Source organism: Balaenoptera borealis (genome assembly GCF_965194805.1).
Source record: "Balaenoptera borealis genome assembly, chromosome: 1".
NCBI classification, from domain to species: Eukaryota; Metazoa; Chordata; class Mammalia; order Artiodactyla; family Balaenopteridae; genus Balaenoptera; species Balaenoptera borealis.
In genome coordinates this window covers 85,199,350-85,259,841 of record NC_138860.1, presented here as the reverse complement: position 1 = coordinate 85,259,841, position 60,492 = coordinate 85,199,350, and the positions used below count along the sequence as shown (strand labels likewise).

General features: G+C 40.1%; 2 protein-coding genes across 5 annotated transcripts; one reads left to right on the top strand and one right to left on the bottom strand.

Annotated features, from left to right (window-relative positions):
• The first annotated feature begins 9,109 nt into the window (after nucleotides 1-9,109).
• Nucleotides 9,110-11,529, top strand: PSMB4 (proteasome 20S subunit beta 4). Its single transcript, XM_082347110.1, has 7 exons — nucleotides 9,110-9,295; nucleotides 9,543-9,749; nucleotides 10,014-10,160; nucleotides 10,327-10,408; nucleotides 10,810-10,926; nucleotides 11,129-11,217; nucleotides 11,411-11,529. The coding sequence occupies exons 1-7, from the start codon at nucleotides 9,156-9,158 to the stop codon at nucleotides 11,421-11,423; spliced, it is 795 nt and encodes a 264-aa protein (XP_082203236.1). The 5' UTR covers nucleotides 9,110-9,155; the 3' UTR covers nucleotides 11,424-11,529.
• Nucleotides 11,530-12,833: 1,304 nt separating this feature from the next.
• POGZ (pogo transposable element derived with ZNF domain) lies at nucleotides 12,834-59,660 on the bottom strand. Of its 4 annotated transcripts, none has more exons than XM_082346357.1 (19): nucleotides 59,329-59,660; nucleotides 43,225-43,349; nucleotides 42,079-42,237; nucleotides 33,916-34,091; nucleotides 32,872-32,980; nucleotides 31,346-31,630; nucleotides 31,047-31,265; nucleotides 28,478-28,584; nucleotides 27,461-27,798; nucleotides 26,912-27,066; nucleotides 22,381-22,481; nucleotides 21,702-21,848; nucleotides 18,467-18,601; nucleotides 18,179-18,351; nucleotides 17,881-18,021; nucleotides 17,326-17,382; nucleotides 17,015-17,127; nucleotides 16,737-16,761; nucleotides 12,834-16,601 (listed from the first exon to the last, which is right to left on the bottom strand). In XM_082346357.1, exons 2-19 carry the CDS (start codon nucleotides 43,346-43,348, stop codon nucleotides 14,930-14,932), a joined length of 4,236 nt encoding a protein of 1,411 aa, XP_082202483.1. In that variant the 5' UTR covers nucleotide 43,349; nucleotides 59,329-59,660; the 3' UTR covers nucleotides 12,834-14,929. The 4 variants fall into 4 exon arrangements, with proteins under 4 accessions (XP_082202483.1, XP_082202484.1, XP_082202485.1 ...); XM_082346358.1 differs by having other exon boundaries at nucleotides 31,047-31,238; XM_082346359.1 differs by lacking the exon at nucleotides 42,079-42,237.
• Nucleotides 59,661-60,492: the final 832 nt, after the last annotated feature.

Below are 60,492 nucleotides of genomic sequence, written 5' to 3'. Positions count from 1 at the left end.
GCTTTGCCCAGTCCAATAGCTGACACATGCAAGGAGTCCATGGTAAGGTCTGAAGGGGCTGGAGTAGTCTAAGTCCCAGGAACTCTCCAACTGACCAGCAAGGCTCCTGCTAGGACAGGGTTCCACATTGAGGAGAAACTGATGGAAGTAGAATAAAAATTAATTAAAACAGGACAACAGAGCCACACGAAGAGAAGGAAGCTCTGGATGAAAGTGGAGAAGAAGAACAAAGCTAGGAAATCTTGAGAGAGCAACTGGTCATGTTTTTGAAAATTACACAAAAAGAACAGCAGAGGGAGCTCTGTGAAGTTAGAAAAGCTATCCTGAACCATGCCTCCTAAAAGTTCAGGAAAACAAATGTTTCCAAAAGAAAAGAGGGTCAAAGGATCGAGGGCAAATCCCACACAGTTATTACAAAAATAAAGAGAATAAGAAGCAGAATAACATCTCTAATGACAATGAAAGCACACCAGACAGTCATCTCCACAAGCAGAACAAACTGTAATCCACTATTTCAAAATGAGCTGAAAGATATTGTGAAAATAATGTAAGAAATAAAAGGACAACAGAAGTCAGAATTTGAAAATGCAGCTATTAGGTGACTAAACTCGGGAAAGAACTGGAAATAAAAGAAAAAATCTGGGACTTCCCTGGTGGTCCAGTAGTTAAGAATCCACCTTCCAATGCAGGGGATGCGGGTTCAATCCCTGGTTGGGGAACTAAGATCCCACATGCCATGGAGCAACTAAGCCTGCATGCTGCAACTACTGAGCCTGCGCACCACAACTAGATAGAAGCCCAAGAAGCCCGTGTGCCATATGAAGAGCCTGCACACCGCAACTAAGACACGATGCAGCCCAAAATAAATAAATAAATAATTTTAAGAAAGGAAAAAAATCTCTTCAGAAATGAAGACTAAATTAGAAGGAATATAAGACTAAGTAAATATAATAGATAATGCCTTAAGAGAAATAGAAGGTAAAATTTTTTAAGTTGAAAATAAATGAAGAGATATAGAGAATACATACTAAAAGCTAAAATCAAGGAAAAAAAATTTAAACCACTACATATTGAAATAACACACTGCATATATAAGATTATCAACTCAGAATGACCAACACAGTCATGTTCTAGTAAAATTATTGAACTTTAAGGAAAAAATTATTATTTCATCATGTAGGCAAAAAGAGCAAGTAACCTAGAAAAGGGGAAAATTATATTGTCATTAGACTGTTTGACAGGAACGATTTATGTCAGAGAAATTAGGGTAACATAACTAAGATATACTTAAGGCAAAAAAAATGTAAGCTAAGGGGTTTTTTTTGTTTGTTTTTTGGCCACACCACAAGGCATGAGGGACCTCCTGACCATGGATTGAACCTGTGCCCCCTGCAGTGGAAGCATGGAGTCTTAACCACTGGACCGCCAGGGAAGTCCCAAGGCTAAGGGTTTTATACCCAGCAAAATTGACTTGGGGGTGTGGAGAAAAGGGAATCCTCTTGCACTGTTGGTGGGAATGTAAATTGATACAGCCACTATGGAGAACAGTATGGAGGTTCCTTAAAAAACTAAAAATAGAATTACCATATGACCAAGCAATCCCACTCCTGGGCATATACCCAGAGAAAACCATAATTCAAAAAGACACATGCACCCCAATGTTCATTGCAGCACTATTTACAATAGCCAGATCATGGAAGCAACCTAAATGTCCATCAACAGAAGAATGGATAAAGAAGATGTGGTACATATATACAATGGAATGTTACTCAGACAAAAAAGGAACGAAATTGGGTCTTTTGTAGAGACATGGATGGACCTAGAGACTGTCATACAGAGTGAAGTAAGTCAGAAAGAGAAAAACAAATATCGTATATTAATGCATATATGTGGAATCTAGAAAAATGGTACAGATGAACCGGTTTGCAAGGCAGAAATAGAGACATAGATGTAGAGACGAAACTTATGGACACCAAGGTGGTAAAGCCGGGGGTGGTGGTGGTGGGATGAATTGGGAGATTGGGATTGACATGTATACACTAATATGCATAAAATAGATAACTAATAAGAACCTGCTGTATAAAAAAATAATAATAAAATAAAATTTTAAAAAAATTGACTTGGAAGTTTGAAGGGCACACACAACTGTTACCAGTATTCAATAACTAAGAGAATGTAGATTCCATGAGCTCTCCCTGAAGGATCTAGAAAAAAGCTTTACAAACAAAATGATTACAGCAACATCAACATATGGACTGGTGGTAAGCCATATATAGATAGATAGATAGATATAGATATAAATATAAATATATGTATAACTTGTAGAACTAAGAATAAATATATCTGTATGTTTTCTTTTTCCTCTAACCCTTCCTTTTGTGAACAATTTAGTCCAAAGCCATTAGGTGGGACCAAGCAAGGGAGGCAAATGTGTGAAGCAGAAAATGGTGCAGAGCCACAGTGGCCCAGCATGAGATGTGAGGAAGACATCTAAGCAGGGATGTGGCAGTGACAGTGACCTGATGTAGGTTGTTGGAGCCACAGTAGGATAAAGGGGGTGTGTACTTGGAGAGATGGTCCATAGTAAGGTATGGGAGCCTGAGTCAGGTACAGAGAAAATCTTCATGAGGGGATGGTGCAGTAGGATGTTGGAGCTGGAGCAGAGTGAGGAGGGCATTGGCGAAGGGATGGAGTTGGTGGCAGTGATGGGAGATTGGTTATGCATAAGAGAATTGATTTACATATATAGAGAGGATAATGGGAGCCAGGTTTCTCACTTTCACTTTCAGAAAAGGGAATAACAAATATGGAAAGGGAGAAAGTTAGAATACGCTATGCCCAGTAGTGTTGGATTGAAATTGGAGATACTGGTGTAAACTTGTAGTTTTCAGTAGATAGATAGTAGATAACTAATAAGTTATCTACTATCTACTAATAAGTAGATAGATAGATAGATATAGAAATAAATATTGATGTAAATGTATGTGCATAGCTCTCTCCACTGAGAAGTCTTGGGGACAGCAATATCTCAGTAATGAGCTCACCTAGGGACTAAATCTTGGTTTCTAAATACCACTCTCAGGAATTCCCTGGCAGTCCAGCAGTTAGAACTCTGTGCTCTCACTGCCAAGGGCCCAAGTTCGATTCCTGGTTGGGGAACTAAAATCCCACAAGCTACTCGGCCAAAAACAAACAAACAAACAAAAAGGAATAAATACCAGTTTCCACTACAAGGAATCAAGGCCCTTTGGAGAAATGACTGATTCCAGGGCTGGTGCAGAGAAAGTATGAGCCTGGAACATCTGTTTTGCCAAAAAGTAACGATGTGCTCAAATAATGATGGGGACATGTTAAAAGGACCCAGAGGCCAGTTTTCTTTAAAATTGATTTTTATTGGAGTATAGTTGATTTACAATGTTGTTAGAAGCCAGTTTGAGAAGGCTCTCACTGGCCAAATCTGGAATAATTTGAGCATCAGAATGAATGTTTAAATCTATCAGTTCATAAAAATACAAAAAATGCTAACTGGTCACACTTAGATAATGATGGGGCAAAATCATTTCAAAAGTCTTTAAAGAGAAAGAATAAAGCATTTATCTGACCTTTCTTATATGAGCTTAACACTGGGTAACCAAAAAAGTAGATGAGAAAATTGTCTCCTTATGGAAATATTCAAGTTAATGAATGAAAACTAAGTTATAGAATTAGAATATCATTATTGTGCAATACCAAATGAAATAACTGAACAGAAGCAATTGCTAACATCACAAGAAAAAGAGACAACCAGACACAATGGGCCTCCTGGTGAAAAAACACACCACCACTTACAGTCTTGCCAAAGGCATCAAACCTGAGTCTGAACAGACCTCTGGATTGAGCTGTCCATGTGCAGGAACTGCAGAGGACTGAGGAACATGCTGAACTAAACTATTAGTATGCAATCAGCAAAACCCAGACTGTGGGCAGAAAGTAAGGTATACAGATCAAACATCCTGGGGTCTTTAACAGATACACTGTTATGAAAAGAAAGGGCTAGAGGAGGAAATCTGTAGATTAAAAAACTCAAAATACATATAAAATCAAATAAATGGGAAATCTGAAGTATAGTGTCCAGGGAAGCACACTTGGATGATGAAACTATAAAGAAATCCAAGGGGATAATTATCATAAAAGTCAGGAGAGTGGCTATTTTCTAGGAGAGGGGAACAATTGTGATGGGAACTGGGCTAGCTGGAGAAGCTCCATTTCTCGATTTAGATGGTAGTTTCAAGGGTGTTGGCCTTAAAATAATTCAAGTCATGTATTTGTTTTGTGTGATTTTCTATATGTGTGTTTTATTTTTCAGTTATAAAGGTAAAAAAACCAAATCATGGACTTTTGATTCCAGATGTGGTAGGCTGATAATGGCTTCTCAAGATATATCCACAGCCTAATCCCTGGAACCTGTGAATGTTACCTTTTTTGAAAAATAAGAAAAAAGGCTTTTTCTTTGGAAAAAGGGTTTTTTTTTTCCCTCCAGATGTGATTAAACTAAGGATCTTTAAATGAAGAGACTATAATGGATTACCTGGGTGGGCCCTAAATGTAACCACAAGTGTCCTTATAAGAGAAAAGCAGAGGGGGATTTGACCAAGAGGAGAAGGTGAGAAGAAGATGGAGAGAGATTGGAGTGATGTACCCACATGCCAAAGAACACCAAATAATGCCAGAAGCTAGAAGAGACAAGGAATGAATCTCCCTCCAGACCCTCCAGAGGGAGTGTGGCCCTGATGTTGCCTTGCTTTCAGATTCTGCCCTCTAGAATTGTGAGAGAATCAATTTCTGTTGTTTTAAGCCACTAAGATTGTGGTTATTTGCTATAGCATCCACAGGAAACCAATACACCAATACACCAATAAACCAATACAGGTAAGCTGTAGATCATGGCAGGTCAGTCTTCCTCCTGCAATAAGAAGCTAGAAAAACTACAAAAAACATGTTTTTTAAAGGCAACAAGGGGATGTCAAAGGAATGAGGACGAGATCAAGTAAAATTCCAGAGACAGGAGAATGTTTCTGAAGTGAGCTGAGCACAGGCTGAAGATAAGGCCTAACCTAGACAGAATGCCTCTGCCTGGGGAAAAGAAATCACCAAAGATTTTGGTGGTCATGCAATGCTGGAGTGACAAGTTAAAATTTTAAAGGGCCTCTAATGATGGCTAGTTTTATCTATGGAAAATTTGCAGAACTCCTGGAATGTTCATGAGGCTGGAGAGTTGGGTTAAAAGCTTCTAAAAGGCACAATGAATCTCCCACAGTCTGGCATTATTGATTAGGAAGTGAAGACCTGCTGAGGCAGGGAAAGGAGAAGAGCCTCAACTACTCAACTGGTATCCTCCTCAAGATATTTGCCAGATTTTGAGACTCCCTGGAACAGGAGCTTGCAGAGCTGGCTCAATCTTCTTCAGTACTTCAGAGCTAAAGAGATGAATACCTGCCCAGCTTTCAGTCAAAAGATTGTGAGGAACATGCCTGAAGAATATGGATGAACCAGACTGAAACAGCAACCCAACCCTGAGACAGCCTAATCCTTGACTGGATTGAGGTGAATCAGTCCCTCACCCTATCTGCCTAATAGGAAAAAGTGAGAATGCTCTCTGGTGGAAGAGAACATGATATGGAGCCTTCTGTAGTTATTCATAATTTCTGGCAAACAATAAAAAAGCATAAGACTTGTAAAGAGAAAAAAATATGACCAAAATGAAAAGAAAAAAAATATAAAAAGACTCATAGATGATCCAGATACTAGAATTAGCATACAAGAATATAAAAATAACAATGATTAACATGTTAAAGAAAATAGCAAAAATTATGGACATATAAATGAAAATGAATTTAAACAGAAAATTGGAATCTATAAAAAACTCAAATGGACATTCTAGAACTGAAAAACAAACAAACAAACAAAAAGCCAAAATCTGAAATGTAAGGGTTTAACAGCAGATTGGGCACAGAATTAGTGAACTGGAAGATATGTCAGTAGAAAACATCCAAACTGAAACACAGAGATAAAAAAGAATGGAAAACAAAAAGAAAGTAAGAAGCATAGGAGACATGCTCAAATATCTAGCACATGTTTAACTGGAGTCTTAAAAAAGAGAAGAGAGAATATTGGGAAAAAGCAATATTTAAAGAGATAATGGCTGAGAAATTTCCAAAACTGATGAGAGATATCAAACCACAGATTCAAGAAGCTCAGCAAACCCAAGCAGGATAGATACAAATAAAACCATGGCTAGGCATATCCTAGTAACATTGTTGAACATCAGAGACACTGTTGGGTATCTTAAAAGAAGTCAGAAGAAAAAAGCCCCATTATCTTCAAAGAAACAACAGTATAACTAACAGATGACTTCTCAACAAAAACAATGGAAGCCAGAAAAAAATGAAAAAACATATTTAAAGTTCCAAAAGAAAATAACTGTCAACCTAGAATTCTATACCAAAAGGAAAAAAATGCCACAAAATATAAATTTTAAAGATATCTTTACCAAAACAATCTTGAAAAAGAAGAATAATGTCTTGTACAGTCTGATTTCAAAACTTACTACAAAGCTACAGTAATCAAAACAGTGTGGTACTGTCATAAAGACAAACATATAGACTAATGGAATAAAATAGAGAACCCAGAAATAAACCCTCACATATGATCAATGATTTCAACAAGGGTGCCAAGAACATTCAATGAGGAAAAGACAGTCTTTTCAACAAACGATGTTGAGAAAACTGGATGCCTACATGTATAAGAATGAAGTTAGACCCTTACCTTACACCACAGACAAAATTTAACTCAAAATGGATAAGAGATCTAAACATAAGGACTAAAAGTACAAAACTCTTAGAGGAAAACATAGTGGAAACGCTTCTTAACATTGCATTTCGTAATGATTTCTTGGATATGACATCAAAAGTATGGATATGATATCAAAAGTATGGGCAACAAAAAAAGATAAACAGGACCACATCAAAATCGGAATCTTCTGTGCATCAAAGGACACTGTTGAAAGACAATCTGTTTCTGCTTTTGTGGAACTTTTGCTTTAGCAAGGCAGTCTTTAGACAAGTGTGACACATGCTGCAAGAGAGGTATTGCAGAACTGAATTATAGAGGATGTAAAATTACAAAAATCCTCAGGGCATACCCACAGGGTAGTGCAGCCATGGACAAGCTAGACACATTTTCTTTCTCATCTTTCTGTTACAGCCCCCTGGAGCCAGGCCCTGAGCAGGTCAAGAAATGATCCTTAACTCTTTTGGAGTTGAAGTTTCAAATACCACTTCTCCTAAAATATGGAGCAGTGAAAATGTTTGTGAGGTGGTGGTGATGGTGATTATTAATTCCAATGTAGTCTAGTGTTATTCTTTTCTTAGAATTTCAAGACATTCCCCATAACCAGGGATACCCTGACATGTTACAAAACCAGTCTGGTGATTATTGACTTAAAAGCTCGAACACTGGTGAGAGCTAAATACTAATTAAACTCGAAGTAATAGCCAACCATAGAAAACTGGGCAAACTTAAAAATGACTTTCCAGATAATACCAGACCTGCTTTAAAAAGAGAAGAAACTTCTTATAAGTTTCCCTTGTTTCAGTTTAACTTACGTCTTGTTGTTTTCATCTTAGCACAAAAGACATGCTGGTCACCTTCCTCTGAATAGTGCATCATCAAATGTTAGTGGTTTGCTTTCCCTGTCATCCTACTCTCAGGCTGAATGATTCTAGATCCTTTCACTTTTCTTCTTTTAGACTCTGTGGAATTTAACCACCTGCCTGATCTCTGGGACTGGTACTGGCCCTACCAGAGCCTTAATCTAGGGACCTTAAAAGGAGTGAGACCAGAAGCCAGCAAGCCACCTCAGGCCACTTCTAAACAAGGATATAGCCAATTAATTGATGGCTAATTGCTTTAAAGTTCATATGAAGAGGACTCTGGTAGCTATGAAAGTGAAGTATTCAAGCAGTTTTAGAGGAATCCCAGTAAGCCTTTTGTCATTACAAAAGACACCTGCTATTTGTCCAGGTAAGCCTCAGAGAGGTCCAAGAGTCACCTGGAATATGGGGTTTGCGAGAAGGTGGCTACTACTTTGAAGAAAAAATCTACTACCTAGTTTTCAAGTCCCAAAGGTGATACAAAGAGCATCATTTGGGTGCCTCTAACACAAGATCTTGACCCTTCCCATTCCAAGGTTTCATGACCTAATAAAATATTTTATTTCAATTAGGCTAAAATTTTATGCATTGTTTTGGTTCAGATTAACTCAGGGAATTTTAAAAAACAAAACTGATTTGGTTTCCTGCTGAGTGAAAAATTTTAAAACTAGTTGTGAAGGGAGTTGTGGCAAAGTAGTGGTTTTAGGTTCACTGTTTGATTCTAGACACTGCTTCCAGCCCTTGCTACAGAACCACATTGAGAAGGGAACGCCTGTAATTTAGTTACACTCCCACAGTCAATGGAATTTTTCTGATGTTTAAGAGGTAGGCAAGAGCCTTTGACAATTAGGAAACTTTCAGAGATTTGTCCAAGGTCCTACAGAGTGAGTGATCCATCTGAGATATCATACACCCCAAGGTACGCGCAACTGTATGATTCCTTTTTTAATTCTGAGTTTGAAGACTCAGATCTTATACTACTTGCTGTGTGATCGGGTAAATCACTACACAAGTCTCGGTTTCTTATCTATAAAATGGGTCGAACATGCCACATGATCCTGGGTTCACTGTTAGCTTCGTGTGGGGTTTTTGTTTTTGTTTTTGATAAGGATCCAAAAAGGAAAGGAGAATTTCTGCTTCCTCGCTCAGCGTCAGCGTCTTGAAGTGCCCCGCCCCCCCATCCACCCCCGACCCATACCCATCTCCCACACCACCCACCCCTTCCTTGAATTTGTGCGTCAGAATACTGTTCTAGTCCAGACTCTACCGCGATGTGATACGACGTCTGGCAACTCCACACCTCTGGGTTTTGGTCGCCTCCCAGGACACTGGTACGGTCGGCTCTGACCTTATCAACATGGCAGCTGGAAGTGGCTTGCAGGAAGAAGAAAGGTGTGGCACTGAAGGATCACTTCCGCTTCCGTCGGCCACAATGCTTTCGTTTCTCGTGCTACCGTGACTAAGATGGAAGCGATTTTGGAGTCGCGGTGCGGACTTTGGGCCGGCATTCCGGCCCCTGGGCAGTTTTACCGCATCCCGCCCACTCCCGGTTCCTCTGTGGACCCGGCGTCCGCGCTCTATGGGGGTCCGATTACGCGCACCCAGTAAGCTCTCGGCGCCTTAGCCTGCGCATGGGGAGGGACCGTGGGGCCTGTTGCGGCCGGCAGGTTCTGGGAGCCGGGGAAGGCGAGGGAGGCACCCCGGGGCGCACTAACAGCGGGGGAGCTCGGGGAGGAGGGTCCCGGAGAATGAAAGGAGCCGTGGAAAGTCAGAGGCGGAACCCACAACGTGGGAAGCGGGCTCAGGCTCTCCCCCTGCGTCGCCCCTCGCCAGACCACCCTCTCTCTCCAGGAACCCCATGGTGACCGGGACCTCGGTCCTGGGCGTCAAGTTTGAGGGCGGAGTGGTGATTGCAGCAGACATGCTGGGCTCCTACGGTTCCTTGGCTCGTTTCCGCAACATCTCTCGCATTATGCGAGTCAACAACAGCACCATGCTGGGTGCTTCCGGAGACTACGCTGATTTCCAATATTTGAAGCAAGTTCTCGGCCAAATGGTGTAAGTCATCTCGAGAATAGGAGTAGTTTCCAAATGGGGAGGAGAATCCACTGTTTTTTATCCCCTCAAGAAATTCTTGGGTGGAGAAACTTGAAACTGCAGCAGAGGACAGGGAGGCTTGGCGTGGAAGATGTGAGAATGTTTGCAAATAAGTAGTTTATTTTAGTGGGTTTAAATGGGGAAGATTGTGGTAACATCTTTTGGGGGTGGATGGAAACCCCGACTTCTGTTCTTTCCCTTTTTTCACAACCAATTCTTTTTAAGGATCGATGAGGAGCTGTTGGGAGATGGACACAGCTATAGCCCTAAAGCTATTCATTCATGGCTGACCAGGGCTACGTACAGCCGGCGCTCCAAGATGAACCCCCTGTGGAACACCATGGTCATTGGAGGCTATGCTGATGGAGAGAGGTTGACTTGAATACAAATAACTCATTTCCTTGACCTACCCAATCTCTAGTGCCTGTGTAGTGTCTGTCTCTTCCCCCTGAGTGACTCCCACTTCTACCTCAGACCCCATGGTCCCATCCTTCAGCTAAGATACAGAAACCTAAGATGACCTATTGTGTCCTGTTAGCTTCCTGGGTTACGTGGACATGCTTGGTGTAGCCTATGAAGCCCCTTCGGTGGCCACTGGTTACGGTGCATACTTGGCTCAGGTAAGTAGCCAGTTGAGGGACGAGGGATAGGAGAAGACAGAAGGCGGTGGGGGTTAGTGGTTGTCTGCTTGTTCTACCCTTGAAATTCTGACATGAGGAACAGGCTAGGATCTGTACTGCTGGGCGGATGGTTTTCTTTTTGGTCCAGAGGCCATAATGACAAGGTGGGGTATGTCCTGGAGGGAGTCAGTATACATGTGCAAAGAGAGGACACCCTAGAATTTCCCCTTCAAGTGGGTCTTAGCACAAGTAAGCAGAGTTCATTTTGCTGAGGCAATAGGTGGAATGTCGCCTTTTCACCCATTTATGATTCTTTTCACACCGTGGATTTGCGACATATCGCCTATCGCCTGGTATTCAGCTCGTGATATCTCCCATGTTTTTTCCCCCGATATCCCTAGCCTCTGCTGCGAGAAGTTCTGGAGAAGAAGCCAGTGCTGAGCCAGACTGAGGCCCAAGAGCTAGTGGAACGCTGCATGCGAGTGCTGTACTATCGAGATGCCCGTTCTTATAACCGGGTGAGAAGAGTGAATAATAAGTGATGCAGATCTAATTGGCAGGCTTTGCAATCCCCGAGTCTCTAAACTTTGAAGAACAGAGTGCCCCATTTCTGTGTCTCCTGTTTTCACATTTGGGAAAGACCCTCAACTTGACCTTTGACCAGGGACTTCTTTCACATAAGGGTTGGCATTTTCATTGAAGAGCTCTGCTTTCTTTCAGTTTCAAATCGCCACTGTAACTGAAAAAGGTGTTGAAATAGAGGGACCCCTGTCTGCAGAGACCAGCTGGGATATTGCCCACATGATCAGGTGATTGAAATTAAAATTACAGTAGAAAAGATAATTGGGAGATCCCTTGGTTGCAGTAAGCTTGGTTTTTCTGGAGGTCTCAACCAAAAAATTCTCTGGGTGGCAAGGGTTTGGGCTGAGGATAGAGCTGCTTTTACGAATTGATTCCTCACTCTATGGCTTCACAATTTTATTATGATCTCTTCCTTTTTAGTGGCTTTGAATGAAATACAGAGGCATTATCCAGAACTGAAGTTGTACCCTTCTTCTAACTTTGAACTTGGCTGGTTCAAAGGTACTATTCTTTTGTAAAATAAATCCTTTGAAACACTTGCTGAGTGGTTGTACTGCTTGACTAGGTCACCCCAAGAGTGAAACTGCTAAGTACTGCTGTGTGCCATCTCCCTCCCTGGTCAGAGAACCCTTTGGTTCTTGGTTCTGGTAGCATATATACAGAATGGTCTTCATGATAATACCGAAGACCCATTACTGTCTTCATTTGGGTCTGTATGGAAGGCTGCTTTGTATAGAAGTCAGACTTAATCTTTGTGTAGTAACATAATTAGCTTTTGTGTTTAACATTTTTCTTCAACGTTTTTATTTACCCATGCACTAGTCTAAAATACAGACTTTCTGGTTAATGTTGGCTCTATATGTGATTTTAGTTAAAACATCATTTCAAAGATGGAAATGTAACATCTAGTAGAGCTGTATAAGGTTACTCCCAAACTGGAACTAACAGCCTTGATCCCACACCCGTCCAACCTCCTCACCCTTCATGGGGAATACTAAGTAATTTGGACATTTAAGCTAAGTCTACTACTAATTTCTAGCACTGTCAGAAGACCTCTTACAAGTATTGTGTTCACTAAGTCCTAGGTGTAGTGGTGAGTCAAATCAATTCGGGTTATTAGCCATTTCCATCACCAGGATGGCGTTAAACCCAAATTTAAAAAAACACCCTGGGTGATTCTGATGCATATCCTCTCTAAACCTCTTTTTGAGAAACTAGTATAGGCAGTAAACCCCAAAACCATTACAGGCATATCTTGTTTTTTATGCTTTGCAGATACTGCAGTGTTGTTTCACAAACTGAAGGTCTGTGGCAACCCTGCACTGAGAAAGTCTTGGTGCCATATTTCCAGTAGCGTTTGCTTACTTTGTGTCTATGTCACATTTGGTGATTCTTGCAATATTTCAAACTTTTTCATTATTTTATCTGATATGGTGATCAGCAGTGATCTTTGACGTTACTACTGCAAAAAAGATGACAACTTGCTGAAGGCTCGGGGTGGTCAGCATTTTTGGCAATAAACTATTTTTAAATTAAGGTATATAATTTTTTAGACATAGTGTTATTGCACATTTAATATACTATAGTATAAACTTACATGCACTGGAAAACCAAAAACACTGTGACTCGCTTTGCTGTGATAGTTGCTTCACTGCAGTGGTCTGGACCCCAACCTACAGTATCTCCAAGGTATGCCTGTATAGAAATTCAGTGAGGTGAGAGCTGAGAGAGAAATCAAAACCCCTCCACTTGTATTACCCATGATTACAACTAGAAAATTCAAGCAAAAGAAAACTATCAGCTTTCAATTTGCATCTTCCACACATTCAGTCTCAACACAAAGTAGTCAATAAATACTTGTTTATTGATTAAACTGAATTATAAAAAACAAAACAAAAAAAACTTCCTATACTACGAAGCCATGCAGGCAGAATCCACAAAGGTAACTTCCTGGCCAAAACCCAGCTGATCCACTGTTGGTATTATGGCCTTAAAAAAATTACCCATTGAGAAAGTCATACAGTGTGCAGAGGCCAGGAACCCAGCTCTACTAAATTTCGGGCTGCTGCGGAGACTACCAAAGAGAAGGATTAAGTCACTGCAGATAGAGTTGACCATAGTTCTTGAACTTTCTGAAAGGCAAAGTTTTGACTCAAAAGTCCATATTCTGTCAAAATGGCATCAGGCAAAAAGCTGGGGAAGAGAAGCCCAGGTGGATCCTCAGTTCAGTTTTCAGATGCCATGGGTTCACAAAGCTGGCCAAGCTGTTTATGGAAGGGAATACTCCAGTTCACTATATTATAGTGTGCTGGGAGTTAAAAAACAAAAAAAACGGATGAGGAGAAACAGGTGGTAACAAATGTCACACCTGTACCACCAGGCCCATCACATCTTGAGAATCTCCCAGTCTGTGAAAGCCTGCTCAAATAGGGTCACCTAGAAAAAAACCACATTGTTTATAAATCCATTTCCCCTCATTTTTTAAAATGTTCCACTTATGTACATTTTAAAGATGAACCATTTACAAGCCTGTGCAGGTTGCCTCCTTGGCTCACAGGAGGGATACATTGCAGAAAGCCTCAGGATGTACAGAAGTATAGTTGTGGGAAAGGTGGACCTGGATTTTTGCTCCTTTTCTCTGTGTGTTACAGTACGTTTCAGTTTATAGCCATTGAGTACATACAATTAAAAAAAAAATTTCCTCATGCAAATTGTAGAAAAAATTTTCTTTCCTTGAAGCTGGCAGTGAAAAATAAAGATTCATGTCTTTTTCTTTGTGCACACCCCTACGTGTTTCTTCTTCATGTCAGATTCTTCTCTAAGCATTAAGAGAAATAGGGGAAAGCCACAGGGTAAGCATAATTTCAACAAGTGGTCTTTTTAAAGTTCAATACAACTTCTTGCACAATTAGCTGCTGGCTGGCGGACATGTGATCCCTTGAACAGGTATGCTGTCCACTTAACAGGAGGAAGTTGAACAAAGCAGGGACTGCCCCCATGGATTGCAGGATGAAGACCCGTACACTGGGAATGGCTTCCACCCTAAGGTTCTGTGTGATCACCTCAGTACCTCTTGCTTGCTAATGACCCATGTATGATCCTTTGTCCAGAGTGACGGTGTGAGAATGGGGAAGGGGGCCAAGGATCACAGGTGCAAAGAATATTGGTTTTGTTGTGTTTTTGTTGGAGGGAGGGTGGTGAGGAAAAAAATCTACTCATCATTCTGGACGATTAAAGGTGGTGTCATGCATTTTTAAAGCCACAATTTTATATTTAGAGTTGCTGTAGAAACCAACATCTCTGGAGAGGGAAGGAAAGAAAGGAGAAGGAAGAGAGAGTTCAGTGGGATTTTTTTTCCATTTTCATTTTTATATAAAAGTGTTAAGACCACAATGAAAAAACGTTTTTATCCATATATATATATAATAAACCAGTTTGTGAGCTACAATTTTTGTCTTTCCCATCTTCAGAAATGTTCTCACATTGACAATGGTTGGATAGCATCATGCCAAAAGACACTGGCCACACAGTAAATCAAACAAAACCCAGATGTACTATGATACAGTTGAGGTAAAAGGGGAAACAAAAGATTTAACATTCGCCCACGAAAGATTTTTTTTTCCTTTTTCTTGATTTTGTCAGAAAAATACCAAGCACAGTGCTTTAAATTTAAAAAAAAGTCACAAAAACCTGTTTTTAGCAGAAGTGAATGACCAACGGGGCCGGGGCCAGGGCCAGCTCATCGGCTCAGACGTGATCACTATCGGTTTTCCTAATAATCCACAAATCCACAAGGATGTATAAGTCAACATCAGGGGGGAGTGGTGGCATAAAATTAAAAAATATAACCCAAATACCCCCACCTGGTATACCCCCTTTACCTCTACCCTCCCTAACGCTTTCCCACCCCCACTCCACACCCCCTCATGACCCCAACACTTAAATCTCCATCAGATCTAGGTCAGCTTCTTCAAAGCCATAGAAGGACTCGGTCTCGCTTTCACCCTCAAAGAGCTGGTGAAGGCTTTCAGGCTCAACTGTCTCTTCAGGAGATGACCTGGGTCGGGGAGTGGAAGCTGAGGCCTCCTCAGACTGTTCCCCACTCAGCTTCAGTTGCTCCTCTAGGGAGGCAATTAGCTCCTCCTGCATGTCAGCATTTCTTGTAGGTGAGTTAATGTTGCCATCAGGGCCAGGCAGAACGCTGGCCACAAGGAAGGACCGCTGAACTAGCTCTGGACAGTCCCCAATGACACCAAGCACCTCAGCCAGCCAGACCAGAACCAGTTGAAGCAGGACATCAGAATCACATGCACTATCTGCCATTTCCCGAGCCTGCTCCTTCCACTTTTTGTGCAGGAAGTTCTTGACAGTTCGTTTGATGCACACATCTAATGGCTGGATTTTGGAGCTACAGCCTGCTGGGACAACTGCAGGCAAAGTGCTAGAGGCACTAAGCATGGCCAGCACCTCTTCTGACAGGTGAGTGCGATGACAGTCCATCACAAGCATGCCTCTGCTGCGCTGGCAAGCGGTGTGCTTCTGCCACACTCGGGCTGACCACAGCTCCATGATCTCGTCGTCGCTGTAGCCACTCTCCTTCGCCTCTAGCAAGATAGAGTCTGGCACATTAGCAGGCTGATCCATCTGTCCTCGGTAGAAAACCAGGGTAGGGAGGACAGTGCCATCTGCCAGAATGGCCAGCACCACATCACACCAAGGCTCCCCTGTGCCCACTGTCTGCAGGGCATTCTCCTTTCGGTCATCACTGCTCAGTACCTCCGTATCCAGGAACAAGGAGACCTCATCAATAGCCACAATCATAGACAAGGGTAAGTCCTGGTTGTGAATCTGCCGTTGTACAAATTCAATGAAGAGTCCTGCATTCTCTGCCACATCCTTAGGTAGAGTGTGGGCCACAGCTCGCCGAGCGTGCGGAGTCAGGTGGTGCCGTAGCATGAAACGCACAGCCCACTCATAAGAGATCTTAAACCCCCCCTCCAAAGAACGTCCTATTTTGGTGGCCTTCTGGAACAAGGTCTCCTCATTTACAGGTAGCTGTTGCTCTCGTTGGGTCAGCACCCACTCAGCCAGTTTCTCTTCTGCCTCTAAGCTCAGATATTTGCCCTCCAGATTCTCCCCCTGTGAGGCCTGGAAGCGCCGAAGCCAACGCCGGATGCGTCGTTGGGGGTTTCGGAAGTGTTCAGCTGCCTGTTCCGTGTTGCAGCACAGGGCAAACAGTACCACTCGGAGCTTCTTCACAGAAAGCTGCTCCTTCTTGCCAATCACACTGCTACTACCACCCCCTGATGCTGGCTCAGGCTCCTGGGTGACTGGGCTCCCTTCATCCTGGTCATCGACATTCAGACATTCGGCCCCCTCCGTAGCCAAGGGTGGAAGGGCTAAAGGCTGGGGATGAGTGGGGGTTGGTGGTGGGGTTGCAGTTGAGGCTGGTGACGGGAGTGCCTGGGCCATGGGAGCTGGTAGCTCTTCAGGCTCAGCTGGGGTGGCGCCCGCAGATTTCACAGTGGCAGCTTTAATAGAGGGGAAGGAAGGAGGAGGGTACAAATTCTTCAAGTTCCGGTCGTGCACTCGGTCACGAGTCTGGCCATGCCTAAAGGGTTAGCAACGAGAGGAGGAAAAAGCTCAGTTAAACTAGAAGAATGAAATAATAATAGTAGTAGTAGTAATAATAAAGACCAAACATACTATAAAATAGAAATTAAACCATCAAGCGAGTTTCTGTTACCTTGAGTGAGATATCCAAGTGAGTCCTATGGGAAATAAGACAATAAAAAAATGTTAGCTCAGTGAAGAAACAAACCCTCCAAAGACAGTGCTTTAGATTTCAACAAAAAAGCAAACCTACTGCCTTCCCAGTCTTATATAAACTTCAGGTTAGAATGCTTCCAATTTGGTGAAGTGTATCTCAACAGTGAATGGGTTAGGCCAGGCAGAGATGCACCAGACTCATGGTATGACCTGTATCCTTAGCTTTTTTCCCTAACCCCCAACTCTCCTACTTACCCCGTGGCAGGATGCTACTGGATCTGTGAGAGGGGTTGAATACCAAATGCTTAGCCATGGCATCTCCCACAGAAGTAACAAAGGTACATGAAGTGCAGGCCAGCTTGATTCCACTAAGAAAGAGAGTCAAGAGTACATGAGACAAATGTAGTAGTGACACTAGAGAGAGTTAAGCTTTGAGGCTTAATAAAGAGTGTCCCTCCTTTCTCCTCTCTCTCAAATTAATTCATATATCCACCCCCCAAAATAATAAAAGGGATTTAATATAAAAACTTGAAAAATTAACAGACCATCAATAAGTTTTTTGTTACCTCACAGAATTTTTAAACAAAGCCAAATACTTGGGGCTCTTCCGTGGAACATGATTGCTGAGAAAGACAAACAAAAAGTGGTATGAGTTACGTGGTTCTGCTTGCTAAACTAGAGATCACCAGCGATTAACAATGCCCCAACAAGAGCAATGCCTCTTCACTCAATCCTAACCTCAACCCAAGCCTGTTTTCCTATCACATTAATATTTCCTATTAACATGCAAACGAATCATGGGGTGGGGGGAAATCTATTAAAAGGCACATTCTGGTTGGGGGTGGGGTGGTGGTGACCAGGGTCAGACGCTACATTTCTAAGAAGCTCCCAACTAGTGCTGCTGGTCCTTGGACCACATTTTGGGTAGCAACGTCCTACAGAATCAGAGCACAGACCATCAAAGCCAAATGAAGCCGGGTCTGGCCTCTTAACCTGCTAGGACAGGTGGACAAACAGCTCTAAAAGTTGAAGGAGGAAACCCCAGAAGCAGGGGAGGGAATGCACTGAGTTCTGGAGAACCTGAAATCCCAGACAGGAACATTGGTTTAATCGTGACTTACTTGATCATGTGGTTGGCATAAGCTCGAGAACAGCAGGTACTATAGCGACATAGAGAGCAGTGAACATAAGTAGGGAAATGATTAGGGAAATCTGGGATCTCAAAGCTGCACTCCAGACATGTCTGCCGGCCCATGACACTCCTGTCAAGAAACAAGGAAAATTCTTATTACTGCCTCAGGGGTTCCTAAATTGTAGGGGATTTAGACACAGATACTACCTAAAAGGCTACCAGATTACACTAGCTATCAGGAATAACTGTGCCCACCCGGCCCCCAGCCTCCAGAAGAAGGCACTGACATTTTCCTAACAGCTCTCTTCTGGACGTTGCGCTGGACAGGGGGATAAAGGAAGACGGGCAGAGGGTCCGCTGAGGAGGCCAGTGGTGCTGCCTCCTGCAAGGTGCTGGGAGGGACATCACTGGAGGGTACAGGAACAGTGCGTGGCTGCCCTCGGGAAGCCCGGATTGTCACCTGTGAGTCAAGGGAAGGGATAATTAGACACTACCCACGTTAAACCTCAGAATATGGAAAATCTCTATTCCTCCCCTTCTTGGATCTGTAAAGGGAATGTCAACAAACCCTTTACCTTGGTGCCTGGTTTCAAACCTTCCAGCTGCTTGGGTTTACGGAAGGTTTTATGGTGCTGAAGCTTGTGTTCAATTTTGTCCTTGGCAAAGAGAAACTGCAGCCGGCATTTGTTGCAATGATAAACATTCCTCTTCTGAAGGGGGAATAAAAAGAGACAGAATCCTTTAAAGGCTCCCAATGAATTTTCTTCCCTGAGGAGAAGGTAAATCATTGCCAATCGTTTTCTTCCCACCCTTCTGTTGATAATTTAACAGAGGAAAAAAGAGAAATATACAACATAACACCAAACCTATTATTTTTTAATCTTTTTATATAACTTTATTTTGAAGTAAAGTTACAAACCTATTATTGGGTGGTGAAAATCATCACCTCCCATGCTCCCAGAGAAAGGCAGACTCAAAGTCAGGATAACTAGGTCCTCAAACCATCTCCCGCTGACTTGCTTTAACAATTTGGCTGAGTGGCTTAAGCTTTCCTTGCCCCTTACTACTTCATCTTTACAGTGTGGATGGACAGTGCTACTACTTCTGGATATTCTTCTTATTTTTAAAAAAATAAAATATGTACGTGGTAAAAAAAAAAAATCATATTTTTATTCTGTACTCCTTCATGTGGTAAGCATGCCTTCAACTCCAACCCTCAGTCCCTCTCCACAGACACAACTTGTTACCAAGTTTCTTGGGTATTCTTTCACAGATAGTCTATGCATATAACCATATAGCAAACACATACGTCTCCAATCACCACCTGTTTTTCTTTCTCTTTCTTTAACAAAAATGATAGTCCTTTCTACACAGTGCTGTTTTTTTCCTCTGAACACATCAATGCATACAGATATGCCTCCCTCCAAGGCCATTTTGAGGATTCAGTCTGCCCAGTATTGAAATACGACACGTCTATGATTTTCTTCCCTAGGATAGCAAGGCTCCGTAACCTCAGCTGAGTTACAGGTGATAATTTCCATGCTACTATATGGAAATGCATTAGTGGTGGATTATCAGCAGTCACTATGTGTGAGCCTAAGAAAGTGCCTGCTTACAAGTAAGAGTGAGGGCACATGTGCACACACGTGGATGTTATGCACAGGTACACCCATCTTGTTCTCTCTTCTGTTCCCTCTCTATGTACCTTCACTCTTCTCCTCCAGTGGCTCCTTTCCTGCAGTATTTTAAAACAAAGGCATACCTATTCCATCTTAAAAAAACAAACACAAGAGCAACAACAAATTCTCCCTTGCTACCTCTTTTCCTGGATCTACCACCCTTGGTCCTCCTCTTCATAAACAAATTTATTTTTTTTTTATATTTTTAAAAATAAATTTATTTATTTATTTATTTATTGGGCTGTGTTGGGTCTTCGTTGCTGTGCACGGGCTTTCTCTAATTGTGGCAAGCGGGGGCTACTCTTCGTTGTGGTGCGCGGGCTTCTCATTGTGGTGGCTTCTCTTATTGTGGAGCACGGGCTCTAGGCATGCGGGCTTCAGTAGTTGCAGCACTCGAGCTCAGTAGTTGTGGCTTGCGGGCTCCAGAGTACAGGCTCAGTAGTTGTGGCACACGGGCTTAGTTGCTCCGCAGCATGTGGGATCTTCCCGGACCAGGGCTCGAACCCATGTCCCCTGCATTGGCAGGCGGATTCTCAACCACTGCGCCACCAGGGAAGCCCTAACAAATTTATTTTTTAATTTATTTTTTTCATAAACAAATTGCTTTAAGTAAGTTGTCTCCATTTCCTTACCTCTCATCATTTGTCCAGCTGAAATTTGACTTCCACCCTGCTAACCAACAAAACGGCTAAATTAAATGCTGGCCTCTAAAGTTTCTACCTTGCTGATACCTTCCTGCAACACCTGACCACACTCTTTTCTTCAAAATACTTTTGTCCCCTCAGCTTCCTTGACACCGAGACTCTTCTTGTTTTCCTTCCAGGACTATGGTCCTGGCTTTGTGGATAGAGACTTCAATGGTCCTAAGCCTTCACCTTATTCTCAATTTGGGGGGTGGGGGATGGGGGATGGGGGTGCAGCATAGCACTTGCAAGTTTAAAATCCACTGGATTTATATAATGATGATTCCTAAGTACCTTTCACAATCCAGGCTTTTCTCCCAGGCCTCAGACCTGTATATCCAACTACCTGTTTAATAGTCAGTTATACTTGATGTCCATAGATACTGCTAACTCAAGAATATCCAAACTTGGGACTTCCCTGGTGGTCCAGTGGTTAAGACTCCTTGCTTCCATTGCAGGGGGTGTGGGTTCGATCCCTGGTCAGGAATGAATAAGATCCCGTGTGCCACATGGCATGGCCAAAAAATTTAAAAAATAATAGTAATAAAAAAGAATATCCAAACTTATAATCCTCTCCTCAAAAATTATTTTCTCCAGTGTTCCTATCTCAATAAACAGTCCCACCATTCATTCAATTACTGAAGAGAGAATCCTGGGCACTATTCTTAACTACTCTCTCACTACCTTCACCTAAATCCATTTCTAAATCATAGATATCACTTATCTTCTCAATATCTCTCAACTCTATCCTCTTTGTCCTCATTTCAAAAGCCAATAGCCACTATCATCTCTTATCTAAACTACTGAAAAAGCCTCTGGCTTGTCTCCCTAACTCTAGTCTCAACCTCCTTCAATTCATTCTCCTTAGAGCAGCCAGTGCAATCATAACTAAAAGCAAATTTGAACACATCACTCCAGGACTAAAAATCTCTTTAATGGCTTCCCAACAACTTATTATAATAAAAGTTGAAATTCCTTTTTTATGGCTTACAAGATTCTCCATGATCTGTTCCCTAACTTCCAACCTCCCCCTGTACCTTACACATGCCAACCACACTGAACTTTAATTTCTTGAATTTCCCTGTCTTTGAGAGCATTCTGTCCTTCTATCCCACTTCATCTGGCTCATCCTTACTCATCCTTCAGGTCTTGAACACCCCTTTTCCTAGAAGCCTTACTAGGCTCCCAGAATAGGTACATTCTTTTTTACATCTTGTATTTCCCCTAACACAACATTCTTCTTGCTTTATCGTACTGTTTAATTGTCCTGTTTAACCACTAAATCTCTAGAATCTGGCCCAGTGCCTGGCACACATCATTGGAATTCAGTAAATTTTTCAAACACATGTATATTATCTTCTCTACCAAAATTATTTGCTTAGCTCAGTCCTGGCCCCTGTATCCATAATTAAAAAATAAGAACACGGAAATTGCTTGGTGCCTGGTACCTGGTGCCTCATGTAATGCTGTTGGAATGCATTGCCATTTTTGAAGACCTTCAAGCAATAAGGGCACAGCAGGTGCCGAGTATCCTCATGGATCATCCGAAAATGGACATCTACCTCAGAGTAGAGTGAGGAGCGATACTGACACACCTGAGTCACACAAGAAGGAAAATAAGCTAAGAGTGAAGTGAACAACTGAGGCCTTAAAAAAGAGGTAGCAACACAAATGTTAAGATACGAAAAAAAAATTTTCCTAAATGTATAGAAATCAAATTATTTTTCTGACGTTTATTGCAGGGCTATGTTGGTGATAAATTCAGCCGTGAAATAAGATAAAAATGGGAAAGACAGGAAAGTCTGAGAACAGTCCATATTCTGACAAAGAGGAGTAGAGTTTTTTTCTATCTCCAAAGGGCACATTCAGGAGACAGACACTCCCTTAGTACAGGTATATGTTCCCGGACTGGGTTCCTCGGCTGGGTACATGCAGATATTCCTTTATGTTTTTCTCCTGCATGGGAAACCCTGAAAATGGAACCCGTGTTCACAATTTCTTCTGTATTTCCTCAGTGCTCCTAAAACTGAGTGTGTGCAGTAGGTACTAGGCAATGTTCATTAGTGGATTCTTTGTGTTTAGCCTGAGAGCGAAATGGCTAAAGCTCCCTGGAGGAGAAGGCAATACCTGGCAAACATAAGGCATCTCTCCAGGCTTATGAGTGTCCTTCATATGCTGGAGAAACAGTGGCTCACTCTCAAACGCCCACTCACAGATCTTGCACTTGGCTGTAAGAAGAAAAATAATCAATAAATCCACCTGAAAATAAGACCAAAGTCCTGCTGACTCATAATCTTTATTTTCTCTGACTCCTATATCTTCATTTTCAATAGTCAGTAAATTACGAAGTCTCTTCTAGTCTTTCTTTAAAATGGTTCTGTCTCAACATTTGTGCTACTGAATAAAACTATCCTTCTGTCTCTAGCTCAGACTTCTTTACCAAAGTTCCATTCTAGATTTTGAACTCTCTACGAAACATAATATTCTACCATCTACTCTAACTTATTAATTCAGCATCCTCCTGCTCCCCATCATTTCCCTTCTCACATCCCACCTCCTCCTGAGCTCAAAACTTAGGCATTATCTGACTCCAAACCCATGTTCTGTCACCATTATTTCAAAATGCATCAAGGAATTGTCACTTCTGCATTCTCACAGGCAGAAACTTGGTAGAAGCCCATATGATTTCCTACTGCTAATTAGCTGGCGTCTAATACCTCCTATATCTCCAATAAATACAGTATCTATTCTTTATATACCATTGCCAAACGAATTCTTTTAAAATACTACATTACTTCATCCCTCTGCTCAAGGATAGACAATGATTATCTCCTATGAATAATTCAACATTTATTGGAACGTTTACTAAATGAGGACAAATAAGGATTTGTCCTCAAAAGACTGATGATATGAACAGAACTTCTTGCCTTCTTATGAGTTATTGTGTTATTTCAGTATTAACTAATTTGAGATAATTAAACTTTAAAATTGGCCATTTTATCAAGCTTTTATAAGGCTGCAGTTCTAAATTTTTGGCAAAAATTTTAATTGCTACATATTTTGAATTATACAGGCAAAATATAGTTATTTGTATTTTTCTTACCATTACTGGAATTATTTTCAAGTTTTTGCAAACAAGAAAATTGTAAATTTGAAGCTCTAGGCGCTTATTTATTGGACAATGTCCAACCCCTGCCCCACACCCCCAAATGAGTGAAGCTGAAATAAAAAACAAAAACCAGGGGTCTGAATCTTGGGTCCAGGGAAGAGGTCTCAGGGAACCCAGGTATCCCCTGAAATTATCTGCAAAAGAAGTAAAATGTGTATTTTTCTGGGAAGTTTTGTGTTTATTTCTCAAAGGTGTCTGCAACCCATTTAGGACCACTTCCCAGAGGTACATTAGGTACAAGAACAAGATAAAGAAATAAAAAATTCTGCCTAGAATGAGGAAAAGCTGATATATGAGCTGAACCTTGAAAGAAGAGTGGTTTGCCAGACAGAGGAGACAAGAGAAGAACATGAGCAAAGGCATGGTACTGCATGGCATGTTTGGGAAACAGTAACTTAGTGGCATGACAATATTTTCTCCTGTTTTCTTCCCCCTTACCTCTCAATTCAATTTGCTAATCTTTTTTTCTTTTCTAGAACACTTTTAAGCATTGGTGTTTCCCAACCTTCTGTCCAGCCTTTTCTTATTCTCTATGTTTTCCCTGGGCGATCTCATTTACCCTCAAAGGCTTTTCCTACAACCCACACATCCGCTCTATTCTTATAGGTGTCACACATCAATTATAACAACATTTATTAAGCAATTTTTAATGCATAAACACCATGCTAAGATTTATATGTATTATCTCATACAAAGAAAATCAGTGAGAAAGGAACCAAAGGCATCAGTGGATTTAAGAGATCTCTAGTAACCTTTCACACCTATTGGAGTTGATGTCAAAAAAGATTTAAGAGGAAGAATTAACTGATTTTCCAAAGTGGCTATCCTAACACTGTCCCTCCCAGCACTATCACTCTCATCTCCCTAACACCTACCACAGTCTCCTGCTTTGAGAAAACAGGCATGAACTACTACAGCTTCTGCTTCCTGTTTCCCAAATTTGGAAGGACAGATTCCTTATGCCTTTCTAAGGCTCATCCGATCTCATCATTCCACATATCCCATGACTTTATCAAGCAAGTGGTTCTCCCTTTCTTCAGTCTTTTTCCACATAGGACCCTCCCGACACCTGAACATGATTAATCACCCTGAAGCACCCTTCCCTCAACCCTACCTCTTCCTTATTGTCCTTAAACAAGTGTGAAGAAAAACATAATGCTATTAAAAATTATACTGTTACCATAATTAAATATAATAATCCATTGATGTTTTGGAGACAATTCAGGAAACTTGAAAATGAAGATACATGATATTAAACATTTATGATGAGTTCTGTTATGTCTTGACAAACATACTATGGCTATGTATTTTAAAATGTCCTTACTTTTCAGAGATACATAATGAAGTATTTAGGAGTGAAATATCATTATGTCTATAATTTAGTTTAAAAACACTTCAGAAAATAAAAGGAAAAAAAATTTTCAAAACTAAAAAGAAAACAATTGGTCTCAAAATATTAACACAAAAAAATAAGCTACTTTCACGAAGGATCTGCCATGGATGCAAAAAAAGGGAGTTATAAAAAAAAAAAGGGGGGTGGAATTATAAAAGAAACCAAGAATAAGATTGATATATACTAAAGTACAGAAATGGTATTTACCTGTTTGGATCAACAATTTCTCAGGTTTTTCATCAGTGTAAATTTTAAGTCATAAGATACTCATATATAGTCAAGGATAAAAGAGCGGTAAGCCAAGAGAAAAAGATTGATAAGGTGCTGCACTGTTTCCCATTAGGAAAAACTTATCTTTTTATGTACAGTACATATATAAGTGGAATAACAAAAACACACCCCACCAGATTCTGTATAAAAGGAGATGTTTTCACTGGGAGATTCAGATGAGTTATTTGGGCTTCCCATGACTGACAGTGAAGAATTCTGGGTCCTAACCTAGACCAAGTTGGCTACTCTGCCACTACACTGTAGTGTTATGATGTTTGATTCCAGGATCTACTCTACTCACAAATGATTAGCCCAAAGTTCCACGGTCTAATATGGTAACCACCAGTAACATGTGGCTAGTGAAGACATGAAATGTGGTGAGCCCAAACTGAGATTTGCTGTGGTGTGATATACACACCAGATTTAAAAAGAAAAGAAAAAAAAAAGAATGGTAAATATTTCATTAATTTTAAAATTCTGATTACATGCTGAGATGATTTTATTTTGGTTATTTTGAGTTAAATAAAATACACTATTAAAATTAATTTCACCTTTAAAAAATTTTTATTTCAAATGACTACTAAAAATTTAAAATTACATATGTAACTCATTATATTTCTGAGAACCAGCACTAGTCTGAGCCACTCATGGCAATCCCATTTCCCCTGACAATATGACCAAGGCTAAGGAGATATAAAGGGAAAACAATTCTGTCTTGTAAGAAACAGACTTAGAAAAGACACAGGAAGATATGGTCTCTTCTTCATCTGCACAATTTTATATCCGATTGTATTCCTGAGACTAACACAGCCATCCTGCTATGAGCCACAGACAAGAGAACTGTTGAAAAGTACAAGACTCGCGTTCTGGGCTTGAAGCTTACTCCACCTTGAGTCTTTTCAGTTAAATGATATAATAATAGATGTCCTTAACATTTAATCCATCTTTAGTCAAGGTTTTTAATTTGCAGCAAAAATTTCTGTCTTTATGTGTTTCCTCATGCTGTTTCCCATCACCTAAAATCTTTTCTTACTACTTTCCATCCATCTAAATCCTTCGTGTATTTAAAGACCCTAAAAGTTTATGCATTACTTTCTGTGAAATCCACAAGGATCTTTTCCCTTCTCTGAACTATTTCACCTATCACTGGTATCATACAATGCATATGATTACAGCAAATATATTGTCTTGTTCTCACATTTTCCTATAGTTAAATAATTTTTGTCTCTTCAACAAAACTAGAAATCCCTTAAAGGACAAAGGAAATATTCTAGAAGACTGGACTCAAATCCTCACAATTTCACCATATTAGAAGTGTATGCTCTTAAGCAAATGACTAAATGTTTCTGGGCTTGTATTCAGCCTGTGTTTCTCATCTGTAAGATGTAGAGTGTAGCTAACACTCCAACTCATCTTATATTTCATGAAAGCACTGTCTTAATGGTAAAGTACTCTGTAACATTATCTTTTATCCTTCATAAAACCTATGAGGGTACTAACTAAAATGGAGACCCAAATACAGGTGCCTGCTTCTTCTATAAAAGGATCTAGGTAATAAACTCTTTACATATACCTCTCTACAGTGGTCCTGAACCAAAGCCCCTTAATTTAGAATCAAGCACTGAACTCGACTCATGCTTGAACAGAATAGAAGTCAGGCTTGTAAGATAATAGGGTAAGTGAAGTAAGAAACTGACTACGAATATGCAAAGAATTTCCTCGACACTGTTACCCACATATAAATAAACATAATGGGCTCCCCCCAGTGCCATTCATTGAATGAAAAGTTAAGTATACCCCTGGAGTTTAAGAATTTCCAAACTTACTAGTTGATTCATAGGGACTATGAACATTTTCCAAGTGGCACTGGAGCTGGAAGGGAGTGGAAAACTGACGATAACAGTGCTGGCAGATAGTATGACCATCCACCTCACCGTTCTGCTGATCAAGTTCTACGTGATGTTTCATATGGTTCATAAATCTGTAGCACGGCACAAAGGAAAAGTACAGACAACATAAAAGATCAGAAGCCTTGGAGAAATGTACCAGCGGAATCACAGAACAGACATTACATGTTTCCCCCTCCACCCTCCCACCCAACTTCCTCTTTTTGGGACATCTTCTGAGCCCAGAAATTAAGACAGTTCTCGAAACTTTTCTGGGGAAGGAGATGCACTGGTCTCACTCTACCCAAGGTTATCTTTTATTTATTACCACAATGTCTCTTTCTATAGTACTAGTTATTGATTTAATGATAATCCTTAGCAAGAAAGGATAATAATTGGGGCCATTCTCCAAACAGAAAGACTTAAACATGTAAGAAGCTTTCAGACTTCACTTGTCCAAGGTGAGCTCCAAGGCTCTTCAACACTCACCGAATGTTGTTTTTTAGCCTTTTGGTACAATGTGGGCATCGGAAAGATGTGGCGACCTTAGGGAAGTTTGTGAGCTGGGCTACTTTGCCACCATCCCGTCCATAGTAGAAGTCATCTACTAGCATAATGAGCTTGGTCTGGACGGCATCACCCACATTCTCATTTGGCTCTGGTACTTTGGTAGGTGGTGACAGAGCAGGAATAGGTGTAGAAGAGGGAGTGGAAGCAACAGGAGTTGTTTTCTCAGGGGATGGGGGCTTTGCTGCTGATGGGACACTGGGTTCTGAATCCAGAGACTTTCCTTTCTTCTGGTATTCAACCATTTCTGGGCAACAGTACTATAAAGAAAGAAGACATCTGATCATCCTGGTTCTCCTGGGGGCTGAGATGTGCTAACTCCTCAACTTCACTAACATTCCTTGGTAACTGTTTGGTTCTAGGTATTCTCATCCAGCTTTTACCTTGCAGTTTTCTAAAATGCTTCCAGGTTTCACTCTTTTTCGTGTGTGTGTGTGTGTGTGTGTGTGTATTTACAGCCATATGCCACTCCAAACACCACACTTTGTACTTCTTCCTGTCTTAGATCCTTTAACCACTCACTAGCATAACCTGGCTCTGAGCTCCCTGGTAGGAAGAAGTCCCAACTTTTGCATCTGGACTAATATCAAAAATGAAAAGACTAGAATTAGAAATTGGTTAATAGCTCCTGATTCATCCGATGACACAATAAATAGAAAATGGACTGAGGCCAACTTGGCCTGTCCTCCTGTGCAGTTCAAAATCTACGAACTACGGAATTAAGGTCACATATGTTCTGATATATTTGAGGGTCTTTAAATATATCCTATCACATTTCTGAGCTCATTCTAAAACAGGCCAAAAGAGAGTAACCCTTTAAAAAGCTTCCAAGTCATTTCAGAGCCCTTGCTTCACAAGCTCCCAACACTACACTACAGGAGGTATACAGTGAGTGGTAGCCATTTAAGCTGAATCTCCATCACAGGTGATATCACTTACACACATGTGACCTCTCAAAGCTTCAGTAACACGGAATTGAGCATTACACCGTGGACATATCTTCCGTCCACCATCCTGGAGGTCAAACACTGGGATGGAAGAGGTCACTGGAAGTGAGAACATCAATAAGATTAATAAGATGATACTGGAAAAAGACTACTGGCCTTTTGGAAAAAGGTTAAACACTTCCTGAGGGGTATATTAAGGTTGGTAAGCAAGCATGAGAAATTGCTATGAGGCATATTCCTTCTACCATTCTTCTAACTCTAGGCCAGGGGACAGCAAATCACAGCTAGTAGACCAAATCCAGCCAGCTGCCAGTTTCTGTTTGGCTCATGAACTAAGAACGGCATTTACATTTTTTGTTGTTGTGGTGGTTATATAAGATTTTTCTTTAATTGTGGTAATAGATACTTAAAGTTTCCTCAGCCATTTTTAAGTGTTCAGTTAAGGACATTCACATTTTTGTGCAAGCAATCTCCAAAACTCTTTTCATCTTGCAAAACTTGAAACTCTACAGCATTAAATAATTCCCCATTGCCCCCTCCTCCTAGACCCTAGCAACCGCCATTCTCTCTTGTCTCTGTGAGTCTGACTACTCTAGGTACCTCATATAAGTGGACTCATACAGTATTTGTCCTCTTGTGTCTGGCTTATTTCATTTAGCATAATGTCCTCAAGGTTAATCAGTGTTGTAGCATGTGTCAGAATTTCTTTCCTTTTTAAGACTGAACAATATACCACTGTATGTATATACCATATTTTGTTTATCCATTCATCAGCTGGTGGACATCTGGGATGCTTCCACCTTTAGGCTATTGTGAAAAATGTTGCTGTGAACATGGGGGTACAAATATCTGTTTGGGTCCCTATTTTCAATTCTTCTGGATATATACTCCAAAGTGGAATGCTGGAACATATGGTAATTTCATGTCTCATTTTTGGAGGGACCATCACCCCATTTTACATCCCCACCAGCAACGTACGAGGGTTCCAATTTCTCTGCATCCTCACCAACACTTATTATTTTCGGTTTTTTGGATAAGAGCTATCCTAATGGGTGTGAAGCGGTATCTTATTGTAATTTTGATGTGCATTTCTGTAATGATTAGTGAGTGATGTTTAGCATCTTTCTGGGTGCTTAATGGCCATCTGTGTATCTTGAGAAATCTCTATTAAGCTCCTTGGCCCATTTTTTAATTGGATTGTTTGTTCTTTTGTTGTTGGTTGAGCTGTAGAAGTTCTTTATATATTCTGGATATTAAGCCCTTATCAGATATATGATTTAAAGATATTTTCTCCCATTTAGTGGGTCGCCTTTTCACTCTCCCTAACGTTAATCCTTTGATGCCCTAAAGTTTTAAATTTTGCTGTAGTCCCATTTATCTATTTTTTCTTTTGTTGCTTATGCTTTTGGTATCATATGCAAGAAAGCATTGCCAAACCCACTGTCATAAAGCTTTTCCCCTATGCTTTCTTCTAAGAGTTTTATGGTTTTAGTTCTTTTGTTTAGGTCTTTAATTCATTGAGTTAGTTTTTGTAATATGATGTATGGTAAAGGGTTCAACTTCATTTTTTTTGCATGGGGATATCCAGTTTTCTCAACACCATTTGTTAAAGGTTTTCACATTTTTAAAGGGTTGAAATAAAAGCAAAAGAAATGATCTTCTGACACATGAAAATTAAATTCAAAATTCAGAATCCATAAATAGTTTCAGTGGAGTAGAGTCAAGCTCAATTATTTACATATTGTCTGTGGCTGCTTCTGTACCACAATGGCAGAGTTAAGTAGTTGTGACAGAGACTATATTGTACATAAAACTTAAAATATTTACTATCTGGTCCTTTACAGAAAAAGTTTGTCAAGCCCTGTTCCAGACCGTTGAAAATCCTTATGCTCATATCCTTCTACATCTGAAAACCTCTCTACCAAATCTCAACTTTAAAAGCTTGTTCAGGGACTTCCCTGGTGGCGCAGTGGTTAAGAATCTGCCTGCCAATGCAGGGGACACGGGTTCGATCCCTGGTCTGGGAATATCCCACATGCCGTGGAGCAACTAAGCCCACGTGCCACAACTACTGAAGCCCGTGCGCCTAGAGCCCGTGCTCTGCAACAAGAGAAACCACTGCAATGAGAAGCCTGTGCACCGCAATGAAGAGTAGTCCCCGCTCGCCGCACCTAGCGAAAGCCCGTGCGCAGCAATGAAGACCCAATGCGGCCAAAAATAAATAAATTAAATAAATTTAAAAAAATAAAATAAAATAAAATCTTGTTAAGAAATCCACCTCCTCCATGAACTATCTTTTGATTATCCCACTGATCTCTGATCAACCAATCCATTTTACTAATCTCCAAAGAACAATTAACACAAAATTCCTTCTGGCTGATTCAGTTACACTTTTCACAAGTGGCAATCCTCTTTACTACACTAAAGTTTCTGTGAGAACAGACTATAGCAACTATACCTTATTTTATTTCTCTATTTCATAGTATAGAGTTCTGATACAACAAATACTTTATTAATGTTTTTGAATGATTGGCTGCCCAGAGTCTTTCTGGTTATCGTACCTTTCATTGAAGACTCAGGCCCGCTGGTTCTCTGAGAGCCATGGGCAGAGCTGTTGTTGGATACCACCATTGGCCCAGGACTCTGGCCCAGGGAAGGGATGGTGTTAAGGGTATTCACCAGTTTGGCCACTTCATTGCTATTTTCACCTGTAACCCCAGGTCGCTTCACAGTGACAAAGCTGGCAATGCTCACTGCAGGTGGAGAAGGGAAGGAGGGAGCTTTGTTGGCCAAGTGATAATCATCTGTTCTCCACCCACCACCCATCCCAGCTCTGCCATCTCCTCTTCCCAAGCCTCACCTAGTTTGGGATTCTGGTTGGATTGGCCTGGAGGCTGAACAGCAAGGTGCCCCAATGAGGTCGGCTGTGTGGCGGTGGGAGTGGTAGAAGTGCTGGGAGTGGACTTGGTCTGCTGGGACTGGGACTGTGGGACGGTGCTTCGAATGGTGAGAGTGGCTGGGATGACGGTGGTGAAGGTGTTGGTGGTGGGCCGCACAGGCATCGTGGAGCCTGGCCTCACAGGGGTCATCTGAGAGAACACTTGTGGGACTCCAACTGTCGGCTTAACAAACTGGGTACCTGGGGCTTCAAAAGAGAGACAAAAATACCAAATCTTGGTCAACGAGCTCACCTATAATACATTCCCCCTGTCTTTACTGGAAATACTGGAATAGGAAAAGATTATCTCCCCAAACTGATTGGTGACTGTCAGGTTCCCAAGGGTAGCATAGATTCTAATGTCTAAGACAACAGGTATCACAAACTGATAAAACAAGTTAGCCTCAGTAATCAGCCCTGAAAACATTAAAGTTAAAGAAGAGTCCCATCAACTCCTCCCAAAACACCTTACCACACTGCCTTTTCTATTCCAAGAATACAATAATGAGTAGCTTGACCTTTGTTATTGGAAGAGAATAATAGGTATAGAGTGGGAAGCAGTATGGGTATATACAGGCCAAAGGGCAGAGCTGGTTCTGAAAAAAGTGATCTTTCTCAGAATACTAAAGGAGTCTTTCATTCTCTTATACAAATTCAAATAGAAGACAGACTATGCCATTCTACTAGGACGTCCCAAAGGTGAGTCTCCTGGCTCAACTATAGACAATTTCACTGACAAACATTTAAGAAATATCAGAACTAGATAGGATAAGCTCATGAGACTGAAGGCCAAAAACCCCTATGGGCTCTGAGAACAACAACAACAAAAACTTAGGAAGACAAGCTACAGAGATACCTTTACTACAACTAAATCAAGATACTCTTTTTTGGTCTGAATTGTAGTAAGCTTATAGACACTAAATATAGAACTGGGGGAAAATTACAAGATTTTTAAATATTATCTTTCAATTTGGTTTCTTAAAAAAAAAAAAACTAGTCATTGGCAATATTTCTCCTCAAAGGATATGCCATTTGTTTAATTTATATTCCAAATCTATGCTATAAAAGTAAAGCAAAATAAGTTTATAATCCCACCATGTAAGTGAGCAGACTTATAAGGAATACAGAATTTGGAAGTTTGCATTAATAATAGTTCTTCAGGATAACAAACTTAATAGCTGAATAAAACAGCAGAAACAGAAAAATAACTATATAAACCCTGTTTTATTGCCTTGTGAAGGGTGGTAAAAAGTTAAAAAGAAAAATAAAACCACCACCCTGGCCAAAGGTTAGAGAGTTTTTTAAAAATGGGGCTTCAATCAATATGATTTTTGTAGTTTTAGATTTCCCTTAAATACACTTTTTAAATGACCTTGAGTATTTTGAGACAACAAAAACAAGTCTTCTGGATGCTAGTTTATTCCAAATGGGTAGACATTTTTCCTTACCTGGGACTAGTGTAATTGGTCTAACTGTTTGGCCTTGCTGTACGTTCAGCACAATCCCAACCTGATTCATTGCATTTTGTACAGGCCGGACATTTCTTACAGGAAATCCCTGCATTAAAAAGCAAAATGATCTTTAACATGGAGATCAGCTAACACTAGCAGAGACTGCATTAAGACCTATATCCAAAAAAATGCCCACACCCTTACCTAATGATTCTCTCCTCTAGAACTAGAACTTTTAAATGACTGAGATGGAGAAATTTTGGACTTCTGGCAAACTTTTGAGTGGCAAATATTAAAACTGGAGAATGAGCTTTGGTACATATGAACAAAAATGAAAACCTACTTCTTGTCTTAAGAGAACCTCAGCTTAAAAAAACTCATCCACAAACTGGCCCCTCAATTACTAAAGGCATAGAATGCAAAAAAATGACACTAACAGTATTCACTGGAGTGATTCAACATACAAACAATTGTAAGAAACTGTTCCCAAAGTCCACTTCAAAGGCCATATACCTCTGGGAAATTTGTTAGACAAGGCAGAAAAAAGCATTTGCCTTTACATTCCACACCAGCATTAGGCTTTCAACTCCAATTCACATTTATATCAAATAAGTCATCTTCCTTCTCTTCCAAAGATCTCCCTGCACTTCACCAATCTTGCATGTATTATCTCCATAAGTCAACTAACTTACCCCATTTTAAGAAAAATAGCCCAAGTAAAGGGTGAGAACCCTTGAGGACCAAGTGTTAAGGCTTCCTAATGCAAGCTTCCCACTCTTTCCTGCCTAGACCTCAATCAAATTACTTAATAGCCCTCCAGGGGTATAAAGAGGCAATTACCCAGCTGTACGCTATGCTGGGCTTTCTACTAAAGTCAGCATCAAATTAAAAACTAGCAAATGAGAAAGCCAAATCAAAAGACAGGACTTAGAACCATTTCTAATGATGCTAAAGACTCTTAAGTCAGAGCCTTCAAAGGTTCCCATAGTCTTTCTCTCCTCTACCATGTCTGAATTCAGTAGAATTCAGAGTCCTACTTACCTGTGTAGTGATGAATATTGGTTGTGAGGCCACAGGGGAACTAGTCACATGATTGGCATTCTGCATGACCTGGACAGGCCTCAATACTGGTTGACTGACCACTGTACCCAGACCTGGGGTTGGATTCTGGGTTAGGATGAGCGGCTGTCCACCTTGTTGGACCAAAGAATTGCCAGCTAAAGGGAAGAGGAAAAAAAAAAAACAATGTAAGAGAAAACAAACCCACCATTATAAGCAACACAATGGTCTTAGATAAGAAATGGTGTCCCCATATATCAAGATATCCAAGACTGTCACTCACCTCAGGTTTAATGTCACCAAACTTACCAAATATTTAAGCTCCACCCAAAGCTACAACTAACAGGAAAATACACAGGAAGGGAAAGTTCACTAAAATCTTCCCCATATATCTTAACTAGGGATGTCTTAACACACACAGTAAGACTTCTATATGGCTATCACTTTGACTCTGATGATTTAAGTGACCACAAATAATCTCCCCATACCAAATCAGCAAAACAAAGTAACATGTAAGTTCCTTCCCCACATTTTAACTAGGTAAAAACCTATTTTATCAGAATGTAATTTGTTGTTAGCTAATCCACCTTATCTTTTAAAAAGAGGAATATTCATCTACAAACATTAATTCAGCAAGTACACAGAATCTAAAAAATGGGATCTCTTCCTAGCACGTCAAATCTCAGAAATGTAACAGATTCTCTAAACATCCATTGTCTTTTATAGGTATGGGAACACAGAGACTGACAGGCTACCTTCTTTATGTTATCAGAACTGATAAAGAAAAGACCTGGCCAAAACTAATCAACACCAAGTAAAACTGATATGACTTAAGAAGATTCATTCATTAATAAATAGTAACAAATATCATAAATATTAAAAAACTGGCTAATTTTTTTGAAATATTTTAAATTCTTTTTCATGTGTGTTAAAAGTAATTCTGTAATGTTTTTAAGTCCTGTATTTGCTACAGTTGGCTAAAAAATCATTTATACTAAGTTTCCTGATTTACAAAGAATACTCCAAAACAGAAATTCTATTTCAGAGAGCCAAAATATTGGGTTTGCCAAAAAGCACGTTCTTTTTTTCTGTAAGATGGCTCTAGTAGCACTTAGTTGTCTTTAACTTCATTCAAAACAATTTTGTTAGATTGTATTGTGACAGCTGTCATATCAGCATGCATTTAAAAAAAACTTATCAAGACTGTTGACTTTTTGTGTAGTCACTTTAATACTGAAGATGGAAGAAAAAAATTTACATTTTTGGCAATATTATGCTTTATTATTTCAAGAAAGGTAAAAACGCTGATATGCAAAAAAAGATTTGTGCAGTGTATGGAGAAGGTGTCGTGACTGATCAAACGTGTCAAAAGTGGTTCGCGAAGTTTCGTGCTGGAGATTTCTCGCTGGACAATGCTCCACGGCTGGGTAACCCAGCTGAAGTTGACGGCGATCAAATCCAGACATTAGCTGAGAACAATCAACGTTATACCACGCGGGAGATAGCCGACATACTCAAAATATCTGAATCAAGCGCTGAAATTCACTTACACCAGCTTGGTTATGTTAATCACTTTGATGTTTGGGTTCCACATAAGTTAGGCGAAAAAAACATTCTTGACCTTATTTCTGCATGCGATTCTCTACTTAAATGCAACAAAAATATTTTGTTTTTAAAACGGAAAAATTGTGATGGGCGATGAAAAGTCGATATTGTACAATAATGTGGAATGGAAGAGATCATGGGGCAAGCAAAATGAACCAGCACCAACCACAGCAAAGGCCGGTCTTCATCTCAAGAAGGTGATGTTGTGTATATGGTGGGATTGGAAGGGAGTCCTCTGTTATGAGCTCCTTCTGGAAATCCAAACGATTAATTCCAACAAGTACTGCTCCCAATTAGACCAACTGAAAGCAGCACTCGACAAAAAGTGTCCACAATTAGTCAACAGAAAATGCATAATCTTCCATCAGGATAATACAAGACCGCACGTTTCTTTGATGACCAGGCAAAAACTGTTACAGCTTGGCTGGGGAGTTGTGATTCATCCACTGTATTCACCAGACATTGCACCTTCGGATTTCCATTTATTTCAGTCTTTACAAAATTCTCTTAATGGAAAAAATTTCAATTCCCTGGAAGACTGTAAAAGGCATCTGGAACAGTTCTTTGGTCAAAAAGATAAAAAGTTTTGGGAAGATGGAATTATGAAGTTGCCTGAAAAATGGCAGAAGGTAGTGGAACAAAACGGTGAATACGTTGTTCAATAAAGTTCTTGGTGAAAATGAAAAGTGTGTCTTTTATTTTTATTTTAAAACCAAAGGAACTTTTTGGCCAACCCAATACCTAAATCAAAGATTCAAGCAAAATACTGCAACTTTTTACCTCAAATCACCAGAATGGGATGGACTCCTCTGAAGCTTTAAGTTCCACTTGACAAATGGTGTCACTACAGTTAGCTACAGAGCTAGACCACCAAAGTGGGTATACAGGTGGCTATTAATGGGCCAACCTTGGATTGTCCCATGTTCTCCCAGAAACTGAGAGTCCATCAGTGGACTAGACCCTCATAGTTACTGCGCCAGCAGACTAGTAATTATAGATGTTGACAGATAAAAAATTCCAAATTCTAGCTATGCTAATTATACTGCCAATTTATTGACTCTCTCTCTCTATATATATATATATTTTTTTAAATTTATTTATTTATTTATGGCTGTGTTGGGTCTTTGTTTCTGTGCGAGGGCTTTCTCTAGTTGTGGCAAGTGGGGGCCACTCTTCATCGCGGTGCGCGGGCCTCTCACTATCGCGGCCTCTCTTGTTGCGGAGCACAGGCTCCAGACGCGCAGGCTCAGTAGTTGTGGCTCACGGGCCTAGTTGCTCCGCGGCATGTGGGATCTTCCCAGACCAGGGCTCGAACCTGTGTCCCCTGCATTGGCAGGCAGATTCTCAACCACTGCGTCACCAGGGAAGCCCTATATATATTTTTTTAACTTAAATATTTTATTATGGAGATGTTCAAATACATATAAAAATAGAACACTATAATAAATCTCTATGTACCTATAGCAGCTTCAATAATTATCAACTTAAGGCCAATCTTGTTTCATCTATACTTCCCATTCTCTTACCAGCTCCCATATTATGTTGATACAAGCTTCGGATCATATCATTTCATCTATAAATATTTCAGTATATATCTCTAAAAGATAAGGACTTTAAAAAAGAGGAAATATCAACACCATTATCACTCCTAAAAGATATTATAATAATTCTGTAACTATAGTGGATAATACTGTAGGATATAATTGAAGTTTGCTGAGAGAATAGAACTTAAATGTTCTCACTACCCCCTATCCCTACCCCCAAAAAAGGATAAATATGTGAGGTGATGGATGTGTTAATTAACTAGATAGTGGGAATCCTTGCACAATGCATACATATACCAAATCACAATGTACACATTAAATATCTTACAATTTTATTTGTCAATTATACCTCAATAAAGTTAAATATATACAACAATTCTTGGGAGCTTCCTTGGCACTTCCTTGGCAGTGGTTAGGACTTTGCGCTTCCACTGCAGGGGGCACGGGTTCCAACCCTGGTGGGGGAACTAAGATCCCACATGCCGCACTGTGCGGCAATAAATGAATGAATGAATGAATGAATAATTCTTTAATATCAAATACCCAGTTAGAATTCAAATTGAAAATTACATTTTTTTGTTTGAATTAGGTTACAAAAGGGTTCATAAAGTATAACTGATGACATACCTCTTCAATCTCTTTTAATCTATAGGTTCCCCATCCATCTCTTTTTTACTCCTTTGCAATTTCTGGTTGAAAAATATTGACTAAGCAAAACCATGTATTTTCTATTCACTATTTTAACTGCTAGGGTAAAAGAAAATAAATTATCTGTTATTTATCTAAGCCTAAGAATTCTTAAGATAATCACTGACTCAACATCTCAACTAAATATAGGAAGGGAAGGATGGAAAATTTTTTGCATTTATGTGAAATCAACCAGCATTAGCAAGTCTCAAAAGACAGGCCTTGTTCATGAAATCTACACATACTCTACTACTATAAAGAATGTTAACACAAGCATTTTCTGCAAATATTCTCTCTGACATCAGGGTCATGTTTGAATTTTGGTGGATTGTTAGGACTTTTCCAAAAATAAAGTGCAAATAAAAAAGTAGGTTTCTAAGCCTAGACTAGGTTTACAATTCAATTGAAAGCAAAAACTAGCACACGGCAAGTCACACTGGATAAATTAAAGTCACACTGAGTAAATATTTATTTAATGTATTCTATAAATTCATTCTAATAATTCTAATGAATTATAATAATTCCAATTCTAACAAATGAGTTGTTTTTAATGATTTCTGCATTCTTATTAAGTCTTTCCTAAAAGAAATTCTGACAATTCAAAGGTCTTATGAAGTTCCATTTCCAGAGAATGAAAGAGGCAGTTAGAACCCTGAGACTTAAAAAAGCCTTTAAAAGAATTATCTGACCAATCCCCTACCTGTAAGTTTGCTCTCAAATAATCTAGGTACCACAGCCATAAACTGATTAAATAATAGAAGATTCAGCAGCTTCTCTCACAACATGTTCTGTTTTACAAATCTGAAGGTCTTGATTTTTTTTTCTTCATTCTTTTAAGTTCACTTACACAGCCTTAAACCCCAGAAATAAGAGGGCTAAATGGAGTTGAAATGGACCAAACAGGAATTGAAAATCATAATTACAGTAAAAAATTTATAACATTAAATTCATATCATTCACAGCTCAGAATTAAGCAGTGGTTCGTTTCACTTCATAATGTTCCTTTCCAATGCAAACATATGATCAGTCAGAACTATACGAATAATTTCTAAATGCTGAGTGGTAGATTCTGAAGAACAGCAAAAATAATAGTAAAAATGTTCTAAAATTTTATTCCTAACACTTCGTTAAAAGAAAAAAGCCTTATTGAGATATAATTCACATACCACACATATTTTATCACCCATTTAAAGTGTACAATTTAGAGGCTTTTAGTATATTCACAAGATTTGTGCAATCATCACCACTATTTAATTCCAGAACATTTTCATCACCTCAAAAAGAAACCTTATACCCATTAGCAGTTATTCCCCATTCTCCTCCCCCCAGCCCTGGTAACCAACAATCTAACTTTCTGTCTCTACACATTTGTCTATTATGGGCATTTCATAATAATGGGGTCATATATGTGGCCTATTTGAAATCTATCTATCTATTTTTGGCTGTGTTGGGTCTTCGTTGCTGCGCGCGGGCTTTCTTTAGTTGTGGCGAGCGGGGGCTACTCTTCGTTGCAGTGCACGGGCTTCTCATTGCGGTGGCTTCTCTTGTCGTGGAGCACGGGCTCTGGGCGCACAGGCTTCAGTAGTTCTGGCACTCGGGCTCAGTAGTTGTCGCTCTCGGGCTCTAGAGCGCAGGCTCAGTAGTTGTGGTGCACGGGCTTAGTTGCTCCGCGGCATGTGGGATCTTCCCGGGACCAGGGATCGAACCCGTGTCCCCTGCACTGGCAGGCAGATTCTTAACTACTGCGCCACCAGGGAAGTCCCACATTTTGCTTATTCATTCAACATCTTAGGTTGTTTCCAATTCTGGGCTATAATGAATAACGCTGGCATTTCAAGAGTATCTGATTTTAGAAAGTCACACAACTGTGTGCTTATCTACGCATAAAAGAAGTTTTGAGCCCCCTTTTTTTTTTGGCCGCACCCCATGGCCTATAGATCTTAGTTCCCCAACCAGGGATTGAACCCGGGCCCTCGGCAGTGAAAGCACGGAGTCCTAACCACTTGACCACCGGGGAACTCCCAGCATGAAAGAATTTTTGGATGAACACACAAGACATATGTAACTGTGGTTACCAGTCTATACCCTTTTGTTTTTAAAACCATGAATACAGGTTAACATTTTAATTTGAATACTAGAGCTTTCTAAAGTAAATAAAATCCATTTTCATATTTCAAAAAATTTTTGTACACAGGCCACAGGAATCAAGGGTCCATTCAAAGAGAGTAGGTCACATCAGTGTGTCATGAGATGCTCATCATGGGCCTTGGAACGCTGGGATCAAAGAAAAATTTAGCTAAACTGGTTGCTAATAGCACTTTGACAGCTTATTTTAAGAGAAACATAGGAAAGTAGTATAATACGGTGGGAAGGCCACAAGTTTTGCAGTCTAAGTAATTCAAATCCAGTTTAGTCACTTACTATTTGACCTTAAGTACATTATTTAGACTCTCCACGCCTTGGTTTCTACATCTGTAAAAATGAGAAAATCTCTAGATAGAGGTTCCTCATCTTTATATATATGAGGGTCACTATAAGTTTAAAAAAATTTTAAGGATTTTCCATGTGATAAAAATTATTTTTTCAGGGACTTCCCTGGTAGTCCAGTGGTTAAGACTCTGAGCTCCCAATACAGGGGGCCTGGGTTCAGTCCCTGGTCGGGGAACTAAGATCCCTCATACTGCAACTAAGCCTGCGCGCTGCAACTACTGAGCCCACGTGCTCTAGAGCCTGCGCACTGCAACTAGGGAGCCTGTGCACCACAACTTCCCACATACCGCAACTAAGCCCGCACACCGCACCGAAGAGCCCGTGAGCTGCAACAAAGACCCAGCACAGCCAAAATTAAATAATTAATTAATTAATTAATTTAAAAAATTTTATTTTTTCAGTATCCACTTATGTAGAGCAATCTATTATGGCAATTTGACACTAACAAATTTTAAATGCCTGACCCAGCAATCTCACTTTATATTACAGATATGCTTACACAGCGGGCACAGATACAATGCCTGAGAATGTTCACTGCAGCACTGTTTGTAAACACAAAAAAATGGGATTGTAGTAAATGTCCAACAATAAGGGAGGTAAATGGTTACATCCAACACTAAGAACACCAGGTACACTTCTAATGGAAATGAAAATGGATACAACATTTCTAGATGGCCAATCCAGGAAAAACATTGATCAAAATCCTTAAAAATTGTGATAACCTTTGATCCAACAATTTGACACTTAGAAATGTATTCTCAGAACTACGGATGTGAGAAAAGACAAGAGAGACAAGAGACACAGAGATGTTCACAATAGCCCTTTAAAGTAATAGTACACTCCTTTACAACCTATTGCTAATAACAGTTAACCAAACAATGGGAAATAGTCATCAAAATGTTACAAAAAGATTTATTAAAATGAGAAGATATTCACTATATATTAAGGAAAAAAAGCAAGTACAATCTGTATGGATCCATTTTTATAAAAAGTGAATCACTGCACATAGCATACAGATGTACATAATAGTACATATATGTACAGAGTAAGTTACAAATAGTTATCTCCAGGTAGTGAGATTACAGTTAAAAATTGTTTTCTTTTTTTTTTTTACTGTCCACTTTTTCTACAATGCACATATTATCCTTGTATTAATAAAGCTAAAGGAAATAAAATACGTAAAAATAAGTCTTTTATAGCAATGCAATGATTCTATGAAGGTGCTTATTCTACACATGAATCTTGAGTCATAACTTGCCAGTAACTTACTTTCAGAATGTAGAAACAGTCATCAGAAACGAAACAGAAACCAATACTACGTAACTTCTCTAGTCAATAAACTCATTAAAAAACACTTCTCTTTCACCATTCTTTCAGGTAGACAACAACCCTGTCCTATTTTTCATACCCAGGAACCAATAACCAAATGAATCTGCCAAAGAAAATATAGAACAAGGCTGCTCTCGGACAATTCTTAGCAGACTAGTGGGGCTCTTCTAATTAAAAAATATAAACAATCAAACAACCCCCCCCCACATCTCTTTAATAGTTAGGAATTTGGGGTTTACATTTTCTTTCCTAGAAGTTATCAGCAAAAAGAATCAGCTGCCCTCTGACTTGAAACACTAGCATCGATTCAGCACTAACTCAGAAGGAACAGCACCACTTACTTCCATATCAGAGAATCAGTACTAAACTCACTCCAACACCAGCAGAACCACATCAGTACCTAAAACTGAACAGGTACAGCTGTTCCTAAGACCTTTTTTAGTCTCTCACCCCTCTAGCCCAGGAAGAATTTCCCAATAATCCCACTTACCATTGTTGTTGGCAATTAGTGTGACAAGAGTCTTCTTTGTACTGTCGCTGTTCTGTGCCCCGCTGCTACTAACGGTGGTGGATGTAGAGAGGTGCCCAGCAACAGAAGCATGGGCAGCGATGGGCACTGGAGCCGAGACAGGCTGCTGGCTCACAGAAACTGTGGGGAAGGGGAGGCACAGTCACTTGGAGACAGGGACAGATGACACTAAAGGATACTGTTCTAATCTTCCCTTTTCATCTTACTGTGGGTCTCTATACCCAAAACCTTTCCTGCTTTATTCGTAAATCCAACTGTTCATCTGATTTCTCCTATGTGTCCCTCACACCACAAATTAGACACAATGCCTTCTTCTTTGTCTCACATTTCCTGGTTAATTAAGTTAGATTACGAGCTCACTGAACCCGGATTTTACTGTTTTGCTTATATAGCACAAGCAAACCTCTAGAACTCAAAGGCTTATTATCTCCACTACTGGTATTCATAACCATGCATTAGTAAGCCGTCCACAAGACCCTGAACTGTCCTGTTTCAGCCCAAACCAATGCCATCTTCAGTTCTCAAGGCAGGAAAGATAAAAAAAAAAAAAGAGCAACAGATACAATTTAGAGGGGAAAAGAACTACCACTCAGTTTCTGAATTCAGGGCAATCTAGAATTTGACCCTGCAACATCACCTTTTTGAAAGAGAAGCTAACAAGCCTAAGTTTGTAAACTGTCCATGGAGGCAGACACGAAGCAAATTCTGCTCAGCTCACAAAGGAAACCAAGTTCAAGTAAAACAAACAAAAAATTCCCCAAGACTATGGGAACCTGTTTTTGACTGGGTATATAAATGAGCACTGACACACACCTTTGCATTCTTGTTCATACATCATTTGGTAAGAGGATTGCTTATGTGTTTGAAAAACATTGGTTAATCCAATTCTCAATGTTTTCAATTTATTAAATATAGTGTTTCTAGCTTTATGTACAAGGAAACCAAAGCACTTACAGACCAGAGCACGGGGGAAAAAGGTAGCACCAGTGCCACAGTGAAGCAACCCTGGATTCTTGAAGTCTTCTTCCACCTCACACTTTCTTAACAAAAATGCCATTCAATTCAGTCAATATAACAATGATCTAAGAGCAAAAGAATTTTTGTTACCTGTAGTAGTTTTATCCACTGAATTATAATCCTCAACTACAGAATCCTCAATGACATCACTGATTTTCTGCCATGGCTCCAACTCCTCCTCCTCACATTCCATAAAGAGGTCGGTGTCCGCCATGCTAAAAGAAAAAGAAGATTGAATAAGATATTGACCTCAGAATGGGAGAAATAGTTTTATACAAAATATGGAATCAGATTCCTGACTATTGGTAACCTATTCCCTTGTGCTCCCTCTACCATTTCCCCTAACCTCCCCCCCATTTCCAAGGTTCCAGAAGTATAACTTTTATTCTTGAAAAAAAAAAAATTAATGTGGAAGAGCCCACAGCAAATTATTTAATAATTAGGGTTATAAAAATGTAATCTATAATACCCAGGGCTGGGATTAGGGTGAGGCGAATCATGCAAGTGGAGGGTCAAATCCTGCTTTATTTAAAATCGATATTTTGCTCATTATGAAATTTTTTGCATTAATATTGAGCTTTAAAAAATGATAGATTTGCTGTTTGAGGAAAGCACCCTAGGAACTTGTTTGAAAAACCGGGAAGTTTTGAAGAAAGCGCTAACCATTCTGTCTCTAGACTGCTGTTCTACTGATTCTGGACTTGAGCTGCAACATTTCCAGCCTCCAGCCAACCCTGCTTGCTTCAGACTGGCCCCCACAATCCTAATTGGCAAGGGCCAGTTCCTTAATATCTATCCTGTTGTTACCGTTCTGAACTCAGTGGTTTTCGTATACTGATAGACTCCTTGGTTTGTCTCAAGTCTGAAGTCAAGGGGAGATTCTGTCAGCAACCAAGACCTCTCTGTTCAGTCCTTAATGGGTTTTTCCTCAACTGCATGGCTTGTCCCTATATTTGTGCTACTAAATGTATAAAGGTATATAGTTATACCACCCTCTAAATTTTCTCTAATCATGTAATATATTGTGCAATGTTAAATACATTGCATCCTTAAAGCTGTCTGTCCATTAATCTTTATTTCAAAAATCTGAACAAAGGTCCAGGATATACTTGAGCTCTATGTTTGGTGAAATTTAAATGTAAATAAAATAAAAATAATAGCATAAAAATGATACATTAAAATACTATTTTATCCTGATTACTGAGCCTTTTTGCACTTAAGTGAGAACCTCAGTTGTCACAATCTAATTCCAACCCAACTACTACCTTAAATTCCACCATGATTTTGGGAGTCAGCCTTTAATTTGAAAACACTGCTTAAACACTGCTTAAATTACATTCATCTTTGCAATGCAAAGTTATTATTACTATGCTGTCCTCCAGTATCAGTTGACTAAAGGTCAATTTCTTTGTCTTGGAATGGGAGTAGCATTACTGCTCAATGTTCAAACAAAACTTTTAAGGCAAGGACTCTGGGTGCCCTTAGTATCTCAGAAATTTCTTCACCACACCCCTAAAGCAAAACCAAAACAAAACAACCAACCTAACCTTTGTGTTTAAATAGTTAGGTCCCTACAATTTGATAGTATTAGTTTGCAAGATGCCCAACAGATGGCGTTGTCCCCTTGAAAATTTAAAATATTCCAGCAATGCCGCAGTAAGTTGGCTAGTCAAGTGCCCACAGTTTAATGGGTAAAGTGCTTCATTTGATTCTAACTGGTCTCTTAATATTCTATTTTAATTATTTCTGTGTTCCCAAACCAAAACCACAAAGGAGAGAAGGTATGAGCAGAGTAAGAAAAAGCTCTAAAGTGTCAACTTAAATTTTCTTAGTTTTGTATTTAATTTACATATACAAAAGACAATGCTAGCCAGAAACCAAATTAAAAAGAAGCCAAATCCATATCAAAGGCATTCTTTGAGTAAAGACTACACAACACACTTTTGTATTTTCCAGTCTAGTTCCACTGAAAGAGGTAACATTCTAAACAACTCTTTTCTAACTGCTTAATTTTATACTATTGTTCTTTGCTGTGTAACTTTCTTAGAGCCCACAGCCAACAGACAATTAATGCATACTATCAAATATCCAGCAGAATGAATATAAACTGTGGATAACCTCTACAGATGGTTTTCAAGGACCTTCTTTCAGCTGTGACCAGCTGCAAGCAAACTCTCCATACATACGTTGAGCAATCTGTAGAAAACTTTCCTTGGGAATAAGCAGAGCTATCTGAATGCAAATTGTGGTTTTCAATGTCATGCTTATGAATATTTTAATAGCACATCCAAAGGCTGGTCTTTTACCTCAACTATTTATAGTATCATAAGAGACTGAGTTCATGTTTTATCCTGTCAATGAAGATTAATAATGAAACATTCTTCCATCTGACGGGAGTCAAATTATGTTATTCCTACCATGAACAAGGTATTCTAAGAAACAGAGTGGAAAAGGCAGATGTGAAACAATGGCAAAGAAAAATGTTTATGTCCTAACTACTTTTTACCAAGTGAGAAAGAAAAGTAACTCCTCAGATACAAGCTCTGCCAAGACAACCAATGTAAATTAAAAGATTCAAAATGGAAAGAAAATTACACTTAGAAAATATTTTTCAAGGTTTTTACAAGGGAGAAGACAGTTAACCAACAAGGTCTGACAACTCAGAAAATAATGAATCCGCTGACTGAGCACATTTTATGACTCACACCAAAATATCTCTGAAAGACACTGAAAACAAGTTTTCCAAATAGTCCTTATTTCTGATCTAGACTCTTCTATCTCAGAATGTGATCATTCCTTTCATTTCAGCATCTATAGCTCAGGGTCGAAAAATTAACTCTGTTGAAAAGATGGGCCATGCCACAATAGAGGTATCAACCTGAATTAAATTTCTTGTAAACTTTAAAAATGAAAAATGCAAATTTAGCACCCTTCAGTAGTTTTCCAGCTATCAGAAAGGAATCTTCGGGCTTCCCTGGTGGCGCAGTGGTTGACTGCCTGCCAATGCAGGGGACACGGGTTCGAGCCCTGGTCTGGGAAGATCCCACATGCCGCGGAGCAACTAGGCCCGTGAGCCACCAACTACTGAGCCTGCGCGTCTGGAGCCTGTGCTCCGCAACAAGAGAGGCCGCGATAGTGAGAGGCCCGCGCACCGCGATGAAGAGTGGCCCCCACTTGCCGCAACTGGAGGGGGCCCTTGCACAGAAACGAAGACCCAACACAGCCATAAATAAATAAATTAATTAATTAATTAATTAATTTTAAAAAAAAGGACTCCTCATTAATATAGTGAAATGCTATATTTAATATCTTTACCAAGATGCTCAAGGAACACCATCATTCTCTGCGGTATTCCAAGTGATCCATGGCCTATAACCACCTTTCAACTATTTTTGATCAAAGAAGACAGGAATTACTAAATATGTAGTACTAAAGTATATAAATCTTCCCAAACTATCAGTCTACTCATGTTTAACTTCTTTCTACACCAAACCTTCAACTTAATTTCTCACAAGAAAAAGAAAACTCTGGAATTTTCCCCTCTCTTCCCTATTATTTTGCTATAAAGGATAAACATACTCATAGGCTTGGAATACATCTCACATGCAAAAACAAACAGTGACTTCCCTGGTGGTCCAGTGGTTAAGAATCCACCTTCCAGGCTTCCCTGGTGGCACAGTGGTTAAGAATCCGCCTGCCAATGCAGGAGACATGGGTTCGGGTCCTGGTCCGGGAAGATCCCACATGCCACGGAGCAACTAAGTCTGTGCGCCACAACTACTGAGCCTGCGCTCTAGAACCCGTGAGCCACAACTACTGAGCCCACATGCCACAACTACTGAAGCCCGCGTACCTAAAGCCTGTGCTCCGCAACAAGAGAAGCCACCGCAATGAGAAGCCCACGCACCGCAACGAAGAGTAGCCCCCGCTCATAGCAACTAGAGAAAGCCTACACGCAGCAACGAAGACCCAACACAGCCAAAAATAAAATGAATAAAATAAATAAATTTATAAAAAAGAAAAAAAAGAATCCGCCTTCCAATGTAGGGGACGCGGGTTCGATTCCTGGTCAGGGTACTAAGATCCCACATGCCACAAGGCAACTAAGCCCGCAGCTGCAACTACTAAGCCTGCATGCTCTAGAGCCCGTGCGCCACAACTACTGAGCCTGCACACTCTAGAGCCCGCGCACCACAACTAGAGAGAAACTTGTAGGCCACAAGGAAAGATCCCACGTACTGCAACTAAGACCAGACGCAGCCAAATAAATAAATAAATAACAAAACCAAAAAACTTACATTGAGCTTCAATCCTTACTCAATTTTGGGACATTTTCATTTCTTCTGAAAAAGTGCCAGGTAAAAACCTGAATTTCAGAAATTAAAGGCCAGCACATAGGGAACACCATGCTACATCAAGAGAAAAACTTGCACAGGTAGTAAATTTGAGAATCATATACTGTAACCAAGTAAAGGGGCAAACTTTCATCATATTACAACTATGAATCTCTGAATCAAGACTGTAGTGATTCCTTTTCTGCTATTCTTAAAATGAGATATCAATTTTAATTATATACAAGAGTAGGGAATTCCCTGGCAGTCCAGTGGTTAGGACTCCATGCTTCCACTTCAGGGAGCCTGGGTTTGATCCTTGATTGGGGCCAAAAGAAAAAATTATATACAAGAGTAGACATGTATCCATCACCCAGCTTCAAAAATTATCAACCAATCTTGTTTCACTTATGCCCTCTCTCCTTCATATTATTTTGAAACTAATCTCTAATATCATATTTATAAATATTTTATTATGTAGCTCTAAAAGATAAGGACTTGAAAAGATCATGTACCAAAAAAAAAAAAAAAAAAAAATCATAGAGAATTGCTTGGTCATTCAGTGGTTAGGATGCGGTGCTTTCACTGCTGGGGCTGGGTCTGATCCCTGGTTGGGGAACTGAGATCCCACAAGCTGCATGGCCAAATTTTAAAATAAATAAATAGATAAATCATAGTACCATTAATATGCCTAAAAGATTTATAGTCTCTTAATATCAAATATCTAGTCAACACTGAAATCTCAAATTCTCCCAAACGCCATATTTCTTTTTAAATTTATTTTATATTGGAATATAGCTAATTTACAATACTGTGTTAGTTTCAGGTGTACAGCAGTGATTCAGTTATACATATTCATATATCCATTTTTTTTCAGATTCTTTTCCCATATAGGTTATTACAGAATACTGAGTAGAGTTTCCTGTGCTATATAGTAGGTCTTTGTTGATTATCTGTTTTATATATAGTAGTGTGTATATGTTAATCCCAAACTCCTAATTTATCCCTCCCCCCACCTTTCCCCTTTGGTAACCATAAATTTGTTCTTGAAGTCTGTGAGTCTGCTTCTGTTTTGTAAATAAGTTCATTTGTAACACTTTTTAGATTCCACAAATAAGTGATATCACATATTTGTCTTTCTCTGTCTTACTTCACTTAGTATGATAATCTCTAGGTCCATGCATGTTGCTGCAAATGGCATTATTTCGTTCTTTTTTTATGGCTGAGTAATATTCCATTGTATATATGTACCACATCTTCTTTACCCATTCCTCTGTTGATAGACATTTAGGTTGCTTTGATGTCTTAACTAAATACCGTATTTCTTAAAGTTTGTTTGGTTTAGATTCAAATAAGGTCCACATATTATGATTATTTGATAAGTTTCTTAGGTCTCTTTTAATTTATAGATCTTCCTTCATCTTTATCCCCCCCCACCGTAATTTATTTGTTGAAGAACCAGGTCACCTCTTGCAGTTTCTACAATCTGGATATTGTTGATTACATACACATGGCATTTAATATATGCCTCTGGCCTCTGTATATCCTGAAATTGATAGCTGGATCTAGAGACATGATTAGATACAGGTTTAACATTTTTTTCCCCCAAGACTACTCACAAGGGCAGGATTTTCTTCCATCAGGAATCCTTCCATCCAGGCTCAATGCCTAGAACTAGTCATTCTAAATCTAGCATTCCCTTTTATTAACTGAAACACCTTGATTTAAAAAAAACAAAACGTATCTACTATTTGGTTACCCAGTGGTGCAGTTCATACAGTAAAAGTCTCGACTCTTTCCATCTTGCTTCTTTCCCTTTACCAGTTTTCAAAATAATGATCTGTTTCACTAGCATTTCCTCAAAGTGACCAATGAGCTTGTTCTTTTAAAATTAATTAATTAATTAATTTTATTTTTGGCTATGTTGGGTCTTTGTTGCTGCACACGGCTTTCTCTAGTTGCGGTGAGCCGGGGCTACTCTTCGTCATGGTGCACGGACTTCTTGTGGTGGCTTCTCTTGTTGCAGAGCACGGGCTCTAGGCGCACAGGCTTCAGCAGCTGTGGCACGCAGGCTCAGTAGTTGTGGCAGACGGGCTTAGTTGCTCTGTGGCATGTGGGATCCTCCCGGACCAGGGCTCGAACCTGTGTCCCCTGCATTGGCAGGTGGATTTTTAACCACTGCACCACCAGGGAAGTCCAATAAGCTTGTTCTTAAACTATCATTGTATCACATCATATGACACATCAATTTAAACATATTTGATATGTTTTGATCCACTGCAGTTATCCTTATTGATACTCAAAGTGTCCTATTTTGGCTACTGGGAACTTCTCAGTTAGCTCCTGAGTCCTTCTGACACAACCCTTGTGTTTGATAAAATCCTGGCTATAAGTTTCAGGCTCATCTCATACATTCTTGCCCCAGACCTAGAATCAGCCATTTCTCTAAGGAGCCCTGATTTCTTTTGGTGTGGAATGACATTCCAAGATCGCAGTCTAGATGCTAGTGACTTTTCTGCTCATTAAAAAAAAAAAAATGGGGGCTTCCCTGGTGGCGCAGTGGTTGAGAATCTGCCTGCCAATGCAGGGGACACGGGTTCGAGCCCTGGTCTGGGAAGATCCCACATGCCGCGGAGCAACTGGGCCCGTGAGCCACAATTACTGAGCCTGCGCGTCTGGAGCCTGTGCTCCGCAACAAGAGAGGCCACGATAATGAGAGGCCCGCGCACCGCGATGAAGAGTGGCCCCCGCTTGCCACAACTAGAGAAAGCCCTCGCACAGAAATGAAGACCCAACACAGCCAAAAATAAATAAATTAAAAAAAAAAAAAAACGTATTTATTTGGCTGCATCGGGTCTTAGTTGCGGCACGCGGGATCTTTCGTTGTGGTGCGTGGGCTTCTCTCTAGTTGTGGCGCGCGGGCTCTAGAGTGTGTGGGCTCAGTAGCTGCGGCACATGGGCTCTCTAGCTGTGATGCACGCAGGCTCTAGAGTGCACATGCTTAGTTGCTCTGCAGCATGTGGCATCTTAGTTCCCGGACCAGGGATCGAACCCATGTCCCATGCATCGGAAGGCGGACTCTTAACCACTGGACCACCAGGGATGTCCCTCTGCTCATTTTAAACATAAAATTATCTCCATATCAACCCCCAACTATTAGTCAGCTACCTTCAATTTCACTTCTATGTCATTTGGCAGAAAAATTCCAAATCTACAAATAAAACTTGTCTTAGAAACTGAAAACAAACTTCTATTTTCTCCTGAGATTCTTACTTGAGATGTTTCAATCTTTTAAACTTTATTAACTAATTCTCATTACTTCCACTCTTTTTCCAACCTTTCCCTTCCCCTAACAAGTTGCCTACATCATTTTCCTCACTGGCAGAATTTACATATAGTTAAAAAAAATTTTTTTAAGAACAATCAAAGATTAACAAAGAGGACACATGTAGTTTAACCAAGCCCTTTAGCAAGTAACTTTTTTTGAGGCTGCCTTCATTACCTTAACATAATCATCTATGTTTTGTTGCATTTTTCAGTAGTTTGTTTATTTTTTATTACTGAGTAGTGCTCCATTTATGGATAAACTATCCATCCACATGTTGACAGATAGTTGTTTTCAATTTTTCAGGCTATTATGAATAAACCTGCTATGAACATTTGGGCACAAGTCTTTGTATGTGCGTATGTTTTCATTATTTTGGATAAATAACTAGGAGAGGAATTTCTGGGCCATAGGGTAAGTGTATGTTTAACTTCCAAAGAAATGGCGAATTTTCCAAACACTAGCCTAAGTAGCTTCTGACTTACCCAATTTACAAGTCCTGCAGAGATGGTCTTGTAACTTACTATCTATCTACCTATTTACTGCCACGCCACAGGGCATGCGAGATCTTAGTTCCCTGACCAGGGATCGAACCCACGTCCTCTGCATTGGAAGCATGGAGTCTTAACCACTGGACTGCCAGGGAAGTCCCCGTAACATACTTCATAATGTAGGGTTGCTTAGCTCCTATGACTCCTAGTTTGGGGCCCTCAGCTGATACTCTGAAACAACAGGAACATTCATATTTAACTAACGTATAAGATACTTAATTTAACATTCTTCCCTTAACTGCTAGACTGAAATATTTGAGAGGGCAGGAACCATGTCTTTCTTATTTATTTATTAAATTGAAGTACAACTGATTTACAATGTTGTGTCAGTAAAGTGATTCAGTTATACATACATATACATAAAATATATAATACATATGTATGTAATATACATATGTATAATATATATATATTCTTTTTCAGATTCTTTTCCCTTACAGGTTATTACAAAATATTGAATATAGTCCCCAGTAACTATTTTTTTAAAGACTGTCTTTTCTTGAATGCCAAGATATAAACAGATCACCTTAAAGATATCAAATTTCTCAACTGCTCCTAACAAAAACTTTACCCATAACACATAGCTAATAAGGTTCTTTTCCAAGCAAACTGGGAGGTGGGAGGGGGATGAGATAAAGCAAAAGACCTACACCTTACAAATGAAGAGCTCATTTCTAGCTTCAATAAAATTTCCAATAGAGCTAAAAAATGTCATCATATTCCAGTGTTCTCCAACATATACTAAGCACAGTCCAAGCTGTGCAGCATATCTGCAGAAGGGAACTGTGTTCAACGGCTGTACATAGGTTATATAAAGGGAAACCTAGATCATTAAGGAATCCACATATGCCAGTGGCTTTTATCCAACTCAGTAATACTCAAACAGGGATAATCTGCCCCCAGAAGACATACAGGAATGTCTGGAGACATTTTTGGTAGTCATAACTAGGAGTGGGGTTGGGGAAGGGTGCTACTGGCATCTATCTAGTGGCAAGTGGCCAGGGGTGCTACTAAACATCCTACAATGCATGAGACAGATGGGGACTTATCTGGCACAAAATGTTAATAGTGCCAAGATTGAGAAACCCTGATCAAACTGAATCCATGTTCTGAAGGGGAAAATTTTTTTTAAAAATCATCCCACGTTCTATGCATAAAGAACTCTCATTTCTTTTTTTTTAATTGAAGTATAGTTGACTTACAATGTTATGTTAATTTTCTCATTTCTTTTTAAAATAATGTATCCTCTCTGCAACAGAAGAGATGAGAACAAGATCCCTATGAATTGTTCAAATGGTTACATCTTAACACAGTAAAAACATTTTTATAAAACTCATATACATCTAGTTTGTTTCACCCTATAATGATCTACCTGTGAAACTTGTTGCTGCCTAAGTACGTAATTTCTCCTTATAAAACTTAAGCATTATGATGTTAATTCTGTAAATTTATGGTTACTATCAGTATTAACTGGTAAATAATCTTTGTGAAAATAATTTCCCAAAGTCCCAAAATCTCCATTTCTAAAATTTCTGGTTGTGCCCTTTACTATTCCTCTGTGGGTTGCTTTTGCTAAATATATCAGCTCTTATTGCCTCTTCAACTTTCCACAGAGCAGTGAACCAAAATGACACGATGCAAACTTACTTCTGCGGTCCTTCTCAAAGTCCTATTGTTATGCTTGAACTTAAAATTACGGAAGCAGCTCTATGTCTCAAAGCCAAAAGTTAAGACAGTAATAAGTTTAAATAGAAAAATGTTAGTCAATAATCCAAACTCTACCTGTCATCAGCTGTTTGGTCTGTGGCTTGTTCTTTTGTAAACAAACAAACAAAAGCTATTGACAATAATGTTTAACCTGAATCAAATCAAGCACTTAAATTTAACTTCCAGTTTTTAGGAAACACAGCAGTAGAGGAATAAGTTAAGTAGCACCTCAAGGAAATAATGAGATAAATCCAAAAAGTGGGACATTTTAAAAGGAAATAACCAGACAAGTGCAGAATATGGAATATTTTATAAAACTACTAACAGTTTAAAAATGTCAATCTCACACACACATGTATACATGAATGCCCACACACAGAGTGAGAAGACTAAACCAGACTGAAAGAAACTAAAGCAATGTAACAAAAGGCAACATGTAAACCTTTACTGGATTCTGGTTCATAAAAAAGCTATAAATGACATATTGGGGAGAACTGGAACATTTGAATATAGACTAGATACAAGATGATATTTGGAAATGATTTTTAATTTTCTTAGAAAAAATAGTGGTATTAGAGTTATGTAGGAGAACGTATTTATTCTTAGCAAATGCATGAAATGTTCAGTGGAAGTATCATGACTGTGACTTTCAGGTGGTTCAGCCAATATATATTTTGGCGTTTTCTTACAGACGTCAAATATGCCAACATTAAAAATGGTTGTGTCGGGACTTCCCTGGTGGCGCCGTGGTTAAGAATCCATCTGCCAATCCAGGGGATGTGGGTTCGAGCCCTGGTCTGGAAAGATCCCACATACCGCGGAGCAAGTGCACCACAACTACTGAGTCTGTGCTCTAGAGCCTACGAGCCATAAGTACTGAAGCCCGTGTGCCTAGAGCCTGTGCTCCGCAACAAGAGAAGCCCAAGCTCCGCAGTGAAGAGTAGCCCCCGCTCACCACAACTAGAGAAAGCCCGCACGCAGCAATGAAGACCCAACGCAGCCAAAAATAAATAAATGGATAAATTTATGAAAAAAAAATCATTGTGTCTAGGTGGTGGGTTCATTGTAGATACTCCTTGTAGTACTCTTTCACCTTTTTTACATGCATGAAATTTTCTTAAAATAAAAAGTTGGGATCAGATGAACAAGGTCTGAGAATCTAACATAAAATATGGTGGCTATAGTTGATAACACTATAATTGAGATTTGCTAAAAGAGTAGAGTTCACATACACACAAGATAAGTATGTGAGGTGATGGATGTGTTAATTAACTGAATGGGGGGAATCCTTTCACAATATTTATGTATATGAAATCACCATGATGTACAGTTTAACATTATACAATTTTATACATCAATTACACCTCAATAACGCTGAAATTAAAAAAAAAAAAAAAAGAAAAAAGTAACAGGGAAAAACTACCTACTCATATCTTGGTTGTGATATTTTGTTCTACTATATTCTGCCATTTTCTTTTTGCCATTTACCAAATCAAACTGGTAGCCTCATGGGTTGAATTTTCTGTAAACTCGTTCTCATTTCTAGGAGCAATTTTCAAATAGATTATATATACACATTTCTAAAGATGTTGCACAATAATTAAATGTTAGAAAAAATAAATCGAAGTTGAGTTATACAGGTTACCAAGGAGGTACTATAAGATGACATGAACACTGCCGTCTTCCGTTAATCAACGCATCATGATTATCTGACATCTTGGTAACCTATCTGGTTTCTGTATTTTGTAGCAGTAATTACACTGGTAATATGATTTTCGTGCACTCAGTAGGTTTTACTCAACACTGCAACTCACACAGGACTATTAGTGATTCCCATAGTCTTTAAGTCTTTGGCATTCATCTTTCCATGCATAATATGGGTGTACCAGATACATACCATTCTAGGGAGGACTGAATTGTATCTTAAATGCCGGCAAATATGGTAGTCTACCTTATACTCAGGTCCTACAAAATCAGCTAGTCAGTAAAAGCCTACATAACTGAAAAGCAAGATACAAAGAGACCCTTTATACAATCTTATTTAAAAGCGGCAAAAAGAATCCCTCAGTTACAACTGTCAGTCTACTTCTGAAGTATTTAATGGGCAGAAATGTCTACCTATCTTCACCTCAAATAAGATTAGGAAAACATGTTTTCTACCAAAACTCTCCAGACAGATTTGGCTCTTGAAGCGTTGAATTCCTTTAATTTGTCTGGTTCTTTTATAGCTCTAAAGTAAACTCCAGGAATGAAGAATTCAGTATCTAACATTTTCAATTCACTGCTAGCGCATACCCACCCATAAATCAAGATAAAAAGAACATTTGAAACAGAAAAAATGTCGTAAACAAAAAATTTAAGAATACCACTCTCTTGCTCCTGAGTGAGAAATAAACAATAATAATCCTCAAAACAGTCGGTATTCAAGTTACTTCAATTTTTGACTTTAAAAGGGATTAATTCCAGAAAACCTACAGGGCTGAATACTTAGTATGGCTATAAAACTAATTATTGTTAAACTTGTAATAAAAAGCGTTTATTTCCCCAGTCTTCCGCATGGCCCATTTTGTCCCTCACAGGAACTGCTGTAGAACCTCACATATAATATTCACAATGGGTTCCTAAGTAGTCTTAAAAATCTGCCTAAAATTCTCAAACTTAAAATACTTTCCACTTATCTGGCAGCAAATCTCCTATCAAGAAGGACCCAAATATATTCATTATGGGCTCGTTACTAAAACAACTAAAGTGAGCAGTTAAGTTTCCTATTTTTAAAGGGTACAATATTCAGTTCTTCTCCCAAGAAAAGTTCTTCTTCACTGATAGTTGTATGTTGTCTAAATTCCATTTCTACTCAATTTCATTTAACTCTGCCAAATACTAGCAAAACATTAGTCCTTTCTCCTCTCCTCCGGAGTTACATGTAAAAATACGTTTTTGTGAATATGGCTTATTATCACAAACCAGATTGCCAAAGAATCTATCAAAGTCTTACCATACTGATATTATGACAAAGATACCACCAGCTCTAGGGTTTGTAATTTAAATCAGAATATCTCCACTTTCAACAAAAACACATATATGGAGAATAAAGACTGAAACATTATCTGGAATACACTTTATTTTACTATGATATAATAACAGGCATTATTATGCACTTTACATTCATTATTACAATTAATTCTCACTATATACCCTAAGTAATACATTTTACAGATGAGGTCAAAACGAGGTTTAGAGAGTAAGTTGCCCTAGGTTACAGCTGGTTTGAATCCTGGCTGGGATATTTACTAAGCTTTTTTTGCTCCGGAATTCTTCCCCAAGTCACTGCCTCTTCCATTATTAACTCCAACATTTCTGAATTCTCCGGAAGTTTCTATACGGAGACAGATTTGGATGATCTCAGGAGCAGAAGGATAGGACAGACCCAGTTTTTGGTCTCGGGACCCCTTTACATTCTTAAAATTATTAAGGATCCCAAAGAGCTTTTTTTTATGTGGACTTTACCTTTTGATATTTACATTAGAAATTAAAATGTAAAAAATGTAAATACTTATCAGTATATTCAAAAACAAACCCATTACATGTTAACCTAAATAACACTTTCAATTAAAAATTACTATTTTTCCCCCAAAGAGTGAAATAACGTTTTACGTTATTGCAAATCTTTCATGTCTAGGTTAATAGAAGAGTTTGATTCTCATAACTGCTTCTGCATTGAGTCTGTGGTTCTATGTTGTTTTGGTTAAGTATATAACGAAGATCTGCTGTCACACAGATAGAAAAAGGGAAAAGTATCCTAAAAACCTTTTCAGATAGTTTGTATATTGATATAGTACTAAAACTAGACAAATGATAGTTTCTTAAAGGATAATTGCATCTTGGAATCTGAAACCCTATCAATGAATGTTATGTTAAAATCCACTGATGTACCTTAAATTTTAAAAATTCTAATTTTCACTCTCAAATTTTTATCACTGGGAACAAATACTGTCAATTGTTTTCCTTGAAGTGACAAGCTCACACTTTTTTCAAGAAAACATCCGCAAACACTTAAGTGTTAAAAACTGTAGTTTATCAGTCGTTCTTTCAAGTAAAAATGCTGTTCCAGGAAACAAGCAACTCAGAACTAAATCTCACAAATGCCTTTCCTTATGACCAAGACCTACCTCAGCAGGCAGTGTAAGTGCTTCAGGCACACTTCCCATTTGGTCATAGATTCTTTTTTTTTTTTTCACACACACACACTGTATTTTATTTTTACAAGAGATAAATAGACTGACACCAGGCATTGTACATGGATGGTCACAGATTCTTATAAATTAAAAAGACATGTACTAAAAGGCTGAAATTTAATAAAACTAATTATTTTTACTGCTTCATCAAAGACATTCTCAAGTAAGTATAGAGTTTCCTGCAGTCGTTTTATTAAGTGTTGCTTTTGGATCATAAGTGCAGATGTCAGTGAAAAAGATAAAGTGTCTCAGTATTATTTTGAAAACAGTTATGACCTCGAAGCTCTCCTGAATGGGCCTGAGGGGATCCCCAGGGGTCAGCAGACCACATTTTGGGAACTGCTTTTCTAGATTATACCACTGGTTCAAGGTGGGGGTGGAAACTAACAAAATTCTGTTCATCCCAAGAGTCTTCACTCTGTTAGTTCCTTTAGTTTGAGATACATCAGCATAGCTGGTACATTATAACCATAATATACGAAAGGGGAAGGAAATCAAGGGCATAGATTGCCACTTAAGTGTTCAAAGATTATAGTTTGAGCACCTTTATGCTGGATCAATAACTCTCAATATGGTGGTTACCTTAATCAGTCTCAGCTGAAGGACTGCAGATTAAAAATGTAGAGATGATACCCCTCTCCCCATCCCATCCAAAAAAGCTTGGGGATGAGGCCCCCCAAACCGCACTTTTAGAGATCTTCAAGGTACTTTTTATGCACCCCGAAGTTAAGAACGATTGTGCTAAGTAGTTCAAAGCCCAATTCCCAGTTCCAAAAGCAAGGGGTCTCAAAATTCAACGTCGTTCGCCAAGAAGCAGCCCTCCGGCCCTGCCGTTTCCCTTCAACTAGATGGGAAAATTCCTTTGAAAGTGAAATTGTACTTCTGTGGGGTTTTGAGCTGCGGTGGGAGGTCTCCAAAAGAGCGCAGAAGGCTGGGCCACAGACTGACGGCTGTTCCGATAGGACACTGTACCTCAATTTCCATCTCGAAAAAGAGATTTGGGCTAAACGACTTACTCTTTCCAGCTCTACCTTTTTCTGAGCTGAAAACATCCAAGACAATGAGAGAAACGTCCAGTATTATTAACAATTTGAGGGAATCCCGCGTCTGACAGAAGAGGAAATTAGGACAACTCGCAGAATGGAGAGAAAGCAGGTGGATCAACGACATCACTCTTTTTCAGAAGGTGCTAAGAATCTAGAGAAAATAGTCCCTGGGATAAACATGGCGCCCACCGCGGCAGGATATAACCATACGAAAATAAAGCTTTTTTCCGCCACATCCCATTTTATAAATCACGGCGCCACCCCAAAATTTTAGAGCCGGGGGAGGAGACTTTGTAAACTGCGGTGCACTAAGGCTTCGGGTGTACTATACGCCCGAGCGAGGATTACATAACACAAGGGAGAGACTAAGCAATCACTCATTTCCCTCCTCGCGCTCAAAAAGAGCGCCCCACTCGTTCCCCGGCGGGGGTGGCGCGGGGACGGCCGAGCACCATCCCCACCCCCGGGGGACGTCGGCCCACCGCCCCTCCCGCCCGCCTCCCCTGCGCGGCCTCGCCCTCCCCTCCCGCCGCGCCCCGCCGTCTCGCCGCCGCCCGCGCCCCCGCCTCTTCCCCAGCGGGCCGCCGCCCGCGCCCGCGCCCGCCCACTCCTCCGAGACGCCTCGCGCCGGGTGTGCGTGTGGACGTCGGGTGTGTGCGGGGCCGTGGACCGCGAGTGCGCGCGCGCGCGCCGCTGCGGGCGCCGGGGGCGACCGGCAGGCAGACAGGGGCCTGCCCGGCCCGCCGCGCGGCTCCCCGGGTGCACGCACTCACACACGCGCTCGCGCGCCGCACCCCACGCCCGCCGCCGCCGCCACGGGCCGCGCCGCCACGCGAGGGGGGCGGGGGCGCGCGCCACCGGGCCCCCGCCCCCACCCCTCGCGCTCCCGCCCCATCCCCCTCTCATTGTCTCGCCTCGGAACGCCTCGCCGAACGAAAAGATAACGGAACCCCCGGGAGAAGGGGGGTGGGGAGAGAGAAAGCTCGCTCGCTCACTCACCTCCCGTGGTCGTCGCCGCCGGTAGTCTGACCCGAGGAAGGCGCCGTCGCCTTAAAGGGACCTTGCACCCGGCGCCGGGAGAAGGGGGTGGGAGCAGGGGAGGGGACGGGGGCTTGGGGGGAGACGGAGAAGAGGGAACCGTTGAAAGCTCGTCTCCCCGAGGGTGAAAGGAAACCTCCCTCGGGTTCGAGTGATTTGGGGTGGATTTTTTTCCCGAGGGGGGCGGGGGGGGCCCCGAGGGAGGGGGGCGGGGGGGCCAAGGAATGCGGCTCCGTGTACGGGAGCTGGCGCGGGGGAGAGAGACGCTGACTCCCCCCACCGACCCTCTCGCCCCGCGGAGGGATACGGCTCGTCACTTCCGCCCTCCCCCTTTCGTGGTTTTTCAATTGGTTGGAGCGCGTCGCACGTCATGTGCTCATCCTAACCCCTGCCCGGGCTTCTTTTCTAGTCAAGTTTGTCTGGGCCTGCAAATAAATAAATAAATAAATAAAAATTTTTTAAAAATGAAATGAAAAATAATTAGCCCAGAAGCAATATCTAAATTTTGGTGAGAAAGATGGGATTTCCAAAGAAAATACTTCCCTGGACTTTCCAAGGAAATTTTGGGAATCTCCACACTTTCCACTCAAGGCTTATACCTAATCAAAAGGGGAACCTCATGCCACAGGCCAGATGGTGAGGCCCAATGGCACCAACGACTGATATTGGAACAAAGGCATCAAAATGGCACTCGTTCTTCTTCAAGAGACATTCGGTCAGGTAGCTTTAAGTGAAGAACTTTTAAAAGCCATTTTTACCCTGAACCCTTCTGGATTCTGGAAGGAAGTCACACATGATTGCTTATTAAGGTAGTTCATGTATGGAAACTATTTTGAGATGAATAGACTCAGCAGAGATCTTCAAAGAAACCGTAGACTCCACAATTGTGCTTTTTGCTCCAATCAAGGCTGAGACGGACTGGCCCAAAGAAATTGCTTTGTCCATTCAAGACTATCCTCCTGTTATTTTTCCTCAAACAAAAACTAACCTCTTTTCCAAGTAACTAAGAAATTTTTTCCTTTATTACCTCCTGAAGTGATGATAAAATTTTAGTATTTTCCTTGGATATTTGAGGATATTGTTGCTCTTTAAGCAATACGCAAATATTTGCTCCAAACCAAATGC

Coding starts and splice junctions, on each gene's coding strand:
- PSMB4 (XM_082347110.1), top strand. CDS start 9,156: ATGGAAGCGATTTTGGAGTCGCGGTGCGGACTTTGGGCCGGCATTCCG. Junction 9,296..9,542: donor GGTCCGATTACGCGCACCCA/GTAAGCTCTCGG, acceptor CTCTCTCTCCAG/GAACCCCATGGTGACCGGGA. Junction 10,409..10,809: donor ACGGTGCATACTTGGCTCAG/GTAAGTAGCCAG, acceptor CGATATCCCTAG/CCTCTGCTGCGAGAAGTTCT.
- POGZ (XM_082346357.1), bottom strand. CDS start 43,348: ATGGCGGACACCGACCTCTTTATGGAATGTGAGGAGGAGGAGTTGGAG. Junction 18,602..21,701: donor AGCATTACATGAGGCACCAG/GTACCAGGCACC, acceptor TTCCCCCTTCAG/AAGAGGAATGTTTATCATTG. Junction 16,602..16,736: donor ACTTGGATATCTCACTCAAG/GTAACAGAAACT, acceptor CTAACCCTTTAG/GCATGGCCAGACTCGTGACC.